Source organism: Mytilus trossulus, chromosome 7 (assembly GCF_036588685.1).
Source record: "Mytilus trossulus isolate FHL-02 chromosome 7, PNRI_Mtr1.1.1.hap1, whole genome shotgun sequence".
Classification (NCBI taxonomy): domain Eukaryota; kingdom Metazoa; phylum Mollusca; class Bivalvia; order Mytilida; family Mytilidae; genus Mytilus; species Mytilus trossulus.
Genome location: NC_086379.1, coordinates 41,026,151 through 41,098,239, shown reverse-complemented (window position 1 = coordinate 41,098,239; position 72,089 = coordinate 41,026,151). Strand labels below are relative to the sequence as shown.

The 72,089-nt window shown below is 32.7% G+C and overlaps 1 protein-coding gene across 3 annotated transcripts; it reads left to right on the top strand.

Annotated features, from left to right (window-relative positions):
• The first annotated feature begins 39,988 nt into the window (after positions 1–39,988).
• LOC134725084 (ras-related protein Rap-2a-like) lies at positions 39,989–66,830 on the top strand. 3 transcript variants are annotated; one of them, XM_063588603.1, is made up of 3 exons: positions 61,533–61,611; positions 62,163–62,358; positions 65,024–66,830. In XM_063588603.1, exon 3 carries the CDS (start codon positions 65,242–65,244, stop codon positions 65,968–65,970), a length of 729 nt encoding a protein of 242 aa, XP_063444673.1. In that variant the 5' UTR covers positions 61,533–61,611; positions 62,163–62,358; positions 65,024–65,241; the 3' UTR covers positions 65,971–66,830. The 3 variants fall into 3 exon arrangements, with proteins under 3 accessions (XP_063444675.1, XP_063444672.1, XP_063444673.1); XM_063588605.1 differs by lacking the exons at positions 61,533–61,611; positions 62,163–62,358 and adding an exon at positions 39,989–40,101; XM_063588602.1 differs by lacking the exon at positions 62,163–62,358 and having other exon boundaries at positions 61,498–61,611.
• Positions 66,831–72,089: the final 5,259 nt, after the last annotated feature.

Here is a 72,089-nt window from a genome sequence, read left to right as displayed (position 1 = left end):
TACTGTTTATTTCTTTGTCATATACATGTACAGTCACTGATACAATATTACTTTTCCGCATGACTATTTAAATAGAAGTTGCCGAAACTATATATTATTATTCATACGACCTTTTCAACCTGTTCTTGTTACCAATGTAAAGAACGAAACGTTGAACGACCCAAAAATTGTTTTTTAATTTTTGTAAAACATATTTTACCTGTTAATATTTTTTGTTTGAAACCTATACATCACTATATTGTATGTTTATTGTTGATATTTATTCTATACTTAAACGAATTCGGAGACATTTTTAAAGAGGAATTTCCCCCAATATTTAAATCAAATAAATAACATTAACACATTAAACAACAATTGAAAATGTTTTTTTTTTCTACATTCCAGTATAAAGACAATAATAGTGCATTGACTTGACATATTAACGATATAAGGATTCGGCCCGACACGAGGAAAAAGCTCGGCTCAGCCTCGTATTTCCCCTTTTCTAAGCCTCATCCTTATAACATTGATATGTCAAGTCAATGCACTATTATTGTCTATATTACTGAAGTATTAATATATATAGATATCTAGATCAAATTGTATTGCTACACAACGTTTACACATGGAAATTATCTGACGTTCAAGCTATTTTGCCCACCAACTGACCAGTTTAACCGACATATTGTGTTCGATTACAAGAGATAAACATGTTAGGGGCTATTGTACCTGATGATAGTACAGTATACGTATTTTCTAAAACACTATTTTTTTTACATGCACTTAATACATTTCGAACTATTCTCGCATAACAAAACTAAACTATATAATGTTATGAGAACAGCATGCTTTGTATTTCATGTACAGATTTGATTAAAATATCGTGTTTTGATAATATTTCCTCTCTTCTTAAAATATTTTATTTATAAATTAGAAATAATAAATTAAAATCCTAGGTTTCAACTCCTTCAAGCATATGTAAAAGAGGGACAAAAGATACCAAAGGGACAGTCAAACTCATAAATCGAAAATAAACTGACAACGCCATGGCTAAAAATGAAAAAGACAAACAGACAAACAATAGTACACATGACACAACATATAAAACTAAAAAATAAACAACATGAACCCACCAAAAATTAAGGGCGATATCAGGTGCTCCGGGAGGGTGAGCAAATCCTCCTCCACATGTGGCACCCGTCGTGTTGCTGATGACGTACTAAAATAGAATCCTGGTACCTTTGATAACTATTTACAACACTGGGTCGATGCCACTGTTGGGGGAGGGTTCGTCCACGAGGGTATCACCAGCCCAGTAGACAGCACTCCGGTGTTGACATGAATACCAATAAAGTGATCATTTTTATAAATTTCCTGTTTTATACTAAATTTTAAATTTTTCGAAAAACTAAGGATTTTCTTATCCCAGGCATAGATTACCTTTGCCGTCTTAGGCACAACTTTTTGGAATTTTAGATCCTCAATGCTCTTCAACTTTGTACTTGTTTGGCTTTATAATTATTTTGATATGAGCGTCACTGATGAGTCTTATGTAGACGGAACGCGCGTTTGGCTTACTAAATTATAATCCTGGTACTTTTGAAAACTATTCATAGCCAGACACACGTTTCGTCTATATAAGACCCATAAGTGACGTTCAGATCAATAGAGTTACTAAGCCCAACAAGTACAAAATTGATGAGGATTTAAGTCTACGAAGGGATGATTTTAACTTAACCATTTGGAACTCTTGGTTTAACAGCTCCCTTGTAAGCAACAACCATCTATCAAGAAAATCAAATTAGATGGATCTGGCAAATTTGTGTAGGTCCTTTTCAGTCATAAAACTCTCTAGCTGTTTTTGTTTTGAACTGTACGTAGACATCGAACGATAGTTAAGGGCGTAAAACACCCCTTACTTTATTTTATTTTTATAAATAATTATTTTTTGATATATGTGTTTGCGTGTTCATGATGAAGGTTAACCCAGAAAAGAACCTCATTCATGACATTACTAATCCAATTATACGGTGCAGGAAATGATTACACTTCCGGAGCACCTGATTTAACTCACAGTTTGTGGTGGAGTTCGTGTTGTTTCTTAATTATTATTTATAACTGTTGATGTAAATGTCCTTTGGTTTTGTGAGTCTTTGTTTACTCCTCGGTTTTGATTGTTATTGATTTAGTGATCTCCCTGTTTGCTGGTGAAACAAATAAAACACAATTAAAAAATTGTAGAACTATAATCCCTTAAAGATTATAAGCATTTAATCATATCTTAATTGTTATCTAGTAAGTAGCTGCTCGACACATTATGTAGCCTTTTTGAACTAACTTCATCTTGTCTCTATTGCAGCTGATATTTTGCGTACAAATATGCACAAAACCTGATATTTGATAAACAAATCATTTTATTACAAAATCAGCAGTCTTGCAGAAATATGTCATATCAGCAATATAGTCAGATATTATTTTGACGCAAGCAACATAATTTCGCCACATGATAAGTTAGCAAGTTTAAGTATAAAGCAGGTGTTACATGATGATTTCAAGAAGGTTATTGGTGCATATTTTAATTTACACATTATCAAACCTTGTGGTGTAACTTGCTACATATTATGAAATGCCAAAACTCACTGATGAGTTTAAATGTGCGACAAAAAATATTTATATTTAATACATCCGAATCACTACAGCATACATAATTTGTGTTATATCGGTCTTTCAGAATGTTTGGTATATAAATAAAGGCAACAGTAATATACCGCTGTTCAAACTCGTAATTCATGGACAAAAAACAAAATCGGGGTAACAAACTAAAACTGAGGAAAACGCATTAAATTTCAGAAGAGAACAACGACACAACATTAAAATGTAGCACACACAGAAATAGACTAAGCATTAGACAAAATCCGATGAGAAAAACAAATATAACATCAAAACCAAAAACATGAATTTGGGATAGAAAAGTACCATGACACGTCTAAAGGAATGGTATGAACTCTGCAACATATTTTTTTTATATAAAGTCGGATAACATCATAATGTGGGTGCATAATTTGTACCATTTGTTCCAGTCAAAATATCAATATGTTAACTTTACGCAAATGAAGTCCATTTTAAAGTTTCAACATGTTGTTGATAACATTTTCTGTGTATTTGTTTTTAAAATCTGTGCAGTTCTTTACAAAGAAAAATGCTTATTATGATTAAAATATGTAATTGCCGTAGAAACCTATAATTTCCTTCTCACATACAATCTCCAAGCGGCCTGTGTAGCTAGTGAATAACTAAATCCCATTAACGTTTTGCTCTTAAACATGATAATGAATAACAGTTTCACAAACATAAAGACTTCGTATTATAACAGATTCAATAAATTTAGAGGACAGTAAACAAAACATCATGATAATATTTAATGTCTCAAATGGCCAGTTTTCATTCTGTATGCCTAGTCAAGGTAACATGTTTCGAGAATGTTTGTTGTATCTGATTTAAAAACTGTAAGATGAGCTGTTTATAAAAGCTTGTAACGGTGTTGTAAATACACCTGGAACACGAATCTAATTTTCCAAATTTAAAAGTCAAAGTCAAAATAATCCAAGAACAGTTTTGTAATAGCAAAGACACATCATGAACAATTTGTCTAGCCTATCATCTTCATACGCAAGCCTATTGCATTTTACGTGTGAACCCGGCCAAAAATTTAAATGAAATATAAAAAATGCACCTATTAATAATTTCAATTTAAAAAAATTTTAGAAAATGCAGTCATAAACACCTGAAAATAGACAAATATATAGGTATTTCACATCCTAAATTTTATGGTAATATTGTACTTAAAGAGAGGAAATCACTATGTGATCCTTGTAAACTCGTCGAACCTTTAAACAAACTTATAAGTAAGGGTTATCGTACCAATATTGTAATTAGATCTCTGAATATAGTTCACATTGGCACTAATATTGATTTTGTCATTAGCAAATTAAAACATAACTAAATTTCATTATCTTTTGAGGCGAGATGTATAGAGACACATACACGTTAACTTTTATTTCTATAGAAGTCGCTCTTCACTATACTACTACCTGTCGATACATTTATTTTTGGCATTGCACAAGTCATGTCTTCTTTGACTATTAATGACGTTAAAAAACTAAATCCCCGTGATATGTTTTAGTCGATTTTAGTCTCTGATGCATGATTTTTTTACTATTAATTGGTTTTGGCTTTTAACTAACTGTCAGTAACTGCGAGTACTCTCAAATCGTATTTTCTTGTTAATTCGACCTGTTGATACTGTTTAAAAAAGCTTTTTTGTTATTTTTTATATATATGGATCTTGTCTGTACACCAGCTTTGATTATTTGTAATATCTTCAATTTTCAACATTTGTATAAACTTCAAGATTATAAAAAACGTTTTTTTTTCTAAAGTGAACATTGATTGGTTAAATATTTCTCAGTGATTTCTTGTGTTTGAATTTGTTTGTTAGTTTTTTGGTCATGAATGTTTGTCTCTAATATTTAATTAACTGTGCATTTGTATTAGTTAATCAAAATCAAATTTATTCGTTCATTGTGTAATCATACATTTTTTGATTGAGTTAAGTCTGCCAATTGATATTTTATTGTATGTTTTGCTATTGTTTCAGAAAAAGGGAGAAGGTTTGGATCCATTAAAACGTTTAATCCCGGTGCAAATGTTTGCACCTGTCTTAAGTCAGGAATCTGATGTACAGTAGTTGTCGTTTGTTTATGTAATATATACGTGTTTCTCGTTTCTCGTTTTGTTTATATAGATTAGACCGTTGGTTTTCCCGTTTGAATGGTTTTACACTAGTAATTTTGGGGCCCTTTATAGCTTGTTGTTCGGTGTGAACCAAGGCTCCGTGTTGAAGGCCGTTACCTATAATGGTTTACTTTTTAAATTGTTATTTGGATGGAGAGTTGTCTCATTGGCACTCACACCACATCTTCCTATATCTAAATAATAAAGCTAGCACTTACATGTTACATAGTAATTAACTATCAAAATTTCCCGATAGAAGGATATTAGAATTATGTCATCGACACCTGACAGAAAATAAAGATAAGATAAAAGCCAAATATGAAAGTGTTATATGGTTATTACTCATTAAAGTTTGACTTAAAATATACATAAAAGCATGTCTGAACATTAATCTTACTTTCAACTTTTTAACTGACGGCGTTATTTAAAAACTATCCATTTTTAGTTGCCATAAAAATGTATAAACTTAGCTTTTATACACGTTTTATTTTTAAATGTCTTTACATATTCAAATGAATCAGCCAACAGTTTAACTTAAAAAAATGTTGTATAGCTGAATATGTGGTATGAGCATTTTACTTATTGTTGAAGGCTGTACGATGGCCTATGGTTGTTAGTTTTTGTGTCATTTGGTCTCTTTTGGAGAGTAGTCTCATTGGCAATCATCACACATCTTCTTTTTTTCTAAATATATATATATACAGTAAATATATATGTGAAGTAACAGTATGTTGCTCATAATTTTCAATAGAAATTAATCTGCAATCTTTGTTTCCCACCTTTGAAACAAATGATAAACAATAGTTACTTTTGCAAACAATCAAAATATTTATGACGCAAAATAGCAAAAACGAAACCTCAAATGAAAACAGAACAAAGCAGAAAACAGGGAAATAAGCATGTTAAAAGCAATTTATGAAATGCATATCATATCAAATTTTCAACAACGATCGGTCAATCTCAAATACAATTTGAGTCAAGAAACACAATATAGTTTAAAGACAGACACTGATGTCGATTGCAGTTATTTTCAATAAGTACGTACTTTGTGTAAAGAAGCATATTGGCTAAAAAGGGTAATTGAAAAGTACTTATATGTTAGTCAACGCCAGCACCTTCGCAGAAAATCAAAGCTTTCCCATGTCAGCAATTTGTTCTCATTAAATTTATGCTGTGAGAAGGAAACTACATTTTGACGCGTTGAAATATTTTTTCCTGTTAACAGAACATATGAATCTGAGTTTCAGTAGTTTTCGTTTGATTATGTATTTTATACGTGTTTCTCGTTTCTTATTTCTAAAAAGATTAGACCGTTGGTCTTCTCGTATGAATGGTTTTACACTAGTGATTTTGGGGCCTTTTATAGCTTGTTGTTCGGTGTGATCCAAGGCTCTGTATTGAAGGCCGTACATTGACCTATAATGGTTTACTTTAATAAATTGTTATTTGGATGGGGAGTTGGCACTCACACCACATCTTCCTTTATCTATTAGTAGTCTCTTTTATTTCTAAAGCTGTTATAGACGATGAGCGATTAAGAGATTGGCATAGATTGCAGAGACGTACCTATTATGAAAAAACGTATATTGATATTGATATGAATATCTTCATGATGTTCTGCATTCAATTGCTGTCTAATTAGTTAATCTCATAAATTTTCTTAAGGTGACACACTTCTATTGTATTTTAGGAAAAAAAACCTATAAAACAAGCACTCATTGTTGAAGGCCGTACGGTGACCTATAATTGTTAAAGTTTGTGTCATTTTGGTCTTTTGTGGATAGTTGTCTCATTGGCAATCACACCGCAGCTTCTTTTTTATATATCTGTTTACAGATAAAAATATTTTAATTGAAAGAAAACCGTATTTTTAAACTAAAGAATTATAGTCTTGTACTCTTTCTAATAACGAATAAAGATAAGGTTAAATTCAGATTTTCATTGTCGTTAGTGGTTCATTTTTAGTTTTATAACAGTCTGGGTTAATTTTAAATCGAGAGAGTCTTTTGTATATTGGAGCCATACAATTGAGTTATATTTTCAAAGCAAAACATAATATCTCATGTATCAGGCAATTGATAAAGTCATTGATATGTTCACTATTTAGTGCACACAGAACAGATTAATATGTCAGTCATTGCACAGTAAGGGCTTTTCTCATCGTGTTTCATGTGTTCCAAATACACGGTTATTACAAGTAAAAAGAGGTGAAATCGTCATGTTGTTTCTGCTCAAGGCTTAAATATGTCATATTAATATATGCAGCATTTTTTCTTGTAATAATTTTTCAGGTGTTTTTTTTGGCAAAGTACCGATGGGTAAGATGCTTATTTACATTTATTTTCATTGCAAATCCAACTCAATTTATCATAAAAATATTTTTTAATAATAATATTCAAATGTATGATGACAATGAAAGTGATTTTAAAAGCCGTAATTTGTTTTACAAAATTAGTGAACAGACTAGTCGCGATGGGTTTCATGGTTTCAATTTTTAGTGTGGTGTTTTGCAGTATGCTGTTTTTTTAATATTGTTTGTTCGGCGGGGTTGACATGAATATCAATTACATGTTCATTTTTATAAATTAGCTGTTTACAAATGTATGAAATTTACGAAATGCTACGGAGTTTTTTTTATCCAAAGCATAGATTACTTTAGCCGTACTTGTCATAATTATATGGAATTTTATGTCCTCGATGCTCTTAACTTTGTATCTTTTACCCCTCTGTTGTACTTATTTGGCCTTTTAGCTATTTTGATCTGAGCGTCACTCATGAGTCGAATGTAGATGAAACGCGCGTCTGGCGTTTTAAATTATAGCCTGGTACCATTGATAACTATTGGATGGGCGTTTAACTTCGACATACTTATTTTGTTTCTTCCCTAGGTGTATTGTCTCCAAATTCAATTATGTAACTTCAATATTTTTTCATTATGTATTCCTGCAATCAGTTAATGCCTTTGTTATTATCATTAACCTTGAAGAATTCTATTAAAATGTGTTCAATGTTCAGAAAGTCTAGTCTTCCAGAATTAGCAGTACTTCACAGTCCGTTACAGGATCAGGCATATACTAAATCCATGTGTACATTGGTTTATTCTAAACATCATGAATGGTCTCGAGATGTAGCTAGACGATACTATAAATGAATATATTTCTATATAGACTAACAGCTTACCCTTCCGAAGCACCTCCGATCACAATCAGTTTTTAGTAGGGTTCGTGTTGCTAAATCTTGAGGTTTCTATGTTGTGTTTTCTGCGCTATTTTTGACTGTATGTCTTTTTATTTGACGCAATGGCGTTGTCAGTTAATTTTCAATTGATGAGTTTATCTGGCAGCTTTCGTCCCTCTTCTATTACTTATTTGCAACCTCACAATAGAGTAGACTCATTAATACTGACAAGACCGTGTTTTTTTTCAAACAAACGTTTAGTAAGTTAATAAAGTAAAAGTACATTGTGAGATTAACAAGCGACACAGACCTATAACTTCCACTGCAGTTGTTATTTAGTATCCGAATTATTGAACTCAAGGGACAGCTGTCACCGAGTTATACATAATTTCTAAGACAAAGTACATCATTTGACAGAAAATAATGGCGTTTTGTCATACCAAAGGTTATTTTTGGGGGCTGAAGTATGACATAATGAATGAATGTAATAAGAAACTGCAAAACGTAGATCAAATGAATAACTAGTAATGTTAATGCTAATTTTCCTGGTATCTATGATGAGTTTATTTACAACCACTGGGTCGATGCCACTGCTGGTGGAGATTTATCTCCCGAGGGTATCACAAGCCCAGTAGTCAGCACTTTTTATGCTGACATGAATTGTCATTGATATGGTTATATTTATAAATTTACTGTTTACAAAATTTTGGAATTTTTTGAAATACTAAGGCTTTTCTACCTCAGGCATAGATTACCTTAGCTGTATTTGGCAAAACTTTTAGGAATTTTGGTTCTCAATGCTCTACAACTTCGTACTTTATTTGGCACTTTTAACCTTTTTGGATTCGAGCGTCACTGATGAGTCTTTTGTAGACGAAACGCGCGTCTGGCGTATATACTAAATTTAGTCCTGGTATCTATGATGAGTTTATTTTCATAAGTGCACAAATGCAATTGCCGATATCAGGGTCAATATAACCTGTTAGGACCTCTACGACAGTCAATATAACCTGTTAGGACCTCTACGACAGTCAATATAACCTGTTAGAACCTCTACGACAGTCAATATAACCTGTTAGGACCTCAACGACAGTCAATATAACCTGTTAGGACCTCTACGACAGTCAATATAACCTGTTAGAACCTCTACGACAGTCAATATAACCTGTTAGAACCTCTACGACAGTCAATATAACCTGTTAGGACCTCTACGACAGTCAATATAACCTATTAGGACCTCTACGACATTCAATATAACTGCATACAACATTTCACTTTTATCTATAGACACTGGAGACAAAACAATGAAATATATAATGGATTCCATTGACTTTCTGATTTGCCATTGTCCTTTTGATATCACCATTAATGTTTTTTATTATTAACAATCAAAATTTTGTTGATTGGTTCCACTAATGTATATTAATATTTTAGTATATCAAAGAACGTCTCGTCCTTTTTGGTAATAAGTTCACAGGAAAATAACAAGACCTGGCTGATCAATATTCCGTATCAACTTTGCTATGAATACACGATTGTCTTCAAGTATGTATTCTGGATTCTGACGATGCTAGTCTTCTTGACGTGTTGCGATATTCTTTTTTTTGTCTTTGAAATTTATTAATATGACTGTTTAATTTTTTGGCAATATTCATTTGTCTTGGTTCAGTACATTTCGTCATTGTGTTTATTTTCTGTGGTAAAGATTTGTATTCATGTCTTACTTTTATGTTAATGTCTTTTTTTCTGTATGCCTTTTTGTTTATCGTTGTTGCGATATTTGCTTGTTTTTTTTTTTATAGTGATCAGGATTATAACACAATGTTGACGGCTGTATTGTTACCTATTGTTGTTTTTTTTTTTTAATTTATTGACACATAGTTGTGTAACAAATGGAATTATATGCGACTATCATATATTAAGGATGTATTCTTCTGATTTTTCAGTCCCGTTCAGTTCGTTGAAATCTCGTTCTTGAATTATTTCCAAAACACAAGTGGAAATTATCAATGAATTTTAAAATTATAATTAGCAAACATAACTGTGGGAAAAAAATTGTGTATTTACAATGAACTGTTTTTGAGTAATCTAGTTTTCAATTTTTGCGACCAATCAAGTCAGTATTTCTAGCCGCAATTTTGAGAAATGGGTGAGGGATACACAAAAAAGTTTAAACAAGAATCATGTACATTCCATATCATTTTGGTCATTTCAAATTTCTTAGATAATGTATTTTTTTAAATCAATTATGACAAAAACGTTACAATAATATGCATTTTGTTCTTAAATCTGAGGAAAATCTCAAAAATAGAAAATTGACAGCATGGTAAATTTTCCACAAAAAAGCGTCAAAATAAGATAATACTTTCTTATATTAACACCAACCTTTAGGTTTTTTTTAAAGTGAAATTTATTCAGATTGGTTCACTTCATCTTTATCATGTTTATAGAAAGTATAAAAAAAAATTTAATTGTGGAATCGTGATTTTTTTCACGATAATAAAGTTTTTACAACAGATACTTGAGGTTCAAATTGAACTTTCTATTTTTATATTAATACAAAAAGGATACCAAACTATTTTATTTCAAAAACGCTACGATTTCTGTTTATTTTTTTTTTTTAAGTGTAAACGGCTCTTTGTATGCCAAAATCAAATGACAAAATTGAAGTCGCCAAACAAAGTAAAAAGTTGAAGAGCATAGCGAACCCCAATATTTCGAAAGTTAATTTCGAGTTAATCTATCTATTACCCTTCGTATTTTTGTTCACATATCTCATTTATTAGCAAACACTTTGTTATTATATGGACTTCTAACGAAAAAGCGCATGATATTCCATCTTTTTTTATCTTTTAAATTCGTCATGAGTTTACTTAATTTTCCAATCGGTTAACGTGTATGCTATAATTGTCATGTTTAACCCCAAAGGCCCTTATTGAAATAATTGTGTTTCTGTATATTATCATTCAAATTTTTATGCCTTGAAACGATGCATATCTGAGGAAAGAACTTAACCTTTTTTTAAGATACATACAGAAATATACCATGCTTTTGAAACAATCACAATGTACACATACAAAGCTTTTATTAATTGAATTAGGTTGAATATTTGAAAGATCTTTTGAAAATGATCACTTTTAAAATTGAAAATTGAAAACTGAATTACAACGGGTAAGAATTTGTTGCATAATTTTCTTTTGAAACTAAATAATTTGCTATTTCATCGCTGCATATAATCTGTCTAATAAGGCAACACATGTGAAATACCCTGACTAGGTATGTCTTTTACTTCTTTTTTGTGTTTTTTCAAAATAAGGTTAAAAAAAAAGGATTGATTCGCAAAATTTCATATTTCATATGCGTGATATTATTTCAATAACCGTTTTACAGTTGTCCTTGATATTGTTATTCCTATCAATAAATAAGACTTTTTTGTAAAACTAACTTATCGTATTGCATTTACGGATTAAAATTAAACCTTACATGGAAAACATTTCAAGTAATCAAAACGTATTCGATCTACAACTTAATGTAAACACCGGAAAATAATACGTCTACTAAGATAGATTCTAACTGTCCAACGAGCACAATTCCTTCCCCTGAATTTAATTTTGCTATAATTAATGTATGATTATCACGCAAGGTTTTGTCGTGTGTTTTTAAGGTTTCTTTTAAAACATAATTCAAGTTAATGAGATCTATGATGCTTGCGGCAGTATTTTTAAGCAAACAGATAACATAGTATCAATGTCATTAAGTTATCATTAATGCCATGCGTACTACCTGAAATTATTTTAAGCATATGTCAATGTGACCCAACGGAGAAAGCAAATTCTAGTGTGCTAAGAAATGGCGTTCATATTCTATTAAAATTCAAACTTGACTTTGTAAAGTTTAAAAGTGCTTAGGAAAAAAAAATACTGTAACAGAGATATGATATGAGAAAACGATGGAATTTGGAACTAAATGTGTTTCACGGTAATTATAACGCATTGGTTGACCGATATGATGTATATGTATCTCAACATAATCAATAGTGACATGATTGAGCGTTTAAGATCCTAAAAACAGAACAGTGCTTGGGAAATACGTACCCTGTCGACGCATCAAGACTAGCATATTATGTAATTCATACAATTTCAATATGTTTGCCCTATTACCTTGATCGTTATCTTTTGAATGGATCTGTGAGATTAAAACATTTGTCACGAACTGTTGCCTTTTATCAATCCATCTCTTGATCCTCACAGAGGCACATTTTTCTTTTCATATTAACACTGATTTTGATTTGAGCGTCACCAATGAGTCGTATGCAGACGAAATGCGCATCTGGTGCATTGAATTATAATCCTGGTACCTTTGATAACTATTAATCAAATATCAGTGAAGCAGGAAACTTTAATGTTTATTACATACAGATCACACATGCAGCGAGCTACTCTGAATACGCACTCCTGAAATACAGATTTTATTTAATCTTTATTAACAGTCCTCGTGTTTTAATTTAAAATATAATATCAAAATCAAAACAAAGAAGGACGAACAATATTTGACAAATTATCTCGTATAAATAGCATATTTGCTGCGCACTGTTTATTTATGAATCATAAAGGGTGATTATTCCTGGTAGTAGAGTCTAAGCCGATATCTTACTGTGTTAATGAATAACTAAAGACATTATTTCATTGTATATCATCATTAATCATTACTAGTTGTCAAGAATCCATACATGAAAAGAAACAAAATCCATATTTACTTAGATTTATTATCGAGTCGTCAAATATTTCATTTATTTTCATTAGAATAAGTGAAATTCAGCACTTTTCTGGAGAAAGTGCATAATTCAATTGTCTTGTTTGCCTTATTTTAGAAGCTTAGGTCCTTTGATGACATACATACTAATGAATAAATATTAATTCAATATATTTTTGAAAAAGCATACTGAATTGCAAAGAAATTAGAGACGTTCGTCATATGTATTACTCAACGTTCTAATCCTAGTTTTATCTTCACCTTGTGATGTATTGCCTTTTGCCTTGATAATTACCTTGCTTTTGTAGAACCAGGTTTCATTTACCATTTTCTGAAAGAGGAAATGTCTATACAAAGTCAGGAATATAACAGTTGTTTTAAATATGTTTGATGTGTTAAAGCTTTTAATTTTTCTATTTGTAAAGGAACTTTCCGTTTTATATTTTCCTTAAAGTTTGATATATAATATTAGAATATTTGGTGGGGTTCGTGTTGCACAGACTATTTTTCTATTTTGCGTATTGTGTTTTATTCTATATACTGGTCCTTTCTTTTTTATCCAAAGCGTTGTCAGTTTATTTCGTCTTTGGCGGTTGAATGACCATTTGGTAATTTCGTCCTTCTTAAAGTGCATTAAATTATTCATTGATTTTTCATATTTGGATTTAAACAAATTTGTTAAATCTAATGGCTCTTGGAAAAAACTTGAAGTGTATGTCCGCTGTTTACATATCATCAATTGTCTTAGTTTTTTCTAAACATCTTAAAACATCTTTATCTATGTGATAAGTTGAATGCGTATGTCAATGAAGAATAATTTCCAGTTGTATAACGTTCCACCATAACTATAAAGATATATGTTCTCAATTTAACCCGTTTTAAAGTTTATTATCAGACAAAGGAAGACAAAAAGAGTACGGAAGATACCAAAATAAAGATCAACTATCATAAGTGCTAGATAAACAGACTGTATCGTTGCCATATTTAGATAGTAATGTTAATAGCAGATACTACAAATAATCATTACTAGGAATGATGTCGTTTTGTTAGACAGTGTTTCATACAGGGGATTTGGCCCTAATCAGTGGTTGTTGGTCCTGATGTTATTTGATATGATTTTTTTTAATATAGTAATCCAGATGATTTCGTTTCAATTCGAAAATAAAAATGACAACGTCATGGCTCAAAAAGACAGATATACAAACAATAGTACACGAAGCATAATACATAATACACATAATAAAGACTAAGTCAGGAATCTAATGTTCTGATGTTGTTGTTTGTGTATGAGGTTCATAAGTGTTTCTCGTTTTGTATATAGATTAGACCGTTGATTACCCCGTGTGTATGATTTTGCACTTGTCTAGTAATCGTTGGGCCCTTTAAAGCTTGCTGTTCGTTGTGAGCCAAGGCTTCGTGTTGAAGACCTTTAATGGTTTACTTTCAGAAAAATGTAACTTGAATGGAGTGTTGTCACATTGGCACTCATGCAACACCTTCTTAAAACTATAAGCAACACACATATAACTACTAGCAAATAGCCAAAGTGTCAACACTATTTTCAATTTAGATAATTTCGGAATTTCTTCGAAACAAGCATGAGTTCAGGACACAACTGCAGCGTCTGTTATTTCTGGTTTAGTTGACTTGATAACAAATTAATACTTTAACTTTTTTATAATTGAATAAACAGTATATAAAATTCTAGTATTAGATAAAAAGACATATAAGTATTCATTAGGCATTTCAATTTTTAATTGATTTGGATATTGCATGCTACTTCAATATTCAGAATGGTCAATTACAGGTCTGTCTTCCGTGTAACTATGTTCTAAATCATTCCATACTAATACAATCAACCTTACAGACGCTGGTTAATCCTCAGAAGTAAATTTACGAGAGGAAAAACGTTATTTTCTTAATGCTTGTAATTACATAACATGCCATGAAATCAAACCCTATTCATTGTATATAATTTATTTACCGATATGTACTAACTTATTTCCGTGTTACTTTATTTATAGCTCGTTGTATAGGAATAAATGAACTGTTGGAAAGTATTTGTTTAAATGAGAAGACTAGGTCGGTTGATCTCACAACAGGAAGATGTTTAACCTTAATAATGTCATTGCTCTTGATAATATTTGGCTTTATAATATTGAGATTCTTATTAGTGCATAGTTTTTTGGAAAATGTTCATGCATTCATGCTCTTGGTATTTTTGGCTTTATCATATAGAGTTTCTTATTAATGAACAGTTTTTTTGGAAAATATTCATGCTTTTGGTAATATTTGACTTTATGATATTGAGTTTCTTATTAGCGCATAGTTTTTGGGAAAATATTCATGCTCCTAATAATATTTAGCTTTATAATATTGAGTTTCTTATTAGCGCACAGTTTTGTGGAAAATATTCATGCAAACTCAAAAATGCTAATTTCAGGGGCGGTGATAGTCTCTTGACGAAACGTTCATCAGACGCGTGCTTTGTTTAGTTCGATACGGTTAGGTAGACAGGCCGAATTAAGGCATCCAACAATCTAAAAATCAAATACTTGTGCCAGTTCATGCTTCAGTCATTTATCAGTGTTCTTGTTTTCTTGCTACAAACCAAACTAACAGTTCCTGCTGCAAAATTAATGATTAAGTTCCTGTACTTGAAACGTACATTTCATACTTATTTTTTATCGCTTTAATTTGATACCTCTTCTTGGAACGCTTGGAAGGACACACGGATTGTCACTTGGGCCAGATATTAATACTATAGTGTATTTCATTCCACTTTCGCTTAGAGTTGTGACGAAAATAATACAATGTAAAGTTCTTAATTGTAAAACAGAAATTCTTTGTCAGTAGTTATCTTACACTTTTTTACTTCTGTAATTACTCCAAAACTAATGTGCGTTTACTGTTATAGTGCTGAATATTGTTTTAAATGTTGTAATAACTAATAATGACGCATTCCTCTCATATAATTGAAATCTGCTATAAATGCAGTTATATTTGAAGTTGATGAGAACTGAATTATTGACAAAACGCATATAACACCTCAGTCAATCATAATAAAATGCAAACACTAATATTTGTGCATGTCATAATTGTATATATTATTATTGTAGGTCATAAATGAAATGATGAAGACTCGTAATTTCGTTATAAAGTAAGAAACCCGCCGCCAGCCAAAAGGATTTGTTTCTTGAAATTATAATTATTTATTTATTTGGAAACTAAAAAAATTGACAATATTGCAACTTAGAGTCTTATTTAGATTACTAAAAACCTTTAAGTAAATGATGGGGTCTAGAATTTATATTGATTTTACTGGAAAGTGGACCTCTTTATTAAATATTTTATCACGAGCCATAATCATGGGTAAAATACTGGCAAAAAAGGCAAACCAGTGGTAAAAACAATATGAATTTAAGTCAAAAAAATTTATTTACTTTCTAAATACTGAATAACTAACACTTAAGGTTTTATATAGTTTACTATGTTAAAATGTCGCTTTTGATGTACCTATCTTTACGGACGTCATCAAGGGTTGTTTGGCCGTTATGGAATAACCGTTTCACAAGTGCTATTGAATATGTACCTTACGTCGTAACTACAATCCCTTCTCTTTCATGAATGTGACGTACCGAAATTGACAATTTAACGGATTGTTATTATATAAGCAACACGACGGGTGCTACATGTAGAGCAGGATCTGTTTACCCTTCCAGAGCACATGAGATCACCCCTAGTTGTAGTGGGGTACGTGTTGTTTATTCTTTAGTTTTGTATGTTGTGTCATGTGTACAATGTTTGTCTGTTTGTCTTTTTCATTTTTAGCCATGGCCTTGTCAGTTTATTTTAGATTTATGAGTTTGACCGTCCCTTTTGTATCTTTCGTTCCTCTTTTCCAATTCAAAATTGAACCGGCTGTTAATCGTACCACGGGCATGTTCTAATGAATATTTGTGAGAGAAAAAAAAATATAACTTGCAGTATATTTTCCGAACATCTTGAATTAATATGATGTTTATGTAAGTACTCGTGCTTTTTTATAATTATTTGTTATACGCTTCTGTATTTTTAATTACCTACGTCACAAGTGTCAAAACGAATCAATATTTTAACAATCAGCTGACGTACGCAATATTCATGTTCACAATTCGTATGAGTACAATGTGTTTAAAAGACGTCACATTAGAAAAATACTGACCTGCGTTAAAAATTAAAAAAGGAGAAGTCCATAACAACTGACAAAATACAATGGTTTTAAAATACAACCCTCTGTTTAATAAATAATCAAAGTATGCTTGTCTGGTGTACTTGGATCAATGTGTACATAGTATCAGTTGTATTAAAATATGCTCGATTTGTTTGCTTTTGTAGTGATTTCAATATAATTGAATTTTACGCAACTGTCAAACAAGTGAGAGGTTTAGCTAATTATAAAACCAGGTTTAATGCAACATTTTCTACAGTAGAAATAGTATGTACCAAGTCAGCAATAAGACAGTTGTTATTAATTCGTTTGAGTTTTTGGTTTTACTTATTTATAAAGGCCTTTCCGTTTTGAATTTTTCCCGGAGCTCGGTATTTTTTAAAATTTAATTTGTATAGTTTTTTGTAATTGCGCTTTTTTCATGTCTGATATATTGGATATATTTCTTCAAATGTCTAGTTATAATCACATTGTTCATGTGGTAAATGCCCGCTTGTGGCTCTATTTTTCTGAATATAAGATATAATATTTCATTCTTTTTTCTTTTCTTAGCAACCATCATGATCATATTCATACTCAAATCATGACACCGGTTGCAAATAGCAAAAAAACATCTACATATTGCGCATAGTAAAAAGAACACGAAAGGCCACATGTGGAGTTAGATCTGCTTATCCTACCGAAGAAGCTGAGATAACTCCCAGTGTTTAGGGGTAAGAGTTGCTTAGTCTGTAGTTTTAATTGTTGTGTACTAATATTTTTTGTTTGTCTTGTTTTAGCCATTGTTTTGTCAGTTTTGTTTCGATCTATGAGTTTGAATGTCCCTCTAGATCTGGTATCTTTCGCCCCTCTTTTATACAACCGAGAGAGTTAAGTTCGAATTATTTCTACGCAACCCTCGCTGAAAATAAGTGGTCAACACTCACTCACACTTAACCAAGCTAATTGTTTTTATTCTCGAAAATTTTCAGTATCAGTGAGTTAAAAATAGACGTGATAATATAATAATTTCATGTGAAGAACTAGTTTTTTATTACCATCATAAGTATTTACAAAAGATTGTGATAATTAGGAAAAATTGTAAATATCGAAGCAGAAATACAATACTCAAGGGAATATCATGATACAATCTCTAAAAGGAATAAACATGCATCATGGCTAACTGTAGCAAAAACATGCCACAAACCATTATTCAGGAGAAGAAAAAAACGTAGATATTCTATGCCGTGTTTTGTGTACTGTTGTTTTATATTGTTTCTTTGGTGTATTTTTTATTTTTGTTGTCTCTATTTTTTTATGTTCATTTCTCTATTTTTTTAAATCTTTCACAAACAAACCACAAAACTGCAGAATTATTGTATTCAACGATCTTTTTTTTGTTTGTTTATAGAATGACAAAAGATGCTGATTCTTTCACCGTCTTTTTAACAACTTCTATCTATCACTAATTATCCCCCCTTTAGTGTATCACCAATCTATTTTACCACACTATTAGTACATATGTATTTGTACTGCTGAAGTCAACCACCTTTACTTCAAACGGTTACGATATTGGTCTTTCACCACCCCAGTTTCTCATTATATCTGCAAAACGTCAAACCTAAAATCTAGTTATTACTATTGGGTTATGGTAGTGTGTAATTTTGCGCCAGTTTTGTGTTTTAGGTGACGCAACACCTCTCATATTTTTCTACAGTACACTCAAATTTACCAAAACTGTACTGTCACAAATTCTTTTGACACAGGGACAGTAATCACTTTTTAAGATGTGAACACTTAAATTAGGGTTTTTTTTGCTTGCCTTTTGTCGTTTTAATGATCAAACTCTACAAATCGTGTCGTATTATTTCTCCTTTTGTCTAATTATTTTTGTATTTGTATAATATGACATACTTTGTAGGTGAATTGAAACAATTGAAATATCATATCAATATAGGAATAAAACTTACGCGCTTAATTGTCAACATCGTAAATGGCAAACTAAAAAACAGTATTATAGTCACGTATTAAACATAACATATTATATTGTTTTTGATATGCTAATCCAGAGAGATGGGATTTCAAATAACAGTTCTAAGATAAGCTTATTATCTCTATTTATACAATATATAATCCTAGATACTAAACCCACGTAATCCTAAGAGTTGTGATAAATTGAGACAGAAGATACAGTTTTTATCAAATGTCTTACTAAAGGGAAGAGTGTATTGTAAAAGGAGAGTTTTTAAAGAAATAGGTTAATGGTGGAATCTACAATAAAAGTATTGTACAATGGACATTAGATGAACCTTTGCATAAGTGAAGATACTGCTATAGGCATTGATGTGAAAACAAGAATGTGTCCTTCGTACACGGATGCGCCACTCGCACTATCATTTTCTAAGTTAAGTGTACCGCGAAAATTAGGGTAAAAACTCTTATTTGGCAAATTTGAAAGCTTATATCATAGAAAACATTTATACTAAGTTTCAAGTTGATTTGATTTCAACTTCAGCAATAACAAACTTGACCAAGAACTTTAACCTGAAATCATTTCTATGTTCAGTGAACCGTATAATTGGGGTAAAAACTCTAATTTGGCATTGAAATTAAAAAGATCATATAGGGCACATGTGTACTAAGTTTCAAGTTGATTGGACTTCAACTTCATGAAAAACTACCTTGACCAAAAACTTTAACCTGAAGCTGGACAGACAGACAAACAGGCGGACGGACGGGCAAACGAACGGGCGCACAGATCAGAAAACATAATGGCCCTCTACTATCGTAGATGGGGCATGAAAATGGTGTACACATGGATAGGGGTTCTAAAAATGGCTGTCAAACCTAAGTTCTTTGTTTTCAAAAATAAGTTTGACATGAAAATCAACCATCATTACAAATGTCAAAGAAAATAGAAAACTGTTTATAATTTGGTTTTGCCAAGCAGGATATACGTCTTTATCAGAATCAAAGGAAGTAGGAATAGTTATCAAAAGTACCAGGATTATAATTTTATACGCCAGACGCGCGTTTCGTCTACATAAGACTCATCAGTGACGCTCAGATCAAAATAGTTAAAAAGCCAAATAAATACAAAGTTGAAGAGCATTGAGGACCCAAAATAAAGAGGCTTACGTATTTGATGAGGTGACTAAAATCCTAGAAAAACTGTTAATAATTACGACCAAGAAGCAGAGTATTGCTGTGTTATATAGTCTTTATCAAAGATTATTCAGGCTATTCATAACTCCACCTTTATGTGATTTATCAAAAATATTACAAATAATACCATTAACCTTATGTAAAATTGCCGAGAAACAGACAAAAACTGTGACTTGGTCTATCATCCAGTGTGTGGAATACTTAGGGCAAGAACTAATGACATATGACAGACAATCGTAAATCACTTGTCATATAAAGAAAATATAGACAAAATGTATTCGGAAAAACTTAATCAGAATACAGAAACCAGAAAAGCCAAGGCCATATGACATATCTTATGACGTCAGCACGGTAACTTTAACAAATGAATTTCTAACAAATACGTTATTTGGACTCATTTTCAATCATAGATTATTTTATGTTGTGTTATATATTAACATAAAAAAGTTCTTACTATCAAAGCCAACCATCATCAAAAATATCAATGAAGATTCCAGGCTATAGTTAAGTATGTTAAACTCTCGTTTCGTCTTTCAGTGGGGCTTAAAGAAGTAGAAATAAGAGCTGTATGACCATTTCTAAAATGTCATTTACATCAAAGTGAACTGTGTCTTTATAGAATACAGAGCATCCTTAAATAAATTTAAACAGTCATGTACAAAACATTTTAAATGGATATAATCCAGAACGCATGTTGATAAGTCCCGAAGTGTTATTTCATAGTGAAATAAAGGCATTTAAGAATTGAATGCTTCTTTTTGTAAATTTATTGGGTGGTAAAAGTGTTGACCGAAGTACATTTTGTATGAAGCGCGGAAGCGCTTCATTCTAAAAATGTACGCACGGTCAACGCTTTTACAACCCTATAAAGTTTCAAAAAGAAGTATTCAATACTTATAATTACATTTTTTTTAGCTAAAATCATGAAAACACGATTTTTATCCAGTTTTATTTAATTCACCTGTGCACTTTTTTGTCGGACCTCGTGTCATCATGCATGATACATATTATTGTCTGATGCAATTGTTTACGGAATAACATGTTAGCCAATCAGAATAACGTATTATAATGAAACTTACATCTAATGTAATTATATACAAATATATTTGACATATCATATAAAGTCATCCTTTACAATTATAATCGTTGGTTTCGCTCAATGCTGAAGGCAGTCCGGTTCCCCAAACAAATATAGATGCTTACAACGACGTCATTGTGATTCTGTTTAATGCTTGTCTCTTTGCTATCATAGCATAAATTTGAGAATGGAGATGGAAATGCCAATCATAAAATATTTGCTAGTGCAGTTGAGCGAAAAAAAACTGAAATAAAACGACGTTAAGGTAATTATCAAAATTATAAACACAAATCATAAACAAATTAACATATGTATGTTGATGAATTATCTTTACCTTTGTGTGAAAAGTAGAAATGACAAAAATACCCCGAGGAAATTTTTTAAAACGCAAAGTCCCTAATCAAATGGACACTTAAAAAAAGTCAAACATCTCAAACGAATGGACAATAACTGTCATATTCCTGACTTGGTTCAGGCAATTTCTTTTGTAGAAAATATTGGATTAAACTTTTTTTTTATAGCTAGCTAAACATTTTACTTGTATAAAAGAGGGACGAAAGATACCAGAGGGACAGTCAAACTCATAAATCGAAAATAAACTGACAACGCCATGCATGGCTAAAAATGAAACAGATAATGACACGGGTGATGTTCTTCTCATATATGTTATGATGGTCTCATACTAAACCCCTAACGGGAAGGATTGTGCCTGATATTCATATGACGAAATCATAATCTTTCAATCAGTTTAATTGAAGTCTAGAGCTGGTATGTCAGTTAACTCCTAGAAGTCTGTTTGTTATTTATGTATAATTGTCATTTTGTTTATTTTCTTTGGTTACATCTTCTGACACCAGACTCGGACTTCTCTTGAATTGAATATTAAATGTGCGTATTGATATGCGTTTACTTTTCTATATTGGCTGGAGGTAAAGGGGGAGGGTTGAGATCTCATAAACATGTTAAACCCCGCCGCATTTGTGCGCCTGTCCAAAGTAAGGAGCCTCTGCCCTTTGTTAGTCTTGTATCATTTTAATTTTAGTTTCTTGTGTACAATTTGGAAATTAGTATGACGTTCATTATCACTGAACTAGTATATACTTGCTTAGGGGCCAGCTGAAGGACGCCTCCGGGTGCGGGAATTTCTCAAATTATACATTGAAGACCTGTTGGTGACCTTCTGTTGTTGTGTTTGCCATGGTCGGGTTGTTGTCTCTTTGACACATTCCCCATTTCCATTCTCAATTTTATTAAACAATAGTACACATGACACAACATAGAACACACAACTAAAAAATAAGCAACACGAACCCCACCAAAACAGTCGCATACAATTCAACTATATTGACAAGGGAAACAAATATCTATGGTAGGATTGTTATCCCTTTGGCACACTCCCCATTTCCATTCTCAATTTTATCATAGGTAAAAATGTCAATAATAGGAGAAGAAAGGTAAAAGACTTAGTATTTAAAAAAATCAGTTTTGTAAATAGTTAATTCATAATAATGACAATATCAATTATAATTAATGTCAACAGAGATGTTGACTACTACTTGAGCCAAACCCGCGTTTCGTCTTCTAAAGATGTATCAGTAAGCGGTATAAACAGATCAATGACAGTATTTAAGATGATTTCTTAAACAATAAAAAATTGTGTTATTAACAAAAACTTCAATAGTAATAAGTGATAATATTCCCAAAAAACTACGAAGGGGTATGTTTTACTTGAGACTGTATATGGAACTAAGTCGATAATTATATTTTACACAGCCAATTTTGCATAGGTACTATGTATGTACCAAAAATATGTAGTACTGGAAATCTACTTTTCATATTCAGTACTATTTTGTTACTCAAAAATTATTGTAATATTTAGGTACCTGTATTGTACAGTACTTGATTTGTACTTGAAAATTTAAGTGCTACATATTTTTGGTTACAACATTGCATTTTCAGCATTTTGATACAATGTCTATTTCAAATCTCTTAGAATTATGATTTTCAAACATGGAATATTATGATCGCTTTTAGTATTATTTCTGTACCAAAATTTTAACTTACAAATCAAGTACTGTAAAGTAACGGTACGTAAATAGAACAATAATTTTAAAGTAAAGAAATAGTACTAAAATCAAAAGTTAATGTTCAGGACTACAGATTTTACGTACACAAATAGTACCTAATATGCAAAATTGGCTGTGTAAGTATTTAAAAAGGTTCAACCTTTCTTGAAAATTTATCAAAGCAGAAGAATTCAGTACATAAACAAAAAACATTCATGCTTCTCCTACTAAAATTAATATTCAAGATACAGCTCATATTAATAAAAACAAATTGAAAATTATAATACTTTTATAGGATGCAATGCGTTAGAGAAAATCGTCTACGTAATACTATATTATAGGCTAGGGAGAACAATATAGTCTGGCCAGGGAAAAGATAGCAATATAAATGATAAATGTTCCAGATTAAAAGAAGTTTGACAGAATAATCGAATTATGCATAGATAAAATGACATAACTTAATCAGTCTCTATGGTTATATCGTCTTTTCTGTTATGACGAGGTATTTTTGAAAGGATGGGGTATACGAGTTATTATTGTATTCCTGCAATCGAAAAATAAAGAAACATTCATGCGTCTTTACCACATTGTGCTTATATAATCGACATGTGAATATGATAATGATGTCAAAAAAAATGTATTTTCAATATGAAGAAAAAAAAAATCTAAAAAAAAGATACTGGAGCCACATTTAGTTTAAGAAAGTATATATGTGTTTAAAAGTGTTAAGAGTAAAGAAAAAAAACGTATCTAAAATTATACAAGATTTTTACATATGTGGTTGTACCTGCCTGTATATTTGATATGCCGTTATGCATTTAATTGCCTTCGAGGTTAAAACAAGTATAGATAGTCCCTTTATTATCGTAAATTCATAAGAAATGAAATTAAGGGGCAAAACTTTTTTGAAATTTTGAATATCATAAAAAAAAGTCCTAGAATTCCCATAAAACACATCATTTGTCAAAAGAATAAACAAAAATACTAATAGTTTGGCCTTTCGCTAACAATATACATTCTTACTGTTTGAAATTAAGTTAATAACCAAATTAAAGGAATTATTGATGATTATATATTGATATGAAAAACGGATTCACTTTGGTACACAATTTAAAAAATTAACACGACAACACACTAAAATCAGATAGGACAATTAGATATCAAGATACAATCTTCTGTTTAATGCTGTATAGTTTGTACAGATTATCTTTGTTATAAAAGTGGTTCCTTCTTTAAAGTTGAAATCAGTTATAAACACGAATAGAATTAGACAAGAATGTTTAAAACAACCTATTATAGATCAGCTGACGAATAAAGACCAGTTTTGACTTAGGCAGTTCTCTCCCAGAACAGGTTTGGACAGTTCTGTTCTTGAACAAATTAGAACAGTGTAACAATATCGCCTATATACATCGTTGTTTCAGAGGTGTCAACCATATTCTAATCAAATATACAGCAAACATTATAGTACTGATGATCGCCAACATGCCAATGTCTTCAAAGAGAAAGTAACTTTTACGTGTTTTGATGGACAACAGTGGCGCACATTCTGGGTTAGCCGTTAATGGTCGGCAAAAACATCGTGATGAAGTTTTGGTACCCCATTTGAGATGAATTATTTGAACATGTGAACAACACATCATTCACAACTCAAAAGCATTCTTACGCAGCAACATGCTTAGAAAGATGACAAGAGAAACTAAACCAGAAGGCCATTCCAATCAAATATTCATTTACCTGCACCCCGTTAGAATTACGTAATCAAGCCATAAAAAGTCAATATTATCTGTACAAAATACTAAGAATCAAAACCACGGAAATTAAGAAATGAATAAAATATGAGACATTAACGGCTCATTTTAGGAAAAGTATTATACACAATGATAAGTAGCTTTCATAACACATATACATATATATATTCCACCGACATGTGATTCTCTTCTAGTAAAGTGAATAAATTCAGATTAAATGACGAAAAGAGTTGTTTACCTATGGTCATATCTCAAATCAATTGAAGGTTGCACTTTGTAAATACAGCTGTTTCTGAAAACACACCTCTTTTGTGGAGAAATTGAATGTTCATAGAAAATTAATTTTGTTTACATACTGGTTCCCAGTTATGCTCTCTGAGTTCCATATCGCAGAGACAGAACTTGGGAATGTTAAAAGTAAATAAACACGTGCATATTGTTTACATTGAAATTTGTGGTAACCGTTCATTCGAGGTAGGGGTAGTTGATAAAATTAGTGTAAGCTTAAACTCTGAGAAGTTCAGAGCATATAAACGTTGAAAATATGCCGCACAGCCCTATATTTTGACCTTTGAAAAAAATTGTGGTGCAAATGAACTTTCAATTCTAGAATAAGATTTTTTTTTAAACTTCCTAGTAAAAGTGGTACAGTTTTAGCCGTAAAAGGAGTTCCTATGGGAAATTGCATTGTCAATATTTACAGAAATGCAACCTATATAGGGTGAAAAAGGGGAACATTCAGAATTTAACCAAATTTGCTTTATTCACAGATTTTAAAGAAATTACCTCAAATATGAAGTTTTATAAATATTTAATGAAGATTGATAGAATCCTTGGCCTTAGATATGATGACTCAGCATAATTTCACAGTTTATAGTATGCATAGTTTAAAAAGTCATAATTAATTCATAATATTTGCATATTTGTAAGTTAAATTGTTAAGAAGTGCTTATATTTATCCTTCGCAGTCATTGAAACTCATAGATCCTTCCTACATATTATTTATGGAGTATTTGTGTCCTTTTCATAACACAAAATTAAGCCGCAACACCCAAATCTGCTTTTTTTGTCACCACGGCATAATAAATACAAGCTAGCAAAACAAAAATATCTCAAGAAAACTTACAATAGTGTGTTCTATCCTGAATATGTACTAAATATTCCAAATTGCTAGAAAACAGCAGAATGATTTAGGAAATTTGAGGCCCCAGGGGTAAAAAACATAGAAAATTGCCTACCCCCGGGGTCATAAAACAAATAATTTAACTTGTAAATGCTATGATTTTATGATTTTAAGTTCTTGATAAAGAAAACAATAACTATTCTTGGAAGTTATGCAAAAGTCAGATGTTAGCAGTCATCTTTACAACATTTTAAGTGAATGTTTATCTCAGACTGGTGTCTGCATACATACAACTATTGCAAATATGGCTTTGTTTGAACACTTCTAGTACATACAGTAGCTAAATTGTGTCAAATATATAGTTAGTGGTGATACCGTTGTGACAAGAATTCTAAATTAACCATTTGAGGCAGAAAATGTGTTCTTTAATTGACAAATTGGCATACAGTAAGATGTGGACTGGAGACAGAGGCTGGATTGGATACTTTATTTAATCTTGAATGTTGTAATAATTGACTGCTAAACGTTACATTTATAATATTCTGATATGCTTTCAATATGTTATCAAAACAGTTTTTAACAGGTTCTAGACATTTTTTGTCAGAAAATATGCAACTAGGGTAAAAAATTGAAACAGGGGAGGGGGTATAAAATGTATAGTAAAGAAAACTTAAGAGTATACACAGTGATTTCTTCAAGACTATAATTCTAATAAATGAGTATTTATGTGAGAAAAACTGATTTTAGAGAGTTTTCTATTTAAATAAATGTCTGTTTAAGGTAACGAACACAAAGAGAGCAAAACACATAGTATCAATAAGCTTCATGAAATCTGAAATTGTTTAGTGGTGTTTTTTCTTTTTTTTATGTGTCTCTTTTCCAAGAAGAAACTTTTAAGACGTTTTTCCACCTCTTGATCAGTATAACAACTGACATCTTTCGAAATTCCCCAGAACCAAGTTTTCCGACAATTTTTTTTTTTCAATTGTTTCGAGAGTGCATTTATAAAACTAATATATGTTAAGGTTATAATTGGCGTTTTTCGTCAAAATATGAGTTTTAAATATTTTGCTTATTTTTATTTAGATAAAACTTTGTGTGTGGTTTGTATCAGTAACAAAAACCTGTGCTGTATTTTCCATCTAATGGATGTATTTATGATTATTGTAATTTTAAAATAAATTCTTCATTTAAGAATTGAATGCTTCTTTTTGTAAATTTATTGGGGTGTAAAAGCGTTGACCGAAGTACATTTTGTATGAAGCGCGGAAGCGCTTCATACTAAAAATGTGCGCACGGTCAACGCTTTTACAACCCTATAAAGTTACAAAAAGAAGCATTCAATACTTATAATTACATTTTTTAGCTATGATCCTGGAAACACGAATTTTATAAATTTTGTATTTTATTCACCTGTGCACTTTATTGTAGGACCACGTGCTATCGTGAATATAAAGTTTTATTGAGTGATGCAATTGCTTACGGAATAACAAGTGATGTACAGTTAGCCAATCAAAATAAAGTATTATGATGAAAAATACATCTAATGTAATTATTGAAGGTTGAATATTTTTTACAATGATTGAACTTATGAAAATAAAAACAGATTAAAAAGTCGGCTCATTTTGTCATAATAAAAATTCTGAAATTTGAGTAGAGAAACCAAGGTAACAAACAAAAATTGAGGCCAGGGAATCGCATGAACTTTATTAAAATGTGGGAATCCAGGTTAGTCGATACTGCTTGCGTTTCCTGCTATCCATGCATCACCCACCATGCTAATTCGAACTCACTTTAAGAGTTGGTTGACCGTTATGGAATAACCGTTTCACAAATGATATCGGATATGTGCCTTACGTCGTAACTACAATCCCCTTCCCTTTCATGAGTTTGACCTACCGAATTAAACTATTTACCGGATTTGTAATCACATAAGCAACACGACGGGTGCCGCATGTGGAGCAGGATCTGCTTACCCTTCCGGAGCACCTGAGATCACCCCTAGTTTTTGGTGGGGTTCGTGTTGTTTATTCTTTAGTTTTCTATGTTGTGTCATGTGTACTATTGTTTTTCTGTTTGTCTTTTTCATTTTTAGCCATGGCGTTGTCAGTTTGTTTTAGATTTACGAGTTTGACTGTCCCTTTGGTATCTTTCGTCCCTCTTTTAAATGGTACAATCGGGAAAAAGACAACAACGGTAAAATTAGACGACTATATTGATATTTGAAGACCGAAGATCGTTAAAAGAACATGTCAAGGTTTATAATTCAATTCAATAATTTATGGACCAGCCTAACATTGGTATTTTTTTATTTTGATAAAAATTATTATTATAATTAAAAGTATGATTTTAAATGCTCCTATCTCCTTTACCTTCACTTCCATTCTTTAAAAAAATCATCCTTAGATTGCCATATTTCTTTTCAATACATACGACCGTAGTTAAAAAGTGCTTACCATGTCAAAAGTTTCATATTTAACAATAATTTAATTTTGAATATAACGCGTCTTCTGATTGGGTGACGTTATTTTGTTATCAGCCCATAGACATAATTTAGTCATCAACGTTTTTTCGTGGTTTTCTACAGTTTAAAATGGAATTTAGAATTAAATTATTCGAAATAACATTAAAAATGTGGTGCACACTGTTAAATAACCTGCTTCGCGCGTTATTCAGTGTGCACCATATTTTTTTATGTTATTTCTCCTTAGACAGAAAAAATATAACAGTCATTCCTTAAAAAAAAAAAAATTTTTATAAAGGACGTTTTAGAAACTTCATTAACCGGTTGTGATTTTCTCCAAATTGACATTTAACTCTGAGATAAGCCGAAAGTATTACTACGTCATTTTCAAAATCGACTTTACTTCTACATGTATTTCAGAAATATTCATGTAACAAAGTATGACTTGAACGACAACTACTAGTTTTGTTTATCGGTTCTCTTTGGTTGTTCGTGTCTGAGTTGTAAATAAATACATACTCCAACACTACCAACTATTTGACCGGATTTCGTCTGGCGAATCCAGATCTACAGAAGCTTTTATATTCCTCTCATCTTAATTTTAGTGTTTTTAATCAGTTTGGACCAAAATGATAATTTGGTGGAACCCTTAACGCCTTTCAAGTTGTTAATTGATTTTCCCCAAATACAAAAATTTAAATACAAATATATGGCAAAATATATAAGGAAAACAGTAAGCGCATTTCTGTATCCTGTATTTACCTTCATCATAAACGATCTAATCAAATATTTGAAAGTCAACTGAGGAAGTGTAAGAACAGAAGCAATTGGTCTGACCAGACATACAAATGATAGCCAAATCCATGCCATATAAAGTCAAAATGTGCACGAGGGAGTTGAAACCAAAGTTTCATAATAATTCATTTATTTATAAATAAAACAGCTGGCATTACAAATGTAGTTTTTTTAATGAGCTGATAATACCCTCGGAAACTGATAGACCACCAAAAACGGAATCGGAGAGGTACTGCAGTAACTAAATATTAGTATACAAATAATAAGTCTTTGACAATTAATGTAACTCACAAGACCATTGACCAATTCCAAAAACAATCTTGCCTTTCTGTTTTTTCTTGTATACAAACAAAACTCGATCATCATAAATACCAGGCTTATATTTTGGTACGCGCGTTTCGTCTAAAAAAGATTAATCAGGCGCTTGAATAAAAAAAGTTAAAAGTGGCAATTGAAGTCTAAATAAAGTAAGAATTTGAAGAGAATCGAGGACCAAAATTCCGAAATATTATCTCTTCCTGTGGTAGAATATCTTTGGTATTAATCCGATAATTAACAGATCCTGATTTACAATTACAAAGGTAGTAAATTAACAGATTTGAGGGTGCAACGTCCCTTATCTTAACTTCTATTGTCCACCCACTACTTCCAATTTCCTGCCCATACTCCCACTTCTTTAGGTAACCAGCCTCATATAACAACTCTAGTTCTTTTTCTTTTTTTACTCAATTTTGTTCTGTTTCGGATTAAAACTTAAAGTTTATGCTTAATTGAAACATATCTTTAGATTTAAAGAAAATGTTGTATCAATTTTGGGATATCAAAACAGGAAAAGTGGAAGGCAATCATGTTTTCTGGAAATAGTACGGACTAGTAACAACAAATAAGATTTGACGTTTAAACTGAGCTAGCCAAACTGAGTTTCATAACTTTTTATTCCACGTGGCATATTTGCACTTTTCTCTCGGTAAGATCACAATTTCACGTAACTATATACATGATATAAACATGAAAAAAATAAATAATTGTAGCATTTTTTTTAATCAGGGATCAGCTTATTTTCATGCAAGCCCGTGGAACAGTCAATCTCCTATCTATAAATAAGCGTATTGTCAATGTTATTCTGTGTCAAATTTGATTATCTCCCCTGTTTTTGCCTTGTAAATACTTTTAATTAAATCTAAATAAAATAACGTGGTTATTAATTTTATATGTTGGATATTTAACGGAATACAAAATTAAAAATTGTATATCATTAAATATATCAACAACTTTATTATATTGTATATTTGTGAAAACAATTGCTTGCAATAAGATCAATAAAGACAAACTATTCTTTATGGTTCATTATAGCGATACAACTGTTTAAATTGTTTAGCCATATTTGCTAATTGAGTGTTTGCAAATTATTTAAAAGGAATATTTGGCACCCGTAAGGGTTCAAGGTTTTTAAAAATATGATTGTGGAAGATTGGATAGTAGATTAAAATGCAGAAGAATAATAGGATTACAATTGAGGTAAAACTTGAAATAAATACAGTTTTATAGTGCAACTACATTATAGTTGTGTTTATTTCCTAATATATAGCAGCTACGAAACACAGCTACTTATAGATTATCGGTGATCATCTCAACGAGATTGATTTTCTCGCTTGAGCCGGGACGGCGAAAGCGAGAAACGCAATCGAGTTGAGATGAACAGTGATAATCTTTTTATCGCTATTTTACCTATGACGACGCTGTCAATTTCGTGTCAATTTCTTGTCAATTTCGTTAGTAACGCCACGTGCATGCTTAGTTACTGGCGATAATTTTTCCATCTCAAGCGAGTAGCATGATATGAAAATTATCATCACAAAAAAAGATCAAAGGAAACATGCACAAAATAGCGATAAATATAGATATATATGTATATAGCTGTGTGCAATGTCAATTTCATCATGCATTACTTTTCTACAATCAGAGGTTCATTAAGGGACGAATATAAGTAGGAAATTAAATTTACAATTTAAATAGCTACCAAAATATTAATTTAAGTTGCAATTAAGTCAATGTCTAGTGTTTGATACACGTTGATATCGCGGGTTATTTTTTCATATTTCATACTAAGACACATGCAATACAGTTGCCTATAATTGCTTAATTATATCCACTGTTTTCCAGTGGCGGATCCAAAGAGGGAGGGTTCCTGAAATTAGAATCCCCTATCCCCTTTTTACATATAGTTGGATCCCCTTTTAAAAATGCTTGGGTCCGCCCATGTATTTGATACGTTGTAGTTGTCTCATTGGCATTCATACCACATTTCCTTATTTTAATATGAAATTAGTTTGATTTCACAAAAAAACATGTCATACACACCTTACGATCACGTTAAAGCTGAATATTCTTCTGGGGATCATTCTTCGGCTTTCAAAGTGCATGTATGTGTTTTCTTATTAAAAGCGCGTTCCAAATGAAAGTACATCCGGAGAAAATGGTTCGAACTCACTTAAATACAAGGAACGATTTGAGGTCTTCTAGCCACAAAATTGAATAAGTTTAGTGCATCATTTCTACATAAATTAATGCCGGTACCAAGTCAGGAATATAACAGTTGTTTTTCATTCGTCTCCTGTCTGTTATATAGCCTTTTTGTGCTGATGCGGTGTAATATAAAGATATCACGAATTTTAGTCGATACATTCGTTTGGTGTGTTTGATCTCTAGAGTTTGTCATTTAAGAGTCTCTCCTTTTGAGTTGTTTCTGCAGTTTAGCAGGAACATACATATTAACGGGACTTGATATTACCTAATTATCGCCGATTTCCTTGTCGTGTAGTTAATTAATAAATTACATGATACGGAAACGGACATGGTATAAATACGTATTCGCTGTAATGGTCGATAATAAACGGCTCTACATTTCCTATTCGAAACAGCTCAAAACTATATTGGTTTGGAAACTTGTCTTTCTTCATTCATTGAAATAGAAATATAATTAATCACTTTTGTAATTATACAAATAAATTAAAAAGAGAAATATTGGATTAAAAACGGCAAATTATAGTTGTAATCGTCTTCCCTATTCAAATTAAAAACTTTTCAACAATTAAATAAATAAAAAGTTTTTTGGCACGTTTTTTTTTTTTATTAAAAAAACAAACCTCTTCTAGGAAATCGTTTTATCTAGAGAATAAAGTTTGTAAATTCAAATCAGTCATTTGCTAACCATGTACGAGAAAAAGAACTTCTGACTGATCACCAGACAGAGAACAGGTCAATGTCTGGTTCCAGTTTGCAATTAACCTACACTACCATGGTTAGTACCTCCGTGGGATAGTGCGTATACACGATTCTCACGGGAACACTGGCTTGGGCAACTGATCAAAACTTAAGTCGTATATTTCAAAAGCAAGTAACATCTGATAAAAAAAAAAACAAATAAGCGACACACTAGGTTCTTGTAAAACTCATAACAAAAGTCAAACAAACAAAAAATACAAACAATAGGTAGATCAAACATTACGTTTTTAGTTAAGAATAGTTGTTGTGAATTGGGGATACAGCCATGGAGAGACATTAAATTCAGTAAAATAGCTTTTGACTTATTTACACTTTCTAATATTCAGCTGAATATGCTCCGACATAGACATAAAAACCAAATAATAGTGCTGTAGTCAAAATTAAAAAAAATACATCAAATATAAAACTGAAGAACCTAAGGCTTGTTACTAGCAAATTGTATTGAATTAATATTAAATTAATAACAAAAAATAAAATGAATTTCTTTAATTGAACAGATATATAGTAATACTTGAGAAAAACGAATTAAAAAGCTATAATGACAATTATGCGAATTTTATGATAATTTTTATCCATTATTTTGTTGTAATTAATATGTAACATAATTCAACATGCAACAGAATTAAAAAAAAAATAAATTCCACAATTTATTTTTTTCCAATTAAATTAATTTTGCAATATGAAATTTAAACTGAATATATTATTAAAATAACAAATTTTGTTTTTCTTTATTTATCATTTAGACGTCGGATTTCCAGGAGGACAGTGCACCATTCATTTTTTTCTATTTAGTTTAGAAAAAAAACTCTGTGCTTATTTTATTCATTACATTGAGTTGTGAGATTTATGGTTACATTTTGTGTTGCTAATTTGGAACTCCATAATTCGTAGGTCAGTATGGCAAATGCTGTTAGATATTTCGTTAATCACCAATAATTTAATTATGTATGTCACGCGTCTTCTGGTTGGATGGCAGTGTTTTGTCTAACAGCTCAACACAATTTTGACACACGACCGTTTCGTCATCAACGTTTTTTTTCTTATTTATTCCGGTTTGAGATGAAATTTAGAATTGAATTATAAGGATTCAATATAACTGTTATATTTTTAGGTCTATTCAAAATAACATCAAAAATGTGGTGCATACTTTAAAATCGCAACAAGGATTATTTGTGCACCACATTTTTTATGTTATTTCTTCATTGACATTTTTTTTTATTACATTCACTGCGGCGTCCTTTAATATGATAGAGTTTAAGCCACAACTAGTGGTTGAACTGCTGAAAGACTAGCCTGCTAACACTTTGCTTCAAAGACTAAAAACCTCAAAATGTTTTTTTCGAAGGAGGCATAACTTGGTAAACTAATAAGAATCATCAAGCGGCTACAGAGTTTAGAATAATCCGGTGTCTACCAGTATGTCGTCATAGAAAGAATATTGAAAATGACATTATGTTCAATTTCACTTGTGCAAACGAACATAAAGTATTATGTGCACATCGCTACTTAATTTCTAAAACCTACTTCAAACTTAAACAGTATACTAGTCTATATCATTCTTGGTATAAAATAAGAAACACATTTATGATTTTGTCCAGCACGGTGACCATGTCGATGCACAAAGTGGTAATAAACCAGGATTTTTTGTAACAGATAAACACTTTTCATATCAACAGACATATAACCATCTTTTTTCAAGACTGATTTCCAGCGGCCATGTATCTTAAAAAGTCTATATGATATACCGTTTCTAGTTGCAATAGTAGCCCCGCCTGAACGAAAGCTATGTAAACCGAACTCTTTTTCTCGGAACATTCGATACTATGAAGAGCCTCTTTTATCACTTCTCTTGCTCGTGTATATGATAGTTTCTCATTCTTAGAGCGAAAAATAAATACATTGGATTTTCTAAAAAATGTTTATGACCTAAAAATTAACATATCCGAATTCATCTCTATTTTAGCTTCCCCTCATTAGTACTTTAAAATGTTTACAGGACACAGAGGACTATCTTACTTTGCAATATAAACATTCTTTTATTTTCTATAACATTCATTTTTATTTTTTTCTTTAACCATTATTCTCATATTTTTTTTCTTAATACCGTAAAATGCGGCCTGAACGACACTGCAATGGCTACTGGTATCTATTAGAAGTTGCAAATATAAACTGACATGTAATTCATTACACGGAAGTATCGAAGTTATCTCTGAATATATTCGTGTCCATAGTACAAATCTTTTGAAATACCCAATGTACTTTGATACTGTAGTTTTAGCACTTTTAGTACTGTTGATGAAAATTTTTGAAAAAAAAAGTATTTTCAACTGTGGGTGAGAAATACTGTGACTCTGTTTCCAAAATCTGTAATGAAAAAAAATTACGGAAATAGTATTTAACAGTAATAATACAATCAATCTATATGTACCTTGTAAATTCGTAATCCATTTAAGCGGTCCAGTGACCTTAACTGCGTAGTCCAGTGACTACAATACTCTTGATCCAGTGACCATAACAAATCATATGTCCATTTACAAACATAAAAAAACAAATAAGTGCGAATCCAGTGACGTTCCTATGACAAATTATTAACAATCCAGTGACAATCAGTACAAAGTGACCAACATGGATAATCTTTTTAAAAAAATATATAATATTACATATCTGAAGCATTTAATCTCACTGTTAAAACATATTCTTTAAATCACTTTGAGCAAAAATAGAATTTACATTATGTCCGGCAACACATATTCTATATTGAACGACTTTAGAAACGCAACACTAGATTATTTTTGTGATCTTTTTGAATGAATGTGTCAACGTCAAAAGCGATGACTGCCTTTTACTAACGCCAAAATGATTGTCAGAAAGGTCAACAAATTCTGTCTGACATTTTTTGGGTTCTGTTTTACAACTTCGGATTTTGCATTTGTTCAACCCATTAATTGGTTTTGGCAATTATGCGGTTGGAACTTGAGGGCTTTACAGGTTTTCTGCCAGTCAATTCTTTGGCAATGCAGTTCATGGGAAACATTTAAGGCATGAATCTGTACGCAATGGCACTCGGCAATTTAGTTAGCAGTTGACGTTGCGGCCGTTAACATGATTGGCAAATGACGTTACATAACCAAATTCTGTTGATGTTTCATTGTCGCTACACGTTGATCTGTTCATTGATGGCCAGCAACAAATCTTGTCTACTTGTATCGTGGTCGGAAGGACAGTAGAACGAGTTTCTGAAGTCATACGGTATGGTTGCAGCACATTTATGTTTTCATGTTTGCAGTATTCTTAAGGGCTTATTCAGTTCTTTGTTTTTTTTATTTCTTAGACTTGGCAAAATGGAGATGCAACATTTAAAAAAAAGAGTAAGTAAGGCAAAGGATTGAAAGAACTGTTTCACAAAGCAAAAAACTGAAACAATTTTTAATGGGACCAGAATTTCGCTTTTAAGGAATTCGGGCGATTTCAAAAATTCGGTATGTTCAATAATCACAGGTTAGTCAGATTTTGATTTTTTGTGAGGAGAAAGAAGTATGATAAGCATGAAAAGTAGTTGTATGAGAATCAAAAAAGATTTGGTAAAAAAGAATCAACAAAATGAGTGTTGCGTTTCGAAAGTCGTTCAGCATATTTGCCTAAAACAAATCAATAACATCTTCAACATATGGTTTATAATGTAAACCTTCCTCAAACAGTAACGGCCAAAACAGCGATGAGGGCCACTTTGGAACTGAATAGTTCCAACAGCTAGATACATTTGACTAAATGATTAATGACTTTAGCTGCCAGTGTTACTGGTGGTACTTACCAGTTATTTTCTTCATGCCAATTACATGTAAATGAATCGATACTTTCTGAACCCGGATTCCAATATAAAAAATCGAGGTAGTTTTCTCTTTTCCATAATGGCAAACCTGTCAATGGATTGAGGACCCCATAAATTATCTACAAACTCAAAAAAATCATCTGAAGTCCCCCCCTCTCCATTCGTCGATATCAACGATTCGACTTAAATAATCCGCTTGCTGTTTTACATTTATAAATACAATTCACAATACAAGAAAGAGTCAAGTTGTGAAGCTCTAATATCTTGCTACCTTTTTCAATAACACTCACTGCGGTTTGATTGTCTGTATAAACAACCACCGAACTGTTGCATACTAAATGTGCAAATAATACTAAGCACAGCTCGATTGCTTTTACCTCTCTCCATGTGGAGCTTTTGACTTTTTCTGAATTCGTCCTAGATTTATACATTACATGCGTTGAGTTTTGCATAAAACCTCCTGCACCTATTAACCTTGCAAGATTTTTGCAAACGTTTTCAATTTAACTTTACAAGGATTACTAAAAGAAATGCCTTTGCATTCTTACAAGTCCAATACTTTGGACTCGGGAATTTGCAAAACACATTTTTGTAAATCCCATATACACTCCAACCATTTCAATGAATATTATTTTTCAAAAATACAGAAGTAGGTTCTTGTAAAAACTTTTTGGATTATATTATAAACAAGATCTGTTACAAGTACAAATCTTAAGCTAAAAATTTAAAAAAAAAGTACTAAATCTGCCCTTTACAGTTGTATCAGAAACATCTTTTTCATATGCAAAGTAAGTGTAAACATTATATTGTTCATGTACCTTAAATATTTCTTTATATCTTTAAGAAGGAGGTGCTCTGGGTACCCTATTCTTGCTTTGTCTGCGACATTATCTCGCCCAATACCTGTAAAATTCGCACTTATAGCAGACGTCGGAAAGTTTTGCTGGGCTTTGCTGGCCTTGGGCGCCATCGGCAAATGGCTCTGCACGAAAGGGCTGAAGTTGCAAACCATTTCCGGCAGAATTTCCACCACTGTGCGCTTGTTGATACGACGAACCAGTTGCCTCTGCATGTCTTCTTCTACCATGCTGTTGTTTATCCGTTTAAGCTGCCTTGATTTTCTTGATTGTCTGCTATCTGCAGCCCTAATGCGTTTCTCGTCTTCCGAATCACTCGCTAGCTCATCAGATAAGTATTCACTGACCGTATGCCAACCCCCTTCTGATCCGCGGTCCTTAGATGCTTATTCCGTTTGTTCAGTAGCTCTCTGGAATCTTCTAAGTACGAAATGGTTTTATTCGGACAATTCTTCTCAATACAAGATATAGCGGAATCTTGATTGTCCAGCACATCTCCGGTAAGGTCAAACTGAACCTTGCTACCTTTGAATTAAAAGTTATTTTACCTTTTTTACTAAACTATGGGTCGAATATTTCATATTCTTCTCGAGCCAGGCTATTTTGTTGTTCATGTAGTTCTTCATTAGTGACAACAGATCAGCATTAGACACATCTTCTCCCACTGTATATTCAACCGTATCTTCAACCATATCCTCATCACGATTCTTTTCGTTGTCGGACATGTCTACACTGTATTAGTAATCAACGTGGTCACCGCCTAACCTCGATAACTAAAAACCTTTTTCTTATATACTTCACGCGACTTCCAAACCGGTTCTTACAATAGGTACTACGCAACTATTATAAGTACGCGTAGAGCACATAAATATATACATGCTATCTTACTTAAGCATAAGACTCAAGGATGAAAACGTGAATTTGCCATGAATTGCGATAATTTGATTGCAAGAAGTACTATCCAGCTCACGTCACGCCCAAACGTGATATTAACAAACGGTGAATGTTGTGTCTATTTACTTTTGACACGTGTGCTCTAGGTTTTTCCCGTTCACTCACACTCCCTATCTATTTCTGGTTCACTCACAAACCCGGTCTCTCTCCCGTTCACTCACACTCCCTATATCTCTCCCGTTTATTCGCACTCCCTATATCTCTCCCGTTTATTCGCACTCCCTATCTGTACCTGTCTCTCTAGTCCACTCACACCCCTGTCTCTTCATCGTTCACTCACACTACTTGTCTCTCTCGCGTTCACTCTCTCCTGTTCACTCACACTTCCTGTCTCTCTCTCGTTCACTTACACTCCCTATCTCCACTCGCTGTCTAGCTCTCTCTCTCTCTCTCTCGTTCACTCGCACTCCGCCTCTCTCTTTCTCCCGTTCACTCACACTGTCTATCTCTCTCGCGTTCACTCACACATTCTCTCTACCTCTCTCTAGTTCACTCACACCCATTGACTCTTCATCGGTCACGCACATTCCCTATTTTTCTCTCGTTCACTCACACCCCTTGTCTCTCTCCCGTTCACTCACTCATTCGTCTCTCTCCCGATCACTCTCTCATTCACTCACACTACCTATCTGTCACCCGATCACTCTCTCATTCACTCACACGGTCTAACTGTCTTCCGTTTACTCTCACTTTCTGTCACTCTCGTTCACTCATGTATTCTGTCTCTCTCCCGTTCACTCGAAATCCTATCTGTCTCTCATTCATTCTCATTATTTCTCTCTCGTTCACTCTTCCTATTCTCTCGTTCACTCTCCCTATCTCTCTCTCGTGTACACTCCTACTATCTCTCTCTCGTTCACTCCTACTGTGTCTCTGTCTCGTTCACTCCTACTGTCTCTCTCTCGTTAACTCTCCCTATCTCGTTCACTCTTCCTGTCGCTCTCTTGTTCACTCTCTCGTTCACTCTTCCTGTCGCTCTCTCGTTCACTCTCCCTGTCGCTCTCTCGTTCACTCTCCCTGTCTCTCTCTTGTTCACTCTCCCTGTCTCTCTCTCTTGTTCACTCTCATTCGATCCTCTCTTGTTCACTCTCTTTCGCTCTCCCTCTTTCTCTCTCGTTACCTGTCTCTCTCGCTCTCATTCACTCACAGTACCTGTCTCTCTCTCGCTGACTCGCAGTCCCCATATGTCCCGTTCAGCGCACACTATTTCTCTCTTTCACTCACTATCACCTTTTCATCTATCCCAGATAATCCTCTTATTACTTTAGAGTGACAAAGCAGTGAATGAGAATTATATTGGCTACATTACAGGTGTTCTACTCCTTCAGGGCTGTGGAACCCACAGTCCATTGGGGACAATACCAGTGTGATTACCATCGTCTGGGATAGAATGGTACACATACCTTCAGTAACCTTCATTAGGTACGTGTACAAAGATTCTATTCATTTAAATCTAGACCTTTTATTTCAATATAAAGTTTATATTTTTTGGTGTTTTAAATTTTTATATTTAGCAATCTGATAAGAAAAAAAGAACCTATTGTATTTTGTTACAGTTGCCACTTTTCTTGATGGATATTCTTTAACTACTCTTGTTCAGCCAATTTATATTTTTTTTAAATTTTGTCTCCTTAAAAAATATTTATCTGGGTGAAATAAAGGGTGCTAACTGTAAATTCATTTATATTTCGTTGTAATTCAACACTATAACAATATATGGCTTCAGATAATGACGATTAAGTGTTCACGTGTAATAATTAGTGGAGCGTTAGAATGTAAACATAACCGTATGAGGCGATACATAAACAGAAAGGACTTCTGTTTGAACCTCCCCAAAAATGGGGTAAGTTTATTATTTATCTAAATTTTAATTACTTAGTATATATATATCTGAAAATTATTTCAAATATTGAACAACATCGCAATTTCCGCATGCAAGTAACAGCAACAAGTTATAGTTTGCTAAAAAGAACGCAACAAAATAATTTTTATACAACATACAAAATAAAAATAAAGACATGAACCAAGAATATATATAGCCTTTTTCGCTTTAGCAAAAAATACGGTATTTATAGTGATGTCCCAATCAGAGAACTCAGTCTCAGACACCCATCATCATTATCATAATCTCAAAGACAAATAACCCATATATGATTCGCAGCTACTTGAGTATAATCAATCTTGATTTGCGTCTGTAAAGATATGTGTAACTGCACATTTGTTGAGACAATATAAACTGTATATTTGTAAGGGTATTATCACTATATTAATATGTATTAACTGTGTTATATACTTCTATATAGATATACTGTTTATGTTTTTTTATGTGCATACTAAAAAGAAGATGTGGTATTATTGCAAATGACGACAACTATTTACCACAAGAGACCAAATGACACAGAAATAAACAATTGTAGGTTACTGCACGGCCTTCAATAATGAATATCACATAAGTTTATGTGCAAAATAATGAACGAAAAAAACCAATATAAAGTGAAACAGCAACAAACCACAATCACTTTTTTTACAGGATTCTGACTTGGGATAGCAACTACAGTATGTGGCAGGGTTACATTTGCAAGAGGGTTCCCAATCCTCCCCTTACCTGGGACAGTGGTGTGATAGAACAACATAAGAACAAACTATAAAAATCATTTGGAAAAGGCTCAACTCAGCAGATGGACACAAATAGAAATATACCCAGCGAAACATAGTGGATGTGGCTAGGTACTTATACATCCCAGCAAAATACACTTAAAAACAGATCTCATTTAGTACTCGCAGATAAAAGCCCGTATCGAGACGCCTAAACTGTAATAAAAATTGATTAAAACCAAAAAAGATGTAATGTAAACAAAGTGTAACGGAATTTATTGCCACAAATAAAAATTTAAAAAAATTGAAAGAGACGCAAAAGTTAGCATTTTGTAGCGACGAAATAATTTGTACGTCCTCGGTATGCTTCCTGTGTTGCAGCATGACTATTATCAGGTGGATTCATTCCTTTGTAAACATACTGGAGACATGCTAGTCTGCTTTATGGGCAAAACTACTGTCACATATTGTTCCCATTACAAATCGAAGAGCAAAATAATGTTTTGATTTTTACCGATAAACATTTCTTCAGTCGAAATCGTTGAGAACCAAATGTTGAGGTGGAAATTTACGGGGGAAAAAAACAAAAAACGAAGAGGTCGTTTGAGTCAATTTTGCCTGATGGAGTTGCAACTGAGCCGTGGTGTGTAAGTTTACAATTTCATTAGGTTCATTTGCAGTGAATAAGAACACTGGACTGAGTTTATTAGCATAAAATAGATAGTATCCGAATAGAGGTCAAACATCACACTTAAACTTATCGTTTTTGCTTCACTCGATGTTCACTTCTGGATAATAGGAACATTGCATGTTATGTAGTTTCATTGTCTTCTTCTTTCAAGCATGCACCTGAGACCATCGCCTAATGTATTTATATAAAAAAAAAATAATTATAAAGATTAACTTTTTAAAAATATTTTGATAATAAAGGAAAATGAGATTCTTATCATTCTACCCAACAAAATATCCTCCACAAAAACCGCGGTAAGGGACATTGATGTTGCCTTTTTTGTAATATGCTGATGATTGATTTGTAATTTTCTAATGTTATCTTCATGCTTTGTAACTATTATCTTCCTTGTTCGATTTTCGAATACCCTAAGGTTTCTAACTTTGGTCTGCTTTAAATGTATATTTATTAGTCCGAACGACAGTCAGAAGGGCGATATTCTTTACATGTATGTATTTTGAAGATACCTATCTGAAAAATCTGTCTAGTATTCTTGACTCCACACTAGATCTGACAAAATGAGTAAACAATAAAAATTGTAAAATGCACAAAAATAGAAATTGATCAAAGTGAAATAATAAAAATCTTAAACCAAATACAGAGACAAATAAGTGCTGCTGCTGTTATAAGTAAAACACGGGGGGAAATAGTCATCTTCTATGGCGTGATACCACCAAATCATAGTAATTCACATCCGGTTGCATACGAAAAGGGTCGAACAAATTGAATGTGACGGTTGTAGGAAATAAATCTTTTATATCATTGCAGTAAACAAAGATAATTTCTGCACAACTTCTTTGAAAAGTACAAATTTAACAAATACTAATAAGGAAAATCAATGGTGGTATTACACCTCAAGTAACATTAAGTTCCCATGATGCATCATTCTGTGTGTTTCAAATTATTTGTTCACCGTGGAGATTTCGTAAGTATGTCATTATTTCACATTTAACCAATCGAATGCCACATATAAACATCTAAATCATTTCGTTTGGCACAAAAGTCCTTACCAAGTCCTTGTCTAGGTTCCGCTATTTGAGGGCTGTCAAAATAATTGTATCTTAGAGTCACATTTCTCCTGATTAAAGCTAGCTTCTTGAAGGGTTGAACGGAGAAGTAATTTTTATTTATTATTCCGTATAAATAGTAGCTGACAGTGATTGATCATTTATATCTGTTTTATATGGAGAATAATTTCCTATTGGTGATTGTTGTCTGATCGTTATTTATTTAGTATTATCTGCCTCAAAGAAGATAAGATAGTGACTGTTTGCTTTGAATCTTCCTACAATCTTGTTAGTATTGCGCGTGCGGGGATGTTTTCTAAATTTGAAGAATGTCTCGGAATTAATTATATTTGTACATAAAAAACAAAAAAAATGCTTTTCTAATCAATATTAGCATGCTTCATTACAATTCACAATTTTTTTTCAGACTTCTAAAAGATAATTCAATACAGAAAATAGATGTTCATTCAAACGATGCTCAGAAATAACTAGAGGCTCTCAAGAGCCTGTATCGCTCACCTGATTCTACTTGGGTTTTTGAAATCATTTAAAAAATATAAATTTTGGCTATAAGTAACAACACAACCTCATAAGGAAAGGAACATTCAGGCTATGTTTGATTTCATTACATTCAGTGGTTCTCTAGAATAAGACTTTTGTATGCATTTCCATAGGGTAAGAACGCTTGGTCAGCACCTTATAAGGATCAGTCATGCCATGTTTGGTTTCATTCCATTAAGTGGTTCACTAAAAGAAGATATTTGTATGTATTTCCCATAGGGTCCTTTGTTAAACTAAGTCCCCCACTGGCGGCTATCTTGGGTGATGGATCGGCTACAAAGTAACAACACTTGTTCAGCACCTCATAAGGAACATTCATGCCATGTTTAGTTTCATTCCATTCAGTGGTTCTTTAAAAGAAGACATTTGTATGCATTTCCCAAAGGGTCCTCTGTTAGACTAAGTCCCCCACTGGCGGCCATCTTGGGTGATGGATCAGTTACAAAGTAACAACACTTGGTCAGCACCTCATAAGGGACATTTATGCCATGTTTGGTTTCATTCCATTCAGTGGTTCTCTAAAAGAAGTCATTTGTATGCATTTCCAATAGGGTCCTATGTTAAACTAAGTCCCCCTGCTTGCGGTCATCTTGGATGTTGTAACAAAACTTGGTCAGTACCTCATAAGGAACATTCGTTCCATGTTTGGTTTCATTCCATTAGTGGTTCTCTAAAAGAAGTCATTTGTATGCATTTCTCATAGGGTCCTTTGTTAAACTAAGTCCCCCGCTGGCGGCCATCTTGGATGATGGATCGATTACAAAGGAACAGCACTTGGTCAGCACCTCATAAGGAACATTCATGCCATGTTTGGTTTAATTCTATCCAGTGGTTCTGTAAAATAAGTCATTTGTATGTATTTCCCATAGGGTCATATGTTAAACTAAGTTCCCCGCTGACGGCCATCTTGGATGATGGATAGGCTACAAAGTAACAACACTCGGTAATCACCTCATAAGGAACATTCATGTCATGTTTGGTTTCATTCCATTTAGAAGTTCAAAATGTAAATATTTATCGACGACAGACGACGGACACAAAGTGGTGAGAAAAGCGCACTTGGCCTTTCGAGCCAGGTGAGCTAAGGGTATTTTAACAACCGGCTATGTATTCCATTAGAGGATTTGAAAGTTTGCTTTGTTTTTTAAGATCGATACTGACTTGCAATTTTCTAGAATGTTTTTCCCCTCTTAGTTTGCCATAGCATTTGTCAGTTTATATTTTGAGTTTGAATGTCTCTTTTGGTATTTTTCGTCTCTCTTTCACGTTATCTCAATATCGTCAAATCTTCTCTTTAGTCATAATTGTTTCTGCAAAAATGCATCTTTTGTATTTTCGTATCAGAAATACCTGTTATAGATTACTTCCTACTGGTTGTATATCATGATTCCCACCAAGATATTTAATTATAATAAATGCAAATTTACAAGATTTTCATTAATTTTAGGAGCCAATCTGACCCTATAAAAAGAAACATGATGAATGCAGGATTTTCAAAATAATCACGTTCAATTGACATACCATACAAAATCACAAAAACCTTAAAATATTCACAAAATGCACTTAGGAAACTGGTCATAATTAATTAAACCATGGAAGTAATATTTAAATATTAATTCAATAATTAAACGGACCTTCAATGATATTTTTTTTTTCAGAACAGATCTTTCCGATAAAACTGGGATATTCAGTATACAAATATGCTAAGGTTATGTCCTTACTCAAGTTACTGCCTTGTGAAAACTAATATTCGTTGACACTAACAAGATTGACTTATATATAGATTTAAGCGGTTACAGAAAATAAGTTTTTGTTTACTTCTACAATTCTGGTAGAAAACAGTGCATACAGTTCATATCTATTGGTTTTAAACGGATTTGTAATATGAAAGATGTTAACTTAGAGTTCGTGCTTGCATCGGTAACATTAACATGATGAAATATAAGATTTAATCTTCTGCGTGACTTACAGTAATAATATAAAAGATTATCTTGAACGATGTTACGAAATTATAGATATGCTCATTAACATGTAATTGCGTTAATGAATACAAAAAAAAACACTGTAGCTTTTTAAAGATATAATTAAATCAGTGTATGTACAAGTATGTTTTACTATGCAATTTTTGTAAATAAAGTTACAACAAAATCGTACAACAAACTTTTTCTTTTCACAGATATAAAAATCAAAGAGCTGATAGCTCTGAAGTGGAAGAAGGTGAATAAAAGGTAACTTGAATTACCATAAAAGCAGCCCCACTTACCCAGGCTGCTTTGTTCCATTATCGTTAAAATGTATTTTTTTTCTTCAAACAAGAAAAGGTCATAAGTACATGGATTTCCCATCCGTACAATCATTTTCTATGTTCAGTTGACTATGAAAATTAGGTAAAATCTTTAATTTGGCAGTAATTAAGAAGATCCTATCAAGAGGAACACATGTGTACTAAGTTTCAAGTTGATTGAATTTCAACTTCATCAACAACTACCTCGACCATAAACTTTATAACCAGAAGCAGGACAGACTGGAAAACATATTGCCCATAAATGGAGCATAAAAATAGTAAGACTTGTTACATACCTGCAAACTTTTGAAAGTTCCCATATAGGTTTTTACTGCACAACAACAATTTTAAAGGTTACTATTTTTAGCGATGTATTTTGCAAGATCTGGATTGTCTAGAAAAAGTGTCATATTTGTATGATGAACTTACATGCCTTTTCCTTAAGTCGGTTTGCATGATTTTAGTTATAATATATTAAATCGGTAAAAAAAATATACATGAAGCTAGCAGAAGCTAGACTATTAGCCTAGTTGCACGTATTGTATGTTGACTTCACATCCGTTTTAAACAAATTTAATATATAAACTTCAATTTAATCCTTGAAAGGAGGTCTAGATTGCTAAAATAATTTATAAATTTTATTTTATTTTTTTTCCAAAATCATTTAAATTCATTTAATCAACATCCTTTTATGATTATTTGATTAAAATATTAATCATTTATAGTCTTTTTACCATTTACAATTTTTAAAGCAAAATAACTGAAAACAGGATAAAACAAAGGGAAGTAACAAAAAAAGTATTTCAATATTCCCAATACACATTGTTTTGATAACACAACGGCAGTTAGCCGGAGGTAAACATCGTTGATTACCAGTATGTTTGACACCCAAGCTGTCAAGTGAAGATCTTCTTTGAAGTTCAGGTAAAATTTAACACAGGTGTCCATTACACCCGTACAGTAGTAAGAAATGATCAAATATGGCGTCTGAAAAATTTCATACACGGGAGTTTTTTCTCCTAAACGGGAGGTTCACATGTATGTTACGAAGGGCATCTAATTCACATGACAAAGGAAAACCATGAATAACACTTTATATATCCTTTTTATTTATATAAAAATAAAATCTTCTTGTCTGCAGGATTGCAAATTCGTAACTTCAAGGGCGAACTTGTAAACAGGGCGAGTTGTCCCCATACCAAATTCACGCATGCGTAATACAAATATCTACAGTTAAAACATCCTGTTACAAGTAAACAAATTACGTTCATGTGGATGAGATGAAATCTAATAATTTACATAAATAAAAGGGTCATATTTACGATAGTGATTGTTTTACAATCATAATTTACAAATTAAATGATTCAGATGCCTAATTATGTGTAAAAATCGGTGTCAGGAATCTAAGTTGTTTTGAAATTGTAATACACGAAATGAATGCGGCATACGGAGACTCAATGCCAATGGTCGGCCCCTTAAGTCTTCAGAAGACTTGACGTCTTCTTCCACTAAAAACAAAGTTAAGTTTGTACATGTTGTAATATATAGATCGTTATCTTATACCGCAGTCCCACTAGGCCACGATCGCACTATGATCTGTGGAAAAAAATAAAAATTGTGATGATCGTAGTACGATGGTGTATATCACAGTAAGGTCGTTCACAGTCGTGGTGGGGTCTTCAAGATCGCGAAGAGCATGGCCAACTTTGAACATGTTCAAAACATCGTGGTGCGGTCGTGGCGAAATCAGGTCGTAGTAGAAGCGTAGTGAGAGCGCACTAAGATCGTAGTAAGATCGCAAAGATCGCTGTACAATCGTAGCGAGAGCGTAGCGAAAGTGTGATTCTATTCGGAGAGATTGCGCTATGATTTCATAGCGACGTTATTACGACCTCACTACGATCATCACGTTCTCACAGCGACCCAACTACGCTTCCACTACGACTATACCACGCTGTTGACGTCCATAGTACGATTCTAGCAAGCCCTTGTCATCCTCATCACGCTCTCCTTTCGACTCGACTACGTTCACACTGTTAACCATCATTCTCATAGTAATTTTTTTAAGCAAAAACAAATATGTTGTCAATAAGAACTCCCGAAGAATTTGACGATGAAAGGTTGAAATAAGTTTATAAAACATAATTAAAGCAAACAAGTTGTTACTGTTGGCGTAACGGAGTTACTTCCCTTTAAAAAAAAAATAAAATCTGAAAGGATTTAACAGACGAAGAAATAAGTACTTATAGATTATTACATGGCATTTTCCATATGGCCCTGGTATCAGCCCTTGACTCCCATATCAAGCCAGAGGGCTTTAGCCCGAGGGCTTGATATGGGTCGTGGGCTGATACCACGGACCATATGAAAAATGACATGTTATAATCTATTTATCACATATTTTTAAGCAAGAGAAAACAAATAGCTTACCCAAAATCATGTTTAATATTTCTTCAAAAATCAAAAAGATCTTTAACGAAAAAAAATTTAAAAATGTATCACTGTGAGTTAAAAAAAAAAGTTCGTATCACAGTAGGTAAACTTTCAACGTTTTGTGAAAAGTTTCAGAAATAATTAACAATAAATATATTAATCCTAAGAATTGCAAATATCAAACGACTTTAAAGTGTTACATTTCACTGTTGATTTCTACTTTTTTCTTCCACAGCAGATTCGTAACTTTCTCAATTTCTTTTCATTGTGTTCAACTGGTTTACAAATAGTCTTTGATTGACAGGTTACCGGAAGTTAAACTCGGGGGCTTGATATGGATTTCGAGGGCTGATATCGATATCGGCCCCGAGGGCTGATAACCAACCTTGACTTCCGGCTATTATTGGCCATGCAAAAACGTACATATCAGTACAAAATATGTGATAAATATAATTAACGATTAATAAATTCATACAACAAAGAAGCTAAAAAGTTGTTATTGTTGGCATTTTTTATCTCTGTATCTATAGACAAATGGCAGTAAAGGATCTTAATACTAAGCCGTCTTGGTCACTTTGATAGGCCGCTAGTCTTAATACCACATGTGTTGATAGTCGGTTAGAAAAAATAGTTGTACACGGTGTGCTAGTGACATCATGTAACTAATAATATAGTTTGCATTTTTTAGAAAATAAAGTTACAACAGAATTCTGTAACTGCTTTGTTTTACTGTTCATTGTATTACAGGGAACTGGTTATGACTTATATATGTGTCATTTCAAAGATAAACAATAATTTTTAATAGAATGAACGAAGAATGGAATCGAGAATTTAACACCTTGGGATACCTACTACACACTAAAGGAACGCTTTCTTCACGTTTTCAAACACGAGTGATGTCCCTGGATTGCTTGAATGCATAATAATTATCCGTTTAAGTTTCAGCTGTTGCGATAAAAACATTGAACAAATTATTTTTTGAGTAAGAGAACATACAACCGTTTTCTTCTCGAGTTGAGATTTTAACATTTCGCACAAGTAGTTAAATTTTATAAGTATCTTTAAACCACGTTAAATGCACTATATACATAATCTTAATTCCTGAAATATGTCGCTATAACGAATACTAATGAGCAATATATAATGTACCGTTATGGTAACGAAATCTATGTTATATATATATTGAAGGGTTAATCCGTCCGTTTTTAAACTTTATATAATTTGTACTTAACGCCCAGTAGCAAATATATGATACAAGTTTATAACAATCAAACTTACTATTGCTGTTAAATTCTTGTCGATTAGGTCTATTGGAAAAGCACTTTGAAATGATATATCGAATGTTATATTTCAATGTTAGATTATTATTAATGTCATTTAATATCAATACAGTAGTGTAAGTAAAATTGTGATAGTTATGAATAAAAAAAGAGTTATAGATATATATATAATAGTAGAAAATGAATAGCTCACATGTACTATATATAAGCATTATCACAATTTTTTGCCAAAAATCGCATCATTAGAATCAAGTTTTCTACATTGTATGCAGCAGCTATCGTTTCCAGGCATATATTACCTTAGCTGCATTTGGCACATTTTTTTGTAGTTTTGGATCATCGATGCTCTTCCAACTTTTTACCTGTTTGGCTTCATAAATGTTTTGATATGAGCGTCACTGTAGACGAAACGCGCGTCTGGAGTACTAAATTATTATCCTGGTACCTTTGATAACTATGTACACCAATGGGTCGATGTCACTGCTGGTGGACGTTTCGTCCCCGAAGGTTTCACCAGCCCAGTAGTCAATACTTCGGTGTTGACATGAAAATCAATAATGTAGGTTTTTTTTTAATTTCCTGTTTACAAATCTTTGAATTTTTCGAAAAACAAGGGTTTTCCTATCCCAGGCATTAGCCGCATTTGGCATTTTTTTTTGGAATTTTGGATCATCAATGCTCTTCCAACTTTTTACTTGTTTGGCTTTATAAATATTTTGATTTGAGCGTCAATGATAAGTCTTATGTAGACTAAACGCGCGTCTGGCGTACTGAATTATAATCCTGGTACCTTTGATAACTATTTACACGACTGGGTCGATGCCACTGCTGGTGGACTTTTCGTCCCCGAGGGTATCCCCAGTCCAGTAGTCAATACTTCGGTGTTGACATGAATATCAATAATGTGGTCATTTTTATTAATATCCTGTTTACAAAACTTTGAATTTATCGAAAAACTAAGGATTTCTTATCCAAGGCATATATATATACATTGTAGATAACCTTGGCCGCATTTGGGTCAATTTTTTGGTATTTGGATTATCTATGTATGCTCTTCCAACATTTTACTTGTTTGGCTTTATAAATATTTTGATATGAGCGTCACTGACGAGTCTATTTGTAGACGAATCGCGCGTCTGGTGTACTAAATTTTAATCCTGGACAGTGGTACCTTTGATAGCTATTCCAGTTTTATCAAAATGAAAATGATTATTTCTTTCATTTTTACTTCTTTCATTTTTAATGGTGAAAAAATCATTTTCATCCATTTATAAGAAATGTACAACGACAGAAACACATATTTTCTATTTAAACTTTCACCAATGTAATAATTAGCAAATATACATCTATTTGTAGGCTTATGGAACACTGAGTTTCTTCTTTGACATCAGCTAATCGGGTCACCTAAATGTATTAATATCATTCGTGTCATGAGACAATAAACGTTGATTATATTGTAATAGTTAAATGATGATTTATCTTAAGAATTAAAAGAATGTCTGGAAAAATTAATTCAGTCTAAGGGTAATGTATTACATGTAATTCCATATTGCCTTTTCTTCTTTTCATTTAGTAAAAATATACTTAGCATTCAAATGGGGGACAAAATGAATAGAATTTTTGATTGAGTCCAAAGTAGAAGCAATAAGACGTTTCTGTAATAAGCTTTTTCCTACAATAAATCTGAAAATCACTCGCTTGGTTAAATGACGATGTTGACAGTGAATGCTCTAAAAAGCGAAATTGAGCAGATTTGATAATGGATAATGGATGGATAAATTTACATGATAATATTAATTTAGTTCCGTTTTCCATTATCTCAGATCGCGGTGTGAATGGACATGATAAGGCTAAGACAAGGTCAACATGGCTCAAGTTAGTTGAAACATCATTACCAAATATAAGAATAAGAAGATGAAATATGATTGAAAATGAGGCAATATTCCGCCAAAGACCGACATAACGTCGATTTAAACAACTGTGGGTCATAGTTACTATATGGTCTTTAACTATGCGCAAAACCCATACCGCAGAGTCTGCTATAAAAAGCCCGAAATGTCATATGAAAACACTTCAAACGAGAAAAATTAGGGCCCCAAACACGTAAAAAAAAATGACACGAAACACAATTACGATACAGCAACAACGGCCAATTAAACACCGCATTACAGGTTTGGGACAGACATATACAGCAAGTTACTGGATTTACATTACAAGTTCATTACAACATTTGTTTATATATTTCAGTCGCTTTTTAATCATAGCTTATTGGAAGTATTTTTTTTTATTTTCCAATTTGAAAATGGTTAATATATACATTGTTTTAGGATGATTGCAATTTAACATTTAAGTTAAAGCAAAGCATATACCCGGAAGGAAGAATATTTTTGCAGATTGCCTTTCGTGTTTACATGTAGAACAGGTTTTTTTTAAATAGCCCGAGCTGCTCAACCCAAACCGTGCTTAGTTCCACATCAGATCAGGCTAATTTTTTTTTATCTTTTGAAGTATTTTACAATCTTAGCAAATTTCATTCTCAATTTTATAATTGTATGGTAATTTCCGATATAAAAGTGTATTCTTCGCAGAAATGCATTTATTAATGTTAAAATGAATACTTGTATTTGTTTTGGTACAACTGCATGCATTGATCGTATGACTAAGTTCTAACAGTAAATCAAGGTTTTTTTTTGTGTTACCAGACGATTGCCTTTCGGATAGTCTAGTCTGTTCATTTAGATTAAACAATATTTTATTTTTCAAAATCGCATAAATGATAAATATACAAGAGAAATATAACCCACCTGACCACTTATAATTTATCAATTATATATACAGTTGGTAAAACTTTTTACAAGTTCTATAAGAGGAAAGGGAATAATATCAGTACTAAAACACTTTTCTTCAGTTGTAGTTACTGGATGATCTTGTGATTTTTATCCTTTATTAAATGTTGGCATTTATATAAAAATTGTTTTTAGTTTGTGTCTACACTTTAAACAAGCTAATTCATTACTTGAGACCGAAGGCGAAATATGAATAAGAATGTTCCTTCATCCAAGCATATCTTGGATGTGCAGGATGAAGGTCATTCTTAGATTATGAGCCTGAGGCTCGAAAGTAATTAATTCCCACCCTAGGGATTATCAGTCAGACCCACCCTTTTCCACTGGGTTTTATATTTGGTGGACACAAACTTGCTTTAAATTATGACAAGTTATTATGGAATAGGTGCTTATATCATAGGGTCAAGGTCACTGGCCAGCTATGGTCTGGAGGGTATAGTTTGTTTCTTTAAACAGATATATTATATGTAAGCTTCACCCCTCATAGAGAAGACCTAGACCCAGAACATTATCTTTTTGGGCATTTTTTTATGTCACCAACTCCTCAACCATAGAGAAAGTTGAAAAAGCGAATAAGGAAATTGCCTTGAACAAAACTTGACCATATGTACACATGACAACTAATTTTATACTTTGTATCAACTTGTTTAAAATAGGAATTGTAATTAGGAGACGGCTTTCAAATGTTTTTGATAATCTATATGTGTCTGTTACTAATTTCTCAACTAAAAAAGACTGAGTGTTGTCTGGCATTGACATCATTTTGTGAACATAGGTTATGGCGGATAGTTATGATGAAATTACACTAGAAGCATATGATTTTTTAAACATGTAGGCAATGAACAATGACGTTTTAGCTACACATAGTGGTGGCTGAAGATTTTGGTTCATTATTTCTGTACAGAAAGAGACAAAAGTCTTGCGCGGCTGTAAGTAGCTTGAGTTGATGGAGAATGCTTCAAAGAGACATCAACCCAGCCATAGAGCAGACAACAGACGAATATAATAAAGAAGATGTGGTATGATTGCCAATGAGACAACTGTCCACAACAGACCAAAATGACACAGACATTAAAACAACTATAGGTCACCGTTCGGCCTTCAACAATAATCAAGTTCACCAATGGGTCTCAAAATGCAGCGAGAAACTCCTGCACCGAATGCGTCCTTCAGCTGGCCCCTAAACAAATATGTATTCTAATTCAGTGAAATTGACGTCATACTGAACTCCGAATTATACACAAGAAACTAAAATTGAAAATGATACAAGACTAACAAAAGCCAGAGGCTCCTGACTTGGGACAGGCACAAAAATGCGGCGGGGTTAAACATGTTTTTTGATATCTCAACCCTATTGTTCCATTCTAAGACCGCAAAGTAATGTTCAATATGTTTTACACCTACTCATGTGTTTCGTGCAAGAACTGTAAATCGAGAAACAGATTTTCAAATATGTAATTCTAATGATTATCATGAAATGAGAGCAGATAACAAAGAAACCTATGAACGAGCAACAAAAACCTTACTAGAAAATATGAACAGCTGACTAAATTAAGAACGCAAAATAATTAAAACTTGATAGCACTTCATAATCATTATGGAGATGTTGTCATCTTGGGCATGCGTCAACCTGAGTGCACGGAAAATTTATGAGCTGATCAAAAAGAATATTTTCGGCTATCTATGATTGTATTAACATCTCTAAAAATTACAAAAGGTGGTAAATTACATGCATATACACCAAGGAAGTATCTCAAAGTATCGATCTCGAGAAATAGACAAAAACTGGTATTTCTTCATTTGTAAACACTGGTCAGCTGTGCTGACCATCCGCCATGTTTGATTATATATAGCAACATATAAACAACCTAGATAATGACCGGATTAAAAAGTCTGCACTTTTTATTGGTCTGCTATAAAATACTTACCATCATCTTCATCATAAATACATATAAAAGACAAAATGACCAATATAGCGATGAGGTCAAAAACATAGAGTCAACATTATTCCAGACAACGAATATTTGGCTAGATCAAGATCCTATTTTAGAATGGAACATGTCGATTGGTCTTCATAAAAAAGACAACTTAAAATACTGCATCTCGAAAACATCAACACAGTCATTTGGACTCTTTTTATTGATTATTTTATCTGGGGACATCCAACAAAACCCGGGACCCATACGGCACCCATGCGCCATATGTAGTAAACCTGTAGCAAAAAATCACCAAGGATTGCAGTGCGATGAATGCGATACGTGGGTACATGCAAAATGTGATGGTCTTACTAAAGACGACTACAAGAAATTCCAGAATATCCATAGCTTAGTATTTCAATGTCCACAATGCAGACTCCTGACATTCACAGACTCTTTCTTCATGAATGAATCGAGCATAGTGAGTACTAGCAACTCGTTCGAAACACTATCAGACTCTGAGAATGAGAATGAAACTCCAACTGAAAACACCAACCACCAAAATATAAATAATTCTAATCACAACCAAATGAAAGTCATGGTTGTAAACTGCAGAAGTCTAATTAGCGACAAGAAAAAGGTAGAACTTCAAAACCTGATCGAAACACACAAACCAGACATTATACTAGGGACAGAATCTCACTTGGACAACACAATAGCCAGTAGTGAAGTATTTCCAGACCAATTCCAGAATCCATACAGAAAAGACAGAAAATTAGGAGAAGGTGGAGTATTTATAGCTGTTGATAACAACTACATCACAACAGAAATATTGACTGGAAGTGATTGTGAAACAGCATGGTGTAAGATCAACACACAGGGACGACAACCCCTATACATAGGTACCTTCTACAGACAGCCATGCAGTAACATAGACAAACTTGAAGAACTTGAAAAATCTATTAATTGCATAATGAACACAAGCCAAAACCTACCAAATGTCATACTAGGAGGAGATTTTAATCTGCCACATATCAACTGGCAAACAAACACTGTAAACACTAACCCACAGTACGGAAAAGCACTAAATGAAAAACTAATTGAAATCTCAAACAACAACGACATGAACCAAATGGTAAATGAGCCAACTAGAGGACAAAACATACTAGACTTACTCATGACAACCAACCCAGGACTTGTAACCAATATTGAAGTACATCCTGGAATGAGTGACCACCAAGTAGTCATAGCAAATATAGATATGAAGGCAAAGACATCAAAAAAGAAACCCAGACTGGTGCACCTATTTAAAAAGGGCGATATGAACGGACTCAAAGAAAACATTCAAGAAAACTTTACAACAAGAATGAACTACATGGAAGAAAACACCGTAGAAGAAAACTGGACATACTTTAAAAAGATCATACTACAAGCAACCAAAGAATTCATCCCACAGAAGACTATAGGTAGTAAACAACATGTTCCATGGATCTCTACACATATTAAAAGACTGATACGACGCAGACAGCGAAGATACAATGCTGCTAAAAAACATAACACCAAGAAAAACTGGAATAAGTACAAACAGATGAGAGACCTTGTGAAGAAGACAATGAACGAGGCCCACGACAACTATGTTAGACAAATCCTAAATCAAGAGGATGAAGAAAACCCTAAACCAAGCCTCGGCAAAAAGTTTTGGAAGTACATAAAATCAAGGAAAAAGGACACAATGGGAATATCCCCCCTCCAGAACAACCTAGGAGAACATATTATTGACAGCAAAGGCAAATCAGAAATATTGAACACTCAATATGATAGTGTCTTCACGACAGAGGATAGCGAAAACATGCCAAACATGGGAACCAGTACAACTCCAAACATCAGAAAGTTACATATCAGACCGGAAGGGGTTGAGAAACAGCTTAAACTCCTAGACCCAACAAAAGCAAACGGTCCTGACAAAATACCAACTAGAGTTTTGAAAGAAGCACACTGTGAAATTGCACCATTCCTCACAAAAATCTTTGAACAGTCATATGAAAAAGGAGAAGTTCCTGAAGATTGGCGACAAGCAAACATCACAGCCATCTACAAAAAGGGGGACAGAAGTCAAGCAGTAAACTACCGCCCCGTATCGTTAACCACCATATGTTGTAAAGTCATGGAACACATTATCTACAAGCACATCATGGAACATCTTGAAGAACATCTCGTCCTATCCGACTTTCAACACGGATTTAGACGTAACCGATCATGCGAAACACAACTCATTAACACCATAGAAACAGTGGCAAGAGAACTGGACATTCGAGGACAAATAGACATGCTTATCCTTGATTTTTCGAAAGCGTTCGACACAGTTCCCCACCAAAGACTTCTAAAGAAAATGGCACACTATGGGATAACATACAACACTCTACTATGGATTTCTGCATGGCTCACTCACCGACACCAGAGAGTATGTCTAGATGGAGAAACCAGTGAGAACAAACCAGTACGATCAGGAGTTCCACAGGGTACAGTATTAGGACCACTTTGTTTCTTGATATACATCAACGATATGGGAGAAACAATATCATCAAAATCAACCCTACGTCTATTTGCTGACGACTCGCTACTATATCGATCCATCAAGGGTAGTGAGGACAGCTTACAACTACAAAAAGATCTAACAGAACTGACTAAATGGGCAGAGAAGTGGCAAATGACATTCCACCCAGCTAAATGCTACACACTGAGGGTAACAAGAAAGAAAAATCCAACAATAAGAGAGTATGAAATGATGGGACAACAACTAACCACAGTACACCAATATCCATACCTTGGAGTCGAGTTGTCAGAAGACCTCAGTTGGGATCCACACATCAAGAAAGTAATCACAAAATCAAATCGAGTACTAGGTTTCCTAAGACGTAATATCTCGAAGTGTCCACATGACATCAAAGCGCAGGCCTATACATCGCTAGTGCGCCCACATCTCGAGTACGCCTCTGCAGTATGGGATCCGTATCGAAAACATCACATAGACTCCCTAGAAATGGTACAAAGAAGAGCTGCCAGATTTGCGACATCAACATACAGTCGAGAACCAGGGACAGTCACCAACATCATGAAAACCCTAGAATGGCAAACATTAGAAACTAGACGGAAATCCAGTAGACTATGCATGTTCTACAAAGCAACACACGGAAAGGCGGCAGTCAATATACCATCTTACGTGAGAAGACCATCTACCTCAACAAGACAATACCATCCAGAAAAATTCACTCAGATCAGTACTTCCACAGATGCCTACAAATACAGCTACATACCACGCACCATCACCGACTGGAACAGTCTGCCTCCTGAAGCCTTCCAAGCCACATCTCTGGAATGCTTCAAGGAGCAACTTCGGAGACTGCAGCTGTAAACTGAAACCACCTGTTTTTATCCAATTTTAATTGCACTTGTAAATACTGAGCACGCAGGTTGACGTTTGCACAGCAGTATCTGCGTTATGGATTTCCACTGCAGATCAATAGTATAGATGTAGATGTAGATGTTTACCGAGACCAGAATTACAGCGAATTCCACTGAGTTTGTAGCCAAATGTAATATCTTTGGTTAGCTTGCTTGATAGCTGAACCGTGAAGTCATTTTTAGGTTAGGTAAACTACCCTACTTTAAGAATAGACTAGTCCAACAGAAAACCAATCAATTTGTCTGTTGGACTATGCTACTTCAAAAGAAGGGTAGTATACATGACCTAATAATGACTTCGCGTTTCAGCTAACAAGCAAGCTAACCAAAGATACTACCTTTCGCTTCACACTCAATTGAAACCGCTGTAAAGATACGATCCGGGTAAACTTATCGATCCCTCTGAACAAACTTGTTCTAAGAGGATAACAATTCAACACTGTAATTAGATCATTGCATATTTATTTATATTGATTTAATATTGATTTTGTTATTAGTAAATTTAAATCAAATTAAAAACTATTTTTTATATGCATTTGCATATTCATAGATAGGTCTACGATCTATCGATACCTGTATCTTGATATTGCACAAATTCGTTTTCTCTGACTGTAAATGAATTTTTACACTAAATCATTTGGATGTTAGATGCATGAACCTTTCCATTAAACTAACACAAACACTGTGTTTGCATGTAGTCAAAACTAAATATAAAAAAGAAGATGATTTTGTCTGATTGGCAATGAGACAAATCCTCACAAGAGACCAAACGATACAGAAATTAACAACTATAAGTCACCTTACGGCTTCCAACAATGAGCAAAGACCATACTGAATAGTTAGCTACGATCATGTGTGCACGATCGATGTTTTCCTGACCTCAAACAGAACTACAAAACGAAGCAGGGTTGCGTTCTACATCGTTCATGTAGCAGCTAAATAACATTACGTAGTGCTACGTAGCTTTATGACTATTTCACGTGTAGCTAGCCTAGCTGCTACGTGGATATTGATAGCAACTAGGCTAGCTACACGTTCAATATTCATAACTCTACGTAGCACTAGGTAGCAGTATTTAGCTGCTACGATGTTGAACGCAACTACTTAAAGTTACATTGGCATACTTTAGTCCTGAAACTTCGAGTTAAATGTAGTTTTTTGTTTGTTTTACTTCACATTATAGTTAGTTTGTCATGGAGAGAACGTGCAGTCATTAACGTTGCCTTTTATTGGAGAACATCGCATTTATTATCTGCCAATCAAAATATAATGGAATCGTATGAAACATTTATGTAATGTAATTTCTTGTGAAGTGATTAGTCAATAACCCGAACACAATTTAAACAGGAAATTTAAAGGCTTAAGGAATTGGTTTACTGAAATTGTAATTATCGATTTAAACACGAATTTGTATAAAATCTATGCATATTTAAAATCATAATTCCATAAAGCTATAGATACTTGAAATCGACAGATGGCAAATGGAATGTTGGACTGAAATGTTATTGTAGGTGTACTCTATTGCTGATCTATTATCGGTAATCCGATTCTATTTACATTACCAATTGTGCTCTTTTCTGAACATAAATCGAGAAACTTAGTCGATGTTTTTAAAACTTCTAATGGAAGCGTATCAAATGACGATCTAAATATACGTAAAAATGTCAGACTGGCTGGTATCTAGAATTAAGATATTTTCTTTCCGTAAAATAAGTAGAATTTTAAATTCAATCGAATCCAGAAACTAAACTTTACTTAACATAAATGATTTTGGTACGCTTCTATGGTTTCCATGATTTCAATTTGTGTAATTAGGTTTCTTGAATCTTTGTCTCAAGTATAATTCTTAGAACTTAGATTCAGAAAGAAGGCCTTTTTTCTATTTAGCATCAATTTTCTAAAACTCACCGTTCGTAGAATATATGAAAGTAGTTATTTCTACAGCCCTCATTTTGTATAAGTCTTCAATGACTTTTAACTTTGTGCTTGCCATTGAGGACTAGTAGTTTCATGCAATAATAGAGCAGTTTTGTTTTGTTCAAGGAAAGTGTGTCAATCTTTTCAGCCATGATTTTAGATAACTGAAAAAGTTATGTTGCCTGACATAGGTTGTTTATTCTATTCCAATCCAATATCTTTTCTATATATATTCATTAACCAATTTCTAACAGCTTCTGGTCAAATGTTAAACATCACAGACATACGTAATTTTGTACTGTATAACTGATAAGCAGCGTTTTCTGTAGAAAAAGACGATTGGGAATAACTACTGTATTATCAAGAAAGGATCACTACTAGTATACAGAGAGTAATCGCAGATTTAGTTATTTAAAATTTAGGGTGTCTGATTGTTGACTTGTTCATCTTTAGGCCTTGGTCCCCTTCTTTTCAAGTTTCCCACAAAATCAGAGATACTGTTTATCTGAATCGAGAAAATGGAGCAAATCAGAGATTAAACGAATGAAGTGAAATCTTTTGTTTCTATACTTCCTAGAGTATAGTATACATTAATCAATTATTGTTAACAAGATTAGTAAATTTGATTTTTTTCTGTAATAAGGCAAAAATTCTCGATGGCAGACACTAACATGTGCACATTTCTGTATATAAGGATTCAAAGTCGAATAGCCTTAGCCAAGGCTCCGTGTTGAAGGCCGTACTTTAACCTATAATGGTTTAATTTTTAAATTGTTATTTGGATGGAGAGTTGTCTCATTGGCACTCACACCACATCTTCCTATATCTATTAAAACTGGTAGAGAGTAAACGTCTTTTTACTAGTCTTAGATGTTGGCAAGCCAGTAAACAACTGGCTTCAACCATCAAGTTTTTTATATATATTTATAATTGGATATTTCAAAAAACAATGTACATGTACATTTACTGTATTCATTGTTTCTCCATTCCAAAGCACTTGAAAATAACCAATTTCCGTCCAAGGAAAGAAGCCAAAAGAGTACACAATATTTTGATGGCAGTATGTTTGGACATTTTCAACGTTCGTCAATCAGATTACACGTTGAATAACATAACAACTAGTCGGGATCCAATCTTTTCGCTCAGCAGACGTCTGATTTTCATTTGAATTATTTAAATGTGCGAGCATGACATGGAATGAAAATGATGAGCTGTTTCAGAAAAAAAGCAAAACGATGGAAAATATGTTGCAACAATCGTGCGTCATTATGAATAATATACATAGGCTTCACAATTTGTAGCTTATTGTTTAAAGTATTAAACAAATGATGTATTAGTTACATATGAATAATTCAGTATACAGATGTTTGTGTGATTATGTATCAATCAAATGGTTAAAACTGCACTTTAATTTATCGAGAAGTACGGTTCAGGAACTAATATATTTTGTTAAAAATGAAATAGATATTGTCTTTTTGCTGAAAGTCTTTTCAGTGCAGTTATTGTTTTCTTCTGCTCAGTTGAAATGTCTGCTTCAGTGCAATAAATATCTGATTCGACACAGAAAATGCTTGCTTCAGCGCGGTAAATGTTTTCAATTGCACAGCTTAATGTTTGCCATTGCGCAGCTGAATATTTGCTATTGCGCAGCTAAATGTTTGCTAGTGTGCAGCTAAATGTAAACTTCTTTGCAATAAATGTCTGATTCTCCGTAGTAAAATATTTGCTTCAGCTCTTCAATACCTTACAATGTCTGCTTAATCTGTAGTACAAAATTTAAAATGTCTTCAGCGCAGTAACATTTCTTCTTCAGCGCTAAACAATATTTGCTACAGTGCTCAACAAAGAAGACTATTCTTTTAAAAGAAAACCCTACCGAATACCAGTTTTGGGTTAACCACAATATATGTTTTATAAGAGCAATACAAACTTTCGATTACAAATATGAATTTCCTTAAATGGTCATACAAGCTTCATAAACATATTGTATATATATTTCATATAAGAATGTTATCAATAATACCATGTAATATAATTGATATGCGGTTATAATTGCATTTGATGCAGCAATTCAATTTTTCAATAAAAATATTATATGGGCAATAAATATTAATTTTAAATTTTTCTCACAGCTGGTTTGGCTGTTGACAGATTCTGTGGTAAAGATTACATTACATTATCTTATTGATTATCTATAGTCGAGTATTACTTAACTGTAAACAACGTTCATGTCAGTTATGAAATGAACATGACCAAGTAAACATAACTGTAATTAATAGTGATTTTTCTAACAGAGGATGGAAATTTTGAAATGTGCAAATGGTAAGTTCTTATTTATGTTCCACGAAAAGAAGAACTTCAGTTACTGTATATATTTTTATTTCATTTTGTTAAAAAGTGTAGATAAATTTCTAATGTTTTTAATTTTTTCCTTTGTTTGAGTTTTCATTGTTTTTATTTATTTATTAAAAAAAAGGGACACAAGCCGTTGTTGCATTCCATATCAGTGATTTTCCTATGACACGGATTACACGTGTTTACAGTTTTTTATAAGTGTTTTTATTTTTTTTCCTTTGTGTCACTGTGAATTGTTTTTATCTATTATTAAAATTTATTAAATATGGACTCAAGCCGTTTTATATATCATTTCAGTCATTTTTCTTACAAACGGTTTACACGTATAGATACATTTGTAGTTTCTCTTTTTTTGTTTTTTCATTGTTTGAGTTTTTCATTGTTCTTATTTGTTTATTAGATAATTATGTGACAGGAGCTGTTGTACACATGTATGTATCATTTCACTCAGTTTTCTTAGAGACGGCTAACACGTGTTGACAAATTTCTTAAGTGTTTTATTTTTTTCTTTGTTTCAGTGTTAATTGTTTTTATTTCTTGAATATGTCATACAAGCTGTTGTTTTACATTGTATCAGTCACTTTCCGCTCATGGTTGTGAATGAAATTACCACTTTATCAAATCTGTTCTTCCGACTGAGTGCTTTCTGGATTTACCTTCACCAGGAACGCTCTATCCCATAATTTTGAAAGCCAAGGGTGTACATGTATACATGTAAGTACTTCTTATACGTTAGGAGATGCTTAGGACTTTAATTAGGTTTTCATTAAAAGTTTAAAGAATATAGAAAATTAACACGAAGGAGCTTGTCTATGATAAAAATCAAAAGTTTTGGTAAAAACAGCTCCTACATATAATGTTCACACAACGTACATCAAAGCGTAAGCAAAAGAAACTTTATCATTTAAAGTGATAAAGAAAATATTTCGCTTATATTTCCTTTTTGTACAATTTTACTTAATTGCATAGAGTTATTTTTATGCGTTGTAGGTAGTTTTCGATTTTTTTTTAACGGCTCTATTGTGTAAATGTGGTTTTGAAAAATAGTTTCTGGACCTCTAACTCGTGAAGGACAAAATAACAGAAATACAACTACATATGACCAATCTATTCATTAACTAGTGAGTTCATCATTCGTTATTTCGAACGTTGCATCCTTTGTTTCCGAGGTGTATGGGTTATACTAGTCAGCAAGAATGTAAACAAATACACGTAGTTCATTTGTTATAGTTGGTTCATGTTTGTAATAAGTGTAATCATTCATATGATAAATACATAATCTTTTAATCAGTCAAATTGAGTTCTCGAGCATGCATATAAAAGTTATAGTTCTTTTAAATTCAACTGTGCGGTATGAGTTTTCTCATTGTTGAATCCCGTCAGGTTTCCTGTAATTACTTCCAAAATAAAGAGGGAACATGGTGTACCAAAAGTATTATTTTCTTATAAACACGTCTCTATATCATTGCACTTCAGTTCACGAGAAAAAATAAACCAGGAACGCTCGAAAAAAGCCAAATAAAGTTCTATAAAGTTGATTTTCCCGTTTGAATGGTTTTACACTAGTAATTTTGGGGCCCTTTATAGCTTGCTGTTCGGTGTGAGCCAATGCTCCGTGTATAAGGCCATACATTCACCTATAATGGTTTACTTTTATAAATTGTTATTTGAATGGAGAGTTGTCTCATTGGCACTCACACCACATCTTCCTATATCTATTGAAGTATGTTGTACATTTTAGACGTTGTACATGTAGTCATTGTTTGACCTTATTTATAAATATATCAGACAGATTTAAAGGATAAACCGAACGCACTGCTAACAGCAACGAGAAGATTATATAACATTACATGTATGTTCCATTAGATTCCATAAATTTGAAAACAATCGACAGACACTTACATATCATATTCTATTTAATATATGTTATGACTGCACGTGCTACCCGTGGCAAGGTTAAAATAATGAAGAGTAAAACAATCGAAATATTGATATAGTTCTAAATTTCATGGTTGTAGCATTAAATTAATGAATGGCTATTATCTATTTTGAATTTATTGAACCATAAAACTAATTTTTGACTCTTCACATTGAATAATCCGCGAAGCGGATTATGTAAAATGTGAAGAGTCAAAAATTAGTTTTATGGTTCAATAACATCAAAATAAATTATTGCCATTCATTATAAATAAATTTCTATCAAAAATAAGGCTCAAAGACCTTTTAATATTATTTATAATAAAAAATAACAACGTACACACATGTTGGCGTATGAATACACAACGTCAGAGTGGGCGTGTCGCCATCAAAATTGGTAACATTGAAAATAAAACTAATAATTTTAACCAATCCGAAGACAGAAAAAACACCAAATTTATTTATTATATAATGAAGAGAATTGAATGCTTCTTTTGAAAAGTGTGTAGGGTTGTCAATGCGTTGATCGAGTGCACATTTTTAGCTCCGCCCTTCATATAAAATGTGCTTCGGTCAACACTTTTACATCACAATTAAATCTTGACATCATATAGCAAATTCTTTTTTTTCTTCTTTAGATTAAAAATATTCATATGGTTTTATATGGCATTAATAATTAATGAAATAAACAGTTGTAAATGTTCATGTGTCTGAAGCGCTTTTCTGAAAGTTCTACATCAGGGACGCTAAAATCAAATCATTTAAAAGCCAGACTGAATGATTTAGAAAATTCGTAGTTACGTAAGTAGCTTCATAATCATAAGGGACCCATAACGATTATCAAAATTTTCGTGTGTTTAATCAAAAATAAAAATGAATTGCAACTTGCATGTAATGTAGGCGACATGCCTTTTGACGATGTTTTGCATTTATAATTCAATTAGTCGAGGTTTAAAAAACATAATTATGTTTAAACTTCAATTCGAACCCTCATATTCAAAGATTGAGTAAACACTCCAGCATGTCAAAAGACAGGAGGTATTTTAAACGTTAGATTTAGTAAGAGTAAGTAATAAATTTACTATATATATATATATATATATAGTGACTTGGGAACATGTATCAATAAATATAACACAATTACAGAGTTTGTATAATTGCTGTAGTAAACCTCCGCGTGCAGGATTTTCTGGATACATCGAAGACCCATTATTGGCTTCGGCTGTTATCAGCACTTTGGTCGGATTGTTGTCTCTTCCATTCCCCATTCCTCATTTCCATTCTAAATTTTAATGTTACTTCTGGTTCATTTTGACCTATAATTCACCATTTGACTGTCACTAAGGTGTACATTCTAATATTTATTAATATTACAAAACCATCACAGTGACTGTCTGTATTATCTAACTGTGGTTGTGTCTTTACTAATACGTATTCATGGGTTGTATCAATTTGCTTGCAGGTGATATAAAGACAGGTGCATGCTGATAGAAATGAGCAAAATTCGATAAATTAATTACCAATAGGTGTTTAATAAACATTCATTTGTCTGCTGGTGGTGTCATCTGGTAATTTGAAACAAACAACGAAATTGATTTCTTCCAGTTCTGTTTATGGCGTATTGTAACCTGTTTCTGATATGCCAGCTGTAATAAAAGTATACACATATACCATATAATAATGGTAGAGGTCGATCAACGGAACAGGGTAGTTTTTCTAGGCGCCGGTGGAGTTGGAAAAAGTTCAGTGTTACAGAGATTTTTGTTTGGAACTTTCAGCGAGAAGTACAAAGAAACAATTGAAGATTTGTTTCCTAACGAATATGATATCAATAGTGTTAATTTCAAAGTTGATTTTCTAGATACTGCCGGCAATATTGCTTTCCCAGCAATGCGGCGCCTCTCAATAGTTAACGCTCACGGCTTTGTTCTAGTTTATTCTATCACAAATGAACAAACATTTGAAGAAGTCAAACAATTATGGGAGCAAATTAAGGAAGTGCGAGAAAATTATCAGGAAATTCCGTGTGTAATTGTTGGAAATCATTTAGATGAGGAAAATAATAGACAAATTGAAAGATTTGATGCTCTTAATTGGGCTTACAACGAGGACTTAGGCGGAGGGTTTATTGAAGTTTCTGCTAAAAATGATGTAGGAATTTCTGACGTTTTCCGTCTGTTGTTGCAACAAGTTAAAAAGCCACGTGTTAAGCACCCGGATCGCTTTTTGCTCCGAAGGATCAGTGTGCAGTCACTTGAATGTCCGGAGCAGGGTCAAACTGACAAAGAAGAGTTCAGTGCAGCGGAAAAATCGAAGTTTTCACGATGTAGTCGAAGTTTAATTCGAAGATCGAGTAAACCTAAAATGAAACGTTCGACGAAACAAAACGATGATTGTTCTATTTCTTAGCTTTTGTACCTTCTGTCTGTCTTTTATAAATATATAAACTTAAAATTCAGAAATTGGCTACCAAATGTGCTTATTACAACTTTTAAAGGGACTATATTATGCAATGTGATAATAACAACAGAAAAAAATCGAACTACGGTACTTGTCCTTGAAATGGTTATCAATCATATAGGCTTGCTCAGTGTTATTGTATAATTATTTAATATTGATGTGGGGTTACTATTCATGTTCTTTTTCATTTTGATAAACTATGAATTTATTATTAATATTGATTATATATATATAATGTTGAAGTGCATAAACGTCATTTCAATGTGACAGTCGTATGCGTAAATTAAACTTATATTTTTACTGAATTTAAACTTTTGTTTAAATTTGAAAGGTTAAAATAGGACCAATTCACATTTTTATGAATATATTTTCAAAATTGTTTTTAGTTGAAATTAACTTTCATGTCTACCTTAAAGAAATTTACCTGATGATTTGAAAGACGGTGTCAGGCAACAACCACACCCAGGCCAACAACGCTAGGTCAGTTGTGGAAAACAACAAAATCCTGTTAAATTCATTCGAAATAAGATATTATATAATACATTCTTCCAAGAAAATATGTTTAATAAAGAAGAAGAGTTTTCGCATTTTAATTCAATTTTCATAAGAATTCAAACGAAATTATTTTAGCCGTAAAGTACAAAAAGCCATCGAACATAGAGGGTGCTATTGTGTATACAGGTGTGTACAATACGCTTATAAAGTAGTACAGACGTGTGTATACGTAATCAATTATTTTGTAATACGTTTGTATGTTTGACTGTGATAAACTGTGGCTATTTATAATTTAATAAAAACAGTTTGTCTAATAGTGTTATTCCTAATCTCATTTTTCCAGAAGTTCCTGAAAATGTATGAAACATTTGCCACTGGACGTTAAATAACCAACAATTGACCAACCAATTATTTTCCCAGTATTTGATATAAAACACATAAAATGTCATTTTAATTATTAAGGAGGTGATTTTGTTACAACTTTTTGAGCAAGAGTGGCTATTGAGTTGATGTTTAACTGAAAAAAAGAATTGCAATGAAGAATTTAGTCTTGTAAAAAACCAAGATTCATGAAATTGATATGGCAGAGGCAGAACTGAAAAAAAACTTTAAAATTTGTTTAAAAACACCATGACACCATTAAATAACAGGGTTCATCTCGTGTGCTCCGGGCGTGTACAAAGACCATGCATCACATGTGGCACTCTCCGTCTTGCTCATATAAGTATAAACCCGGTGAAAAGTCTTAAGTCGGTAGGTCATATAAGATAACAAGAGGACGGGATTGTGCACGTTGAAAAATATCCGTCATCATCAATGACACAGACAGTTTAAAACGGTCAACCAACTCGGGCTGACGTGAGTGAATTCAACTTTAGCATTGGGATTTCTTGAGGTGAATGATCTACTAAACAGGCATCTATTATACCAGGCTTAGCGTATTTGAAAATTGATGATGTAGGAAAATATTTGTAACGCCTTTTTACGCTTTTTGGCTAAGTACAGGTTTTCACGTGCATACTTTATTTTACAACTATTTAAAGAATTGGATTACAAAACCAAGTTTAAATGAAAATAATACAGTCACGATAATGCTTGATATCAAACACCAGAAAGACGAGTTAGAAATCTAAGAAAGACCAAAGATAGAACAAAGTTGACGAGTTTTGAGAACCAAAAATACCGTAAGGTGTTGTAAAATACTGTTGAAGCTAATTTATTCAACTAGGAAAAGGCGTTGACTCGACTAACTATATCATTTTTTTGTACGAGAAATGCACGAATGCATGTTAAAAAAATAAACAAAAGGGGAGCAAAGGCCATTGACGAACTCCCTCCTTCTAACTCGATTTAGTGCAAGCTTTTCTATTTAGTGTTCTAGTTGTATTCCTGTTGCTTGAGCTCGTACTACTTGTTTGTAATGCTCTCCATATGGAAAAAAATGTGTAAACTCGGTGAAATTCAAATTACTTTCCCAGAAAACACCAGAAATAACCAATATATTAGAGGAACGGATACTTATTGCTCTTTTTCATCTAAATAGATTCTAATTTTTTTTTATCGGAATAAAAAGGGCCCTGACTTATAACATAGTCATTGGTTCAGGCAGCACAGGAACCTGCGGTTTCTTTTCGCGATTACTCTTAGATCAGTAGTTTTTGTCTTTTATCTCATTGGCATCGTATCAAAACTCCATATTTTTTTCGTAAAATACATATTCTGAAATAATTATAGATAATTTCAATAAAATATCTCCGAAGGAACATCTGCGGAAGCAATTAGTAAGTTTCAAATTAAATTGGTAAAAAATCTTCTTACAAAATCTTTCAGTCTTTGCCCGACAAAATATTTTTGCAGTACAATTAAAACATTTTCAAACACACAGATAATCTTATTGCATCAACAAAACTTCCATTTATAAGATTTGATAAAGTTTTAAAAAATCGAAGTGACAGTAGAAACTCATGGTGAGCATCAAAACTATGCCTAAAATTTCAATTTATTTGAAAGTACCCTACCACAAACTAAATGATTGAAATGATCGAAAATATTATATAATTCAGTATACAAATATGTTGAAGGGTTTTTCGAACAGAACGTGTTTGCTCTCAAAATTACGTAAGCCACCTCTTGATCATTCTGATGTAATACTTTATTCAAACATGAAAGTTAATCAAACTGCAAACAACTAACACAAAAAATTCATAACAACTTTAACTGCAGCAGTTACATCCTCACTTTAAATAAATATTTATTATTCATTAGCTATACAAATGCTCATACATGTAAATGAGAGGTCAAAACTCTATGCTAAAAGAGGGAAAAAGACATAAAAAAGCATCACAATAATGCTGAGCAAATTCCATAACAGTAGATGTTGTTTTAGAGGGATATGTCGTATATTTTCAATTAGCGATCATGGTTTGCTGATAATAAAGGGCAAATATTCGAGGTATAAATTATAATTGTGTTTACGAAGATAGGAAAAAAGTAATGGCAACGATATGGCAGCGGAAAGTGGAACCTGTTAAAACGGAATAACATCATATGCAATACTACAGTATTATATTAACAGCGCAGAGACGGCAATTCAAGATTAACCCACAACAGGTTCGGTCAATTATAAAAAAAAAGTGTTTATTTGGCGTTTTTAACATTTTTTTATTCGAACATGACTGATGAGTCTTTTGTAGAAGAAACGCGCGTCTTGCATAAATATAAAATTTCGCTATTGTTATTATATAAACATCTATTGAAATATTTTTGTTGGCGTTCAAGGAATAGGTATCATATATAATGTTTGATTTCAAGGAATAGGTATCATATATAATGTTGGCATTCAAGGAAGACACCCTATGAAGAGTTTATTTATATCATCGGAATACCACAGCACATGGGCTAAAAATCAATAAAAAGCAAAAGAGTGTTGCAATATCGCAATTAAGTCTTTAAACCAAACAATCTGTCAGAAAAGACTGGAACTATTCAATGAAATGGCCACGAAAAGATCGCATAGCGCCGGATGCATGACTCTAGCTTACTATACTTGGGTTGTTGAAATCTGAAGATGACCTTAAAATCTTGAATCGTAAATTTGACATACGACAAAACTATCAGTTGTCATCAGATCGGCGCGATGTTAAAAAAAGCAATCAAAAAGTTGCTGCCCATAGAAACACAATTCATCTTGCAATGGTATCCTTTAGCTGAGATGTGGTAGTTTTGTGATTGTTTACTATTTGACTCTCTGTTGGGCGCACATCTGTGAATGTAACTAGACAAAAAATAATATTCTTTCATTCTCCCATGTTATATTTATATCATACCTCAACCACATTGTAGGATGCTATGTTGGCATGAATTTAAAAAAAAATCCTACAAAGGGACGGTTTAAGAAAAAGAGAGGCGTCGAAGATAAAGTGCAAACGCCATGCCTAAAAAAGAAGAAGACAAACAGACAAACAGTGCACAGTAAACATAACAAGATAGAAAACCAAGACTGAGCAACACGAACACAAACATTTTTTTTGGAGGAAGGGGACGGAGGGTTTGTAATCTCATGTGCTCTTGAAGGGTAAGCAGATTACAAGAAAGTGCTGATATACTAGTATGGGATTATACATGTTGTAAAAATGGTGCAACAAAAGTCATTAACAAGTATGATTTATAGTTTAAATATTTATAATTCGTTTACGTTATATCTGATGTATGCATATGCAGTTGATTTTTAAAAATAATAATCAACGCACCATAAAGATTTCAACACTATTTTAAGCCTATATTTAACCCATACTCGGATTGAATTTCTATAGTAGTTATAATTAAAATAATAAAACGAATAAGATCAAAGAGAAATTTGTAAAAATAAATTGTTTTCAAAGAATTTTTTTTGCAATGAACTATTACTAGGGGTAATCCGGATGGACAAAAAATTATATTAGACGGTCCTGTTTGGTTTCTTTTAAATAACAAAATTAGCAATCGCTGTTCTACCTCATACTAATACAACTTTATACAAAATCAATTTCTCGTTAACTTATCAAATTTACTGCTTTTAACGTTGATTGAACCACCAGAGCAAGAAAAAGGCTAAATGGCGAGACACAGCATGTACTTATCACTTGATGTATACCACTTCTATATTGACAACATTGATTATCAGAAATAATACCATTAGGTTAGTTCTGCCAATTATAGATATAAAGTATATGTTGTTATGCTCAGCTATAGCACGTCGTATATACGAGTAAAAAACTATTCCAGATCTAAGAGACGCATCTATGATTTTTAAGATGCAAAGTTGAATTTGATAACTACACACTGATAAAGTTAATATACGCAGTTTATATAACCAAGGAGAGGTGGTGCAATGCAGTGTCAATAAAAACAACTATTAAACCGCAAGGCCAAATAACGTGGATGAAAGCATCTATATAAGTCTATAAGCAGCTCTAACATTTAAGAAATATTTGTAGAGATTGACAATAAAAATAACGTCCGAGTTATGTTTCGTTCATACAAAGCTTTGATTCCTTGTCAAAATTTGGCTACAAGTATACATTAGGAATTTGTTTGAATTTTTCCTATCGTTGGTATTGTGTACTTTCAAATATATCGCCTGCGGGCATCACTGAAGAGTCATTAATTGTCGAAACACTCATTTGGTGCTGTGAAATTGCTACCGTTTACTTAAGTAATTAGCAGACATGCCAACGCGAAACATATGGAAAGCAAATACACGAAACGTGCTATGTCAAATATGCCTGAATAAGATTCAAACTTTTTCGACGGAAAGACATTCAGTGCATAATTTATAAATTAATCTGAATAGGTACAATGAGAGCCCCCATAAGTCTATGAATTCAAGATAAATAAAAAAAAAGAGTTTTAAAGTTTGTGAATAATCATGTCTAACTCGACAGGAACCTGTTTTAAGTGAACTCAGGGTATATTTCTATAATAGCTTATAGGTATTAAAAGATGTAATATGAGTGCCAAATGAGACAACTCTCATTTTAAAAACCTCGAGACGAAAGTTTGAAAAATAAAATAGATGCGTCTTTTCAATTTATGTTTGATGTTTTAAATATGCGATGATATAGTAATTACTTGAAAGAATCACTAATCGGAATTAATATGAGAAGTATTTACAAACAGCTGGAGACTTGTATATTGACATCTCTAACCCCGTGTCACTATTATTAGCATAATATTGTCTGTTACCCTGGCTTTACTAATCAAAACGTGCAAATGGTAATACAGATAGTTCATAAAATCAATTTGCATATTTCCTATTACTTTTATCTGTTAAATAATGCAAGTGACGTAATAGTTTGTGTAGAGACGTCCGAGTACTCTTTTCATTAATTTGATTTTTGTTTTGTTTAAACCACATCATAGATACCAGGACTAAATTTAGTATCTACGCCAGACGCACGTTTCGTCTACAAAAGACTCATCAGTGACGCTCGAATCTAAAAAAAGTTAAAAGGCTAAATAAAGTACGAAGTTGAAGAGCATTGAGGACCAAAATAAAGACTTTAAATGTCTTTGTTTATTTTAAACTAGTTACT

Bases quoted from the DNA above. Each gene is read 5' to 3' on its own strand.
- LOC134725084 (XM_063588605.1), top strand. From the start codon at position 65,242: ATGGTAGAGGTCGATCAACGGAACAGGGTAGTTTTTCTAGGCGCCGGT.